Genomic DNA, 72,089 nt, shown 5'->3' with positions numbered 1-72,089 from the left:
GGGAATATGAGGTCCGTCACATACCTCGAGAACAAAATGCTCGAGCTGATGCACTCTCAAAACTAGCCAGCACCAAACTAGGGGGCAACAATAGAAGCCTAGTCCAGAAAATGATGCATAACCCGTCAATGTTGGAAGAAGAAAAGGTCCTAGCCATAACAAGTCTGGATCAAGGATGGATGACTCCCATAATTAACTACATCAAAACAAAAACACTCCCTACAGATAAGAAGGAGGCAAAGAGGTTAAAACGGGAGGCACAATACTACACTATCATAAACAATACTCTATACAAGAGAGGGATTTCAACACCACCGTTAAAATGTGTGCCGACTTCCAACACAAAAGAAGTTTTAGAAGAAGTACACAGTGGCATCTGTGGCAACCATCTCGGAGCACAGGCTCTTACCAAAAAAGTACTCCGAGCGGGATTTTATTGGCTGACCCTACAAAAAGAAGCAACAAAATTCATAAAAATATGTCCACCATGTCAGAAACATGTCAACTTTCACATCGCCCCACTAGAAGAGCTTATCAGCTTAACCTCACCCTGGCCATTCGCAAAATGGGAACTCAACCTTCTCGGTCCTTTCCCTCAAGGATCCAGACAAGACAAATTCCTCATCGTGAGGGTAGACTATTTTACAAAATGGATCGAGGTGGAACCCCTAGCTAATGCTACTGCTCAAAGAAGTCAAAATTTCCTATATTGAAACATTGTCACAAGGTTTGGGGTTCCATACTCCATCACCACAGACAATGGCACTCAATTAATAGATGCAGGCTTCAGAAAATTGGTGGCCGATTGATGAGCAGATAATTTATACGCTTTTTGGCATTGTTTTTAGGTAGTTTTTAGTAGGTTCTAGCTACTTTTTAGTATGTTTTTATTAGTTTTCATTCAAAATTCATATTTCTGGACTTTACTATGAGTTTGTGTATTTTTCTGTGATTTCAGGTATTTTCTGGCTAAAATTGAGGGAGCTGAGCAAAAATCTTATTCAGGCTGAAAAAGGACTGCTGATGTTGTTGGATTCTGACCTCCTTGCACTCGGAATGGATTTTTTGGAGCTACAAGAGTCAAATTGGCGCACTCTCAATTGACTTTGAAAGTAGACATCTAGGGCTTGTCAGCAATATATAATAGTCCATACTTTACTCCATGATAAAGGACGTAAACTGGCGTTTAACGCCAGTTCCATGTTGCATTCTAGCGTTGAACGCCAAAAACAGGTTGCAAGTTGGAGTTAAACGCCAAAAACAGGTTACAACCTGATGTTTAACTCCAGAAACAGCCCAGACACGTGAGAAGCTTAAGTCTCAGCCCCAGCACATACCAAGTGGGCCCCAGAAGTGAATTTCTACACTATCTATCTTAGTTTACTCATTCTCTGTAAACCTAGGTTACTAGTTTAGTATTTAAACAACTTTTAGAGATTTATTCTGTATCTCATGACATTTTAGATCTGAACTTTGTACTTTTTGATAGTATGAGTCTCTAAACTCCATTGTTGGGGGTGAGGAGCTCTGCAGCGTCTCGATGAATTAATGCAATTATTTCTGTTTTCCATTCAAACACACTTGTTCCTATCTAAGATGTTCATTCGCACTTCAATATGAAGAAGGTGATGATCCGTGACACTCATCACCATTCTCAACCTATGAATGCGTGCCTGACAACCACCTCCGTTCTACCTTCGATTGAATGAATATCTCTTGAATTCATTAATTAGAGTCTTCCTGGTATTAGCTATAATCCATTGGCAGCATCCTTGAGAATCCAGAAAGTCTAAACCTTGCTGTGGTATTCCGAGTAGGATTCAGGGATTGGATGACTGTGACGAGCTTCAAACTCGCGAGTGTTGGGCGTAGTTACAGACGCAAAAGGATCAATGGATCCTATTCTGACATGATCAAGAACCGACAGATGATTAGCCATGCTGTGACAGAGCATTTGGACCATTTTCACTGAGAGGATGGGAAGTAGCCATTGACAACGGTGACACCCTACATACAGCTTGCCATGGAAGGAGTCTTGCATATTTGAAAGTAAGAAAGCATTAAGTTGCAGGGATTGAGAAGACAAAGCATCTCCAAAACTCCAACATATTCTCCATTATTGCGTAACAATTACTTATTTTATGCCCTTTGACTTTTTATAATTGAAACTAAAGAACCCTATTGGTATCCTGACTAAGAATAATAAGATAACAATAGCTTGCGAACCAACAATCTCTGTGGGATTCGACTCTTACTCACGTAAGGTATTACTTGGACGACTCAGTGCACTTGCTGGTTAGTTGTGCGGAATTACATAGTGTGAGTGTAATTTTCGTGCACCAAGTTTTTGGTGCCGTTGCCGGGGATTGTTTGAGTTTGAACAACTGACGGTTTATCTTGTTACTTAGATTAGGAAAAATTTGTCTTTTTTTTGTTTAGAGTCACTAGGATTGCATCTTCTATTATTCCTTTTAAAAATTTTTCAAAAATATTATTTTTCTTTATTAGTTTTTAATTTTTCTTGGAGTCTTTTGTGTGAGTTTAGTGTCATGTTTTAAGTTTGGTGTCAATTGCATGCTTATCTTTGTCTTTCAATTTTTGAATTGCATGTTCTTTGTTCTTCCTTGATCTTCAAATTGTTCTTGTCAATTTTTCTTGTTTGATCTTTGGTTTGTCTTATTTTTCTTGTGCATTTTCAAATTTTTAGTTTTCAAAAATTTTTTTTATTTATTAAATACCTTTTTAAAACAGGTTAAATTTATAGCTCAGTTGGCTAGAGCGTTGGCTTATGTTCTTGGCATTTGGGTATCTTCCTTTTAAAACTTTTTTCAAAAATAATTTTTCTTTGATTAAATCTTGTGCCAAACTTTAAGTTTGGTGTTCTCTTGTTAATTTTCTTTAATTTTCGAAAATTTATTTTTGGTTTTCTAAAAATTTTAAGTTTGGTGTTCTTTCTTTTGTTCTTGTTGTTCTTGTGAGTCTTCAAGGTGTTCTTGAGTCTTCTTTGTGTTTTGATCTTAAAATTTTTATGTTTGGTGTGCCTTGGTGTTTCTCCTCCAAAATTTTCGAAAACAAGGAGCATTGGATTTAAAAATTTTAAGTCTTGTGTCTTTGGTGTGTTTTTCTCTTTCATAATAAAATTAAAAAATCAAAAAAATATGTTTTTTCTAACTTTTTGTTTAAAACAATTTTTTCGAAACTACTCATAAAAATTCAGATTTCAATTTCAAAATTTTTCAAATCTTATCCTTTTAAATTTTTTTTAATTCATATCTTTTTCAAAAATATCCTAACCACTTTCTCTCTCCTCACTTTTTCGAAAATCTTCATAAAATATTTCCAAAATCTTTTTTTAATTTTAGTTTTTATTTTATTTTATTTTATTATTTCGAAAATTATTTTTCTTATATAATAAAATAAATAAAATAAATCCACATCATCTCCCTTTCTCCATCATGGACCTAAGTGGAAATGAACAGTCCAGAAGGACTCTGGGGTCATATGCTAACCCCAATATTGCTTCATATGGGAGTAGTATCTGTATACCCTCCATCGGAGTTAGTAGTTTTGATTTGAATCCTCAGCTCATTATCATGGTGCAGCAAAGTTGCCAGTATTCTGGTCTTCTACAGGAAGAACCTACAGAGTTTCTGGCATAATTTTTACAAATTGCTGACACAGTACATGATAAAGAAGTAGATTAGGATGTCTACAAATTATTACTTTTTCCATTTGCTGTAAAAGACTAAGCTAAGAGGTGGTTAAATAACCAACCTAAGGCTAGCATAAGGACATGGAAACAGCTGTCAGAAAAATTCCTGAATCAATATTTCCCTCCAAAATGGATGACACAGCTAAGGCTGAACATCCAAGGCTTTAAACAAGGAGATAATGTATCTCTTTATGATGTCTGGGAGAGATACAGAGAGATGCTAAGAAAATGCCCCTCTGAAATATTTTCAGAGTGGGTGCAGTTAGACATCTTCTATTATGGGCTTACAGAGAAAGCTCAGATTTTTCTAGACCACTCAGCTGGTGGATCTATCCACATGAGAAAACAATTGAAGAAGCTCAAGAGGTCATTGATATAGTTGCTAGAAATCAGCATATGTACCTGCAGTGAACCTTCCATGAAAGAAGAGGCTAAAACAGTAATTGTTGAACTCAGTCCTGCAGAACAAGTTACTGAATTCAATTAGCAATTAGATTTTCTAACAAAATAACTTGCCGAATTCAATGAGATACTACAAGACACAAGAATGGATAATATAAATATGGATGTGCATTTGAAGCAAACAGAACAGCAGTTATCAAAACAAATAACAGAAGAGTGCCAAGCAATTCAATTAAGAAGTGGGAAAGCATTAAATACCTCACTTCAAGGCAACAGGAAGCCAAGAAATAAACAAACTGCTACCCAAAATCCCTCTGAGGACAGTAAGAACCCAGAGAGGAACAATTCTAGCATTCAAACGCCAGAAATGGGTGAAGGGCTGGCGTTAAACGCCCAACCCATGCTCAGTTATGGCGTTCAAACGCCAGAAACAGGCAAGAAGTTGGCGTTGAATGCCCAAAGGAAGCTCAGTTCTGGCGTTCAGATGCCAGAAACAGGTAAGGAGTTGGCGTCTAACGCCACTCCAGCTTCCACCCCTGGCATTCAAACGCCAGTAGGGGATCAGACATATACAAGTGCTGATAGCAACCCCTCTAAAAAGGCTTCTCAACCCACATCTGTAGGCAATAAAACTGTAGCAACTAAGGTTGAGGAATACAAAGCCAAAATGCCTTATCCTCAGAAACTCCGCCAAGCAGAACAGGATAAGCAATTTGCCTGCTTTGTAGACTATCTCAGGACTCTTGAAATGAAGATTCCGTTTGCAGAGGCACTTGAGCAAATACCCTCTTATGCTAAGTTCATGAAAGAGATCTTAAGTCATAAGAAGGATTTGAGAGAAACTGAAAAAGTTTACCTCACTGAAGAATGCAGTGCAGTCATTCTGAAAAGCTTACCCAAAAAGCTTAAAGATCCTGGAAGCTTTATGATACCATGCACATTAGAGGGTGCTTGTACCAAGCAAGCTCTATGTGATCTTGGGGCAAGTATCAACCTAATACCTGCATCTACTATCAAAAAGCTTGATTTGACTGAAGAAGTCAAACCAACCCGGATATGTCTCCAACTTGCTGATGGCTCCATTAAATACCCATTAGGCGTGATTGAAGACATGATTGTCAAGGTTGGGCCATTTGCCTTTCCCACTGACTTTGTGGTGCTGGAAATGGAGGAGCACAAGAGTGCAACTCTCATTCTAGGAAGACTTTTTCTAGCAACTGGATGAACCCTCATTGATGTCCAAAAAAGGGAGGTAACCCTGAGAGTCAATGAGGACGAGTTTAAGTTGAATGTTGTCAAAGCTATGCAGCATCCAAACACCCCAAACGACTGCATGAGCATTGATATTTTTGACTCTCTGGTAAAAAAGGTCAATATGACTGAGAGTTTCAAATCAGAGCTAGAAGATATCTTTAAAGATGCTCAGCCTGATCTGGATGAACCAGAGAGAATAATAGAACCTCTGAAAATCCCTCAAGAAGAGGAGAAACCTCCCAAACCCGAGCTCAAACCATTACCACCATCCCTGAAATATGCATTTCTGGGAGAAGGTGATACCTTTCCTGTAATCATAAGCTCTACCTTAGAGCCACAGGAAGAGGAAGCACTAATTCAAGTGCTAAGGACACACAAGACAGCTCTTGGGTGGTCCATTAATGATCTTAAGGGCATTAGCCCAGCCAGATGCATGCACAAGATCCTATTGGAAGATGACGCCAAGCCAGTGGTTTAACCACAGAGGCGGCTGAATCTAGCCATGAAAGAGGTGGTGCAGAAGGAGGTAACTAAATTACTAGAGGCTGGGATTATTTATCCTATTTCTGATAGCCCCTGGATAAGACCTGTCCAAGTCGTCCCTAAGAAGGGTGGCATGACAGTGGTTCATAATGAAAAAAATGAACTGGTTCCTACAAGAACAGTTATAGGGTGGCGTATGTATATTGATTACAGAAGGCTCAATACAGCTACCAGAAAGGATCATTTTCCTTTACCATTCATAGACCAGATGCTAGAAAGACTAGCAAGTCATGAATACTACTGCTTCCTAGATGGATATTCAGGTTATAATCAAATTGTAGTAGATCCCCAGGATCAAGAGAAAACAACATTCACATGTCCATCCAGAGTATTTGCATACAAAAGGATGCCATTTGGTTAGTGCAATGCACCTGCAACCTTTCAAATGTGCATGCTCTATACTTTCTCTAATATGGTGGAAAAATTTCTGGAAGTCTTCATGGATGACTTTTCAGTATTTGGAGACTCATTCAGCTCCTGTCTTGACCATCTAGCACATTTTCTAAAGAGGTGCCAAGAGACTAACCTGGTTTTAAACTGAGAGAAATGTCACTTTATGGTGACTAAAGGAATTGTCCTTGGGCACAAAATTTTGAATAAGGGAATAGAGGTGGATCAAGCCAAGGTAGAGGTAATTGAAAAATTACCACCACCTGCCAATGTTAAGGCAATCAGAAGCTTTCTAGGGTATGCAGGATTCTATAGGAGGTTTATAAAAGATTTTTCGAAAATCGCCAAACCTCTAAGTAATCTGCTAGCTGCTGACATGCCATTTATCTTTGATAAGGAGTGTCTGCAGGCGTTTGAGACTCTGAAAGCTAAGCCGGTCTCAGCACTAGTCATCTCTATACCAGACTGAACATTACCATTTGAATTAATGTGTGATGCCAGTAACCATGCCATAGTGCTAGGGCAGAAAAAAGAAAATTTGGTGCATGTCATATATTATGCCAGCAAGATCCTTAATGATACTCAACGGAATTATACCACTACCGAAAAGGAGTTGCTGGCAATAGTTTTTGCATTTGACAAATTTAGATAATATCTTATTGGCTCTAAAGTTATTGTTTTCACTGTTCACACAGCACTCAAATATCTATTTGCCAAACAGGAGTCAAAACCAAGACTAATCAGATGGATCTTATTATTGCAGGAATTCAACATCGAGATTAGAGACAAAAAGGGTGTGGAGAACAAAGTGGCAGACCATCTATCCAGAATCCCTTGTGAGAAGGATGATACCCATGATACAAGTGTAAATGAATTCTTCCCAGATGAACAACTAATGATGATTCACAAAGCACCCTGGTTTGTGGACATTGCCAATTTTAAAGTAGCTGGTGACTTACCCCCTGGAATCAGCAAATATCAAAGAAGAAAACTAATCAATGATGCCAAGTATTTCATTTGGGATGAACCCTAACTCTTAAAGAAATGCTCAGATGGAATTCTTAGGAGGTGCATCTCAGATGAAGAAGGACGAGAAGTCTTGTGGAGTTGCCATAGTGCTAGTTATGAAGGTCACTTTGGAGGAGAAAGAACTGCCACAAAGGTGCTGCAATGTGGGTTCTTCTGGCTCACTATCTTCAAAGATGTTAAGGAATTGGTGAGAAGCTACAATGAATGCCAAAGGGCTGGCAACCTGCCCAAGAGAAATGAGATGCCACAGCAATACATTCTAGAGCTTTAACTGTTTGATGTATGGGGAATCGATTTCATGGGACCATTCCCACCCTCATATTCAAACAAGTTTATCTTGGTGGCAATAGACTATGTATCTAACTGGGTGGAGGCAGTGGCGACCCCAACCAATGACAAGAAGGTAGTCATAAACTTTCTTCGAAGGAATATCTTCACCAGGTTTGGAGTCCCACGAGCCCTCATCAGTGACGGAGGGAGCCATTTCTGCAATAGACCATTGGAAGCCCTACTCCTACGATATGGGGTGAAGCATAAGGTTGCCACACCTTATCACCCCCAAACAAGTGGGCAAACAGAGATATCTAACCGAGAGTTGAAAAGGATTCTGGAAAAGACTGTGGGGATATCAAGAAAGGACTGGGCGAAGAAGCTAGATGATGCTCTTTGGGCATACATGACAGCCTTCAAAACACCAATTGGGATGTCCCCATATCAACTGGTGTATGGTAAGGCTTGTCACTTGCCATTAGAGCTGGAATACAAGGCCTCCTGGGCCCTTAAAACACCGAACCTAGACAGCACTGCTGCTGGTGAAAAAAGGGTCCTGCAGCTTCAAGAATTGGAAGAGTTTAGATCTCAAGCCTATGAAAATACCAAGATCTATAAGGAAAAATCAAAAAGGAGACATGATCTCAACTTGGTACCAAGAAGTTTCGAAGAAGGGCAACATGTGCTTCTATACAACTCTAGACTGAAACTCTTTCCTGGAAAACTCAAATCAAGATGGTCGGGACCCTTTCTAATCACAAAAGTCTCACCTTATGGACACATAGAAATAATGGAAGAAGGCTCAAAGAGAAGATTCACTGTGAATGGACAAAGACTCAAACATTACTTGGGCAGCATGGGGGAAACCCCCAAACAGAAGTATAACCTCAACTAAGGAAAGAATCGTCAAGCTAGCGACGCTAAAAAAAGCGCTTTGTTGGGAGGCAACCCAACCTGAGGTAACTCTCTTTTCATAAGTCTTTCAATAAAAATTTCAAGTTGGATTCTTTGTTGTGTGAGGAGCTAAGTTTGGTGTTACACACCAAAAATAATTCAAGGGTGAATATAGAGCTCTAAGTTTGGTGTTCCACCAAAAACTCCAGCCGAAGAGTGCATTGCAACCCTTAGTGATAAAGCATTGCTCTAGCAATCAGAGAACTCACTTGACAGAGGCTTAACCTCTAATACATAAATTGTCTTTTTAGCTCATAGGTGTTTCTTAATAAAAAGCTCACAAAGTTCTTACATGCATCCAATCTGTCGAAGTAAGCAAAGAACTAAGTTTGGTGTTCACACACCAAGTTAAGTTCAGAAGCTCACAAGCACACATGCATGCTAACCCTTTTCCAAGTGCTTGGGGAACAAGCAACTTTCAATAGTGTTGTAGGAATTCAATCATTCTTAGGGAATGTGCATACCACATCATCCGAGGAAACAGACAAGGATGCAAATGCTAGGACGAGAATACCAAGGAAGATATCATGAGGTTGTATCAAACCATCTCGAAATGAAGAACTCTAAGTGAAAAATGATTGAATAGAACCTACATATTTTACTTGTTCCTCTTTATTCACATCCAAGTGTGCTAACTTAATGTCTCGAGTGTTCACTTTCACCTTTCTTACTTGTATGCTTTTCCTTTAAGTTAATCAAAAAGAAAATGTTATGAAAAGAACAAGAGTGAAGTTATTTTGAGAAGTAGGTTCTGAATGTTTGTGGTAGGATGATTAGTAAGCTAAGTTGGTTCACCAAATAAGGAAAGAAAGCAACTGTCTATCCTAAGTCCTATGTTTGAAACACATCCTTTGAGACTAACTAAACAATAAGATCCCAATAAGAAAAGAGAAAGAGCAATAAAAGTGAAAAAGAAAGAAACACAATAAGAAAAAATGCTAGGCACCAAGGGTTTCAAAATTGAGGCATGTGTCTGTGGTGTTTATGTGCAAGGGATATACTTGGATGAATAAGCTCTTAGGGGTGCCTTATCACTTGGTAACTTGGATTAACTATTCCGGGATTATCAGCTGAAAGTCCACTATCAAGAATAACCTTTGCTACAGAGCACTTAGTAACCCAAAGAGGTGCTGGACACCAATGTCTCAAGAAAGAAAAATAACAAACCATGTGCCTGTGGTGTGTATGTATGAGGGAAAGAGACTTGAGGGAGTAAGTCCTTAGGGGTGCCTTAACACCTAGCACCTTGAACCAACTGGTTCGGGAGTGTTGGCTGAAAGCTTATCATAAAGAGTCGCCCTCTTACAGAGCACTTAGCCAAAAGAAGAGTGTAATAAACCTTGGAAAAGAAGGAAGGATCAACAAGAAAGAAGTCTCAAAGGATACAATCAAGAAAGTGACCAAGGAACTGATAAAGGCTTGAAACCTAAAGGGAAAGAACCTAAGTTGCTATGCATGAAACCCCATAAACCAGGAATTTTACTTCTATATTATCTTCTTGTTCTTTCATTTCATTCTTCCTATGTTTCAGTACTTGCAGCAAGCTTTAAGTTTGGTGTTGTGATGCCAAGGCATCTAGGCCAGTTTCACTGACCTTTTCTTTACTGTTTTAGGGTAGTTTCATGCATTTTCTTAGTGAATAAGGCAAGTTTTGGATGAAAATACACTTACACCTTGATTGAAGCAACTATTGTGAATTTCATATGATTTCATGAGGATTTTGCTAGAATTGCATGATAAATTGATGATGCATAATCTCATGACTTTGGCTAGAGCTTTGATGCACTTTATTTTCTTTATTTCAGGGCAAAGGAAGCAAGGAAGAACCACGTTAGTACTCACGTTAATCTAGTTAACGTGAACACTAACGTGGAATGGTAAATAGCTTGGAACCTTAATGAGAAAAGTGATCACCAATAACGCCTGCGAAGCCATCAATAGCTCACGTTACTTGCCACGTTAACTAAGTTAACGTGGTAGTTAACGTGGAGACAAAAGAGAACTCCAACGTTAGTGGGAAACGTGAACACCACTAACGTTCCACTCCAACGTTAGTGGTAAATGTGAACACCACTAACGTTCCAAGACTTGGCAATGAGCTACGTTAAGAGTCACGTTAACTAAGTTAACGTGAACTCTAACGTAGAATAGAAGAACAACGCCAATGTTAGTGACACTCACCTTTGTCACTAACGTTGGATCAACTAGCATTGCCCACGTTAGTGGTCACGTTAAGACCACTAACGTGTGAGTTAATGTGGAGTTGAGGATTGATGAGCCAACGTTAGTGACACTTACCTTTGTCACTAACGTTGGAAGATGGCATTACTACCACGTTAAGAGCCACGTTAACTTAGTTAACGTGAGCTCTAACGTGGAGAACAGAGGCACTTGGAGCGTTAGTGACAAAGGTAAGTGTCACTAACGCTCTCGAAGGTGAAGCATACCCACTTTTAGAGCCACGTTAGTTACACTAACGTGAACTCTAACGTAGGGACAAAAGGCACATAGCAACGTTATTGGGAAAGGTGAGTCCCAATAACGCTTGCGAAAGGGGTATAGGCCAACGTTATTGGGAAAAGTGAGTCCCAATAACGTTAGAAAAGATTTAGAAGGCAACGTTAGTGGTCACGTTAGTGCCACTAACGTTGGAGTTAACGTGAGGTATTTGAGGGAGGAACGTTAGTGGAAAAAGTGATTGCCACTAACGTTCTCGAACCCACAATGTCACTTAACATTAATATCACTAACGCCCATGCCTAATTCATACTTCTCTGCAAGCTGGGCCCACTAAAGATTAGCACTGCTTCAACTCAAGATCCCGAGCCCACATCCAAGACTTGAAGAACTCACTAGAAGTTCAAGAGGAGTAATATATATAGGAGTAGTTTTGAATTATAGAGAGGCTGGGCACTTTGGAGAACTACCTCTGTATATTTACTTTTCTGCACTTTTAGCATGGATTCTTCTTTTCTGCCATTTTTTATTTCTAGAGCTATGAACAACTAAACCCCTTTCATTGAGTTAGGGAGCTCTATTGTAATTTGATGGATCAATTACAATTTTCATTTTTCTTCTTCTTTCTTTTCTCTTGATCTTACTAGAAAGCTTTCGATCTTCATCCAGTTGGTTAGTTGTCTTGGAAAAGAAACTCTCCATAATTGGATCTCCTCTGAGCCTTGGAAAAGGGATGAGGATATCATGCTAGAAATGCTTTCTCATGTTGGACCAAATTGGGGTTTGGGCGGTGATGAGCGGATAATTTGTACGCTTTTTGGCATTGTTTTTAGTATGTTTTTAGTATGATCTAGTTAGTTTTTAGTATATTTCTATTAGTTTTTAGTTAAAATTCACTTTTCTGGACTTTACTATGAGTTTTTGTGTTTTTCTGTGATTTCAGGTATTTTCTGGCTGAAATTGAGGGACCTGAGCAAAAATCTGATTCAGAGACTGAAAAGGACTGCAGATGCTGTTGGATTCTGACCTCCCTGCACTCGAAGTGGATTTTCTGGAGCTACAGAAGCCCAATTGACGCGCTCTCAACGGCGTTGGAAAGTAGACATCCTGGGCTTTCCAGCAATATATGATAGTTTATACTTTGCCCAGGATTTGATGGCCCAAACCGGCGTTCTAAGTCACCTTCAGAATTCCCAGCGTTAAACGCCGGAACTGGCACCAAAATGGGAGTTAAACGCCCAAACTGGCATAAAAGCTGGCGTTTAACTCCAAGAAGAGTCTCTACACGAAAAATGCTTCATTGCTCAGCCCAAGCACACACCAAGTGGACCCGGAAGTGGATTTTTTATGTCTTTTACTCATCTTTGTAATTCTTAAGCTACTAGTTTCCTATAAATAGGACCTTTTACTATTGTATTTTCATCTTGGTTCTTCTGGTTCCCTCTCTGGGGCCGAAACCAATGATCACTCTTGTTCTTATGTATTTTCAACGGTGGAGTTTCTACACACCATAGATTAAGGTGTGGAGCTCTGCTGTACCTCGAGTATTAATGCAATTACTATTGTTCTTCTATTCAATTCCGTGAGATCAGAGTCTTCGTGGTATAGGCGAGAACTGATGGCGGCATTCAAGAGAATCCGGAAGGTCTAACCTTGTCTGTGGTATTCTGAGTAGGATTCAATGATTGAATGACTGTGACGTGCTTCAAACTCCTAGCAGGCGGGGCGTTAGTGACAGACGCAAAAGAATCAATGGATTCTATTCCGGCCTGACCGAGAACCGACAGATGATTAGCCATATGCTGTGACAGAGCATAGGAACGTTTTCACTGAGAGGATGGGAGGTAGCCACTGAAAACGGTGAAACCCTTGCATAAGCTTGCCATGGAAAGGAGTAACAAGGATTGGATGAAGGCAGTAGGAAAGCAGAGAGACGGAAGGGAAAGCATCTTCATACGCTTATCTGAAGTTCTCACCAATGATATACATAAGTATCTCTATCTTTATCTTTATGTTTTATTCATATATCATCTATACCCATTTGAGTCTGCCTGACTAAGATTTACAAGGTGACCATAGCTTGCTTCATACCAACAATCTCCGTGGGATCGACCCTTACTCACGTAAGGTATTACTTGGACGACCCAGTGCACTTGCTGGTTAGTTGTGCAAAGTTGTGTAGTGAATCACAATTTCGCGCACCAAGTTTTTGGTGCCGTTGCCGGGGAATTAAATGTCCTAACTACAGTTTCGCATTTGTTCCCTGCAATAACAGTGCCATGTTTTGATCCGGCAACAACACCAAGTTTTTGGCGCCGTTGCCGGGGATTGTTTTGAGTATGAACAACTGACGGTTCATCTTGTTGCTTAGATTAGGTATTTTTCTTCAGAGTTCTTAAGAATAAATTCTAGTGTTTCATGATGATCTGTTGAAGTCTGGCTGGCTGAGAAGCCATGTCTAATCTTATTGGACCGAGGTTTCAACTGATCATCACAATAGCTTGTTGATTTCTATCAATCTTGCTATTGGAGCAATGATCTGCTAAGGCTTGGCTGGCCATTGGCCATGTCTAGTGTTTTGGACCGAAGCTTTCTTTGAAAGTTTGGCTGGCTGTGAAGCCATGTCTAATTCCTGGACCGGAGTCTTAGACTAGCATTGCAATGATTCCTGGAATCCAAATTGAGAATTCTGAAACCTTTATTTTCTATTTCCATATAATTTTCGAAAAAAGCACAAAAAAATTATAAAAATCATAAAAACCAAAAATATTTTATGTTTCTTGTTTGAGTCTAGTGTCTAATTTTAAGTTTGGTGTCTTGCATGCCTTGTTTATTTGATCTTGGTTCTATTTTCAAGTCAATAGTACAGGGAACTGAAGATTCAGAACATGCAGCAGAGGAATTACACAGAAAAAGCTGGGCGTTCAAAAACGCCCAGTAAATAAGGACAGACTGGCATTTAAACGCCAGCCAGGGTACCTGGTTGGGCGTTTAACGCCCAAAAAGGTAGCATTTTGGGCGTTAAACGCCAGAATGGATACCATTCTGGGCATTTAACGCCAGGATGGCACAAGGGGGAGGATTTTGTTTTCAAAATCAATTTTTTTCAAGTTTTCAAAGTTTTTCCAAATCAAATCCTTTTCAAATCATATCTTTTCAATCAAATGTTTTCAAAATCAATTTCTTTCCTTTTTCAAAGATACTTACTAACAATTAATGATTTGATTGAACATTTTAAGTATGTTGCCTTTTCTGTTGAGAAAGGTTTAATGTTTGAATCATATCTTTTCTTGTTAGGCAAGTCATTAATTTTTAAAATCAAATCTTTTTAAAATTGTTTTCAAATCATATCTTTTCAATCATATCTTTTTAAAAGCATAATTTTTTATCATATCTTTTTAATCACATCTTTTTCAAAACAGTTTTTAATCATATCTTTTTGATTTCTAATTTCAAAAATCTTTTTCAAAAATTACTTGATTTCTTTCCCACTCTTGATTTTCGAAAATCAATTAGAGTTTTTCAAAAATGTTTTCAAAATATTTCACTTGATTTTCGAAAATTTCTTCCTCTCTTCCCACATCCTTCTATTTATGGAGTACCACTCCTTCTCAATGCACAATTCGAACTCTATCTAATTAAGTTCGAATTCTTCTACCTCTTCCTTCTATTTTTCTTTTCCTCTGACACTTCAAGGAATCTCTATACTGTGACATAGAGGATTCCATATTTTCTTGTTCTCTTCTCTTTCATATGAGCAGGAACAAAGACAAAAGCATTCTTGTTGATGCTGACCCTGAACCTGAAAGGACCTTGAAACGAAAGCTAAGAGAAGCTAAGGCACAATTCTCTGTAGAGGACCTAACCGAATTCTTCAAAGAAGAAGAACACATAGCAGCCGAAAACAATAACAATGCAAGAAAGGTGCTGGGTGACTTTACTGCACCTACTCCCGACTTCTATGGGAGAAGCATCTCTATCCCTGCCATTGGAGCAAACAACTTTGAGCTTAAGCCTCAATTAGTTTCTCTAATGCAACAGAATTGCAAGTTCCATGGACTTCCATTGGAAGATCCTCATCAGTTCTTAGCTGAATTCTTGCAAATCTGTGACACTGTCAAGACTAATTGGGTTGACCCTGAAGTCTACAGACTTATGCTATTCCCTTTTGCTGTAAGAGACAGAGCTAGGACATGGTTGGACTCACAACCTAAAGAAAGCCTAGACTCATGGGAAAAGCTAGTCAATGCCTTCTTGGCAAAGTTCTTTCCACCTCAAAAATTGAGTAAGCTTAGAGTGGAAGTCCAAACCTTCAGACAGAAGGATGGAGAATCCCTCTATGAAGCTTGGGAAAGATACAAACAATTGATCAGAAAGTGTCCATCTGACATGCTTTCTGAATGGAGCATCATAGGTATTTTCTATGATGGTCTCTCTGAACTATCCAAGATGTCTTTGGATAGCTCTGCTGGAGGATCTCTTCATCTGAAGAAGACGCCTACAGAAGCTCAAGAGCTAATTGAAATGGTTGCAAATAACCAATTCATGTACACTTCTGAAAGGAATCCTGTGAACAATGGGACTAATCAGAAGAAAGGAGTTATTGAGATTGATACTCTGAATGCCATATTGGCTCAGAATAAGATATTGACTCAACAAGTCAATTTGATTTCTCAAAGTCTGTCTGGAATGCAAAATGCACCTGGCAGTACTAAGGATGCTCCATCTGAAGAAGAAGCTTATGATCCTGAGAACCCTTCAATGAAAGAGGTGAATTACCTGGGAGAACCCTATGGAAACACCTATAATTCTTCATGGAGAAATCACCCAAATTTCTCATGGAAGAATCAAGAGAGACCTCAACAAGGTTTCAACAATAATGGTGGAAGAAACAGGTTTAGCAATGGCAAGCCTTTTCCATCATCTTCTCAGCAACAGACAGAGAGTTCTAAGCAGAACCCCTCTGACTTAGCAACCATGGTCTCTGATCTAATCAAAACCACTCAAAGTTTCATGACTGAAACAAGGTCCTCCATTAGAAATTTGGAGGCACAAGTGGGACAGCTGAGCAAGAAAGTTACTGAACTCCCTCCTAGTACTCTTCCAAGCAATACAGAAGAAAATCCAAAAGGAGAGTGCAAGGCCATCAACATGGCCGAATTTGGAGAGGAGGGAGAGGAAGTGAACGCCACTGAGGAAGACCTCAATGGGCGTGCACTGACCTCCACTGAGTTCCCCAATGAGGAACCATGGGAATCTGAGGCTCAACATGAGACCATAGAGATTCCATTGGATTTACTTCTGCCATTCATGAGCTCTGATGAGTATTCTTCCTCTGAAGAGGATGAATATGTCACTGAAGAGCAAGTTGCTAAATACCTTGGAGCAATCATGAAGCTAAATGACAAGTTATTTGGAAATGAGACTTGGGAGGATGAACTTCCTTTGCTCACCAAAGAACTGGATGACTTGTCTAGGCAGAAATTACCTTAAAAGAGACAAGATCCTGGGAAGTTTTCCATACCTTGTACCATAGGCACCATGACCTTCAAGAAGGCTCTGTGTGACTTAGGGTCAAGTGTAAACCTCATGCCTCTCTCTGTAATGGAGAAGCTAGGGATCTTTGAGGTACAAGCTGCAAAAATCTCACTAGAGATGGCAAACAACTCAAGAAAACAAGCTTATGGACTTGTAGAGGATGTTCTGGTGAAGATTGAAGACCATTACATCCCTGCTGATTTCATAGTCCTAGAGACTGGGAAGTGCATGGATGAATCCATCATCCTTGGCAGACCCTTCCTAGCCACAGCAAAGGCTGTGATTGATGTTGATAGAGGTGAACTGATCATTCAAGTGAATGAAGAATCCTTTGTGTTTAAGGCTCAAGGATATCCCTCTGTCACCATGGAGAGGAAGCATAAAGAGCTTCTCTCAAATCAGAGTCAAACAGAGCCCCCACTGCCAAACTCTAAGTTTGGTGTTGGGAGGCCACAACCAAACTCTAAGTTTGGTGTTGAACCCCCACATTCAAACTCTAAGTGAATCACAATTTCGCGCACCAGGCGGATATAGTGACATGTAATCCTCCCAACACTTTGATTTAGAAATACATGTGGTATAATCAGTGACCACACTTCATCTCTTCCCATGAGCAATTAAATCAAGGAAGAGATGAGAATGAACTTGATCCGGAGAATGCAACATCTCCTTAACCCAATGATTTCCTCAATTCTGATCTTACCCATTCTCTTTACTTTCTGTCATTTATTTTCATGCTCATTGCCCCAAATCCCCATTTAAGATTCTACACTTTATTTTCTGTTATTTACTTTCCTGCCATTTAATTTTTTGCAATTCTCAACTACATCCTGTTTAGCTCAACTAGCATAATCTTCCAATTAAAATTCCTTGACCAATCAATCCTTGTGGGATTCGACCTCACTCTATTGTGAGTTTTCACTTGACGACAATTCGGTATACTTGCCGAAGGAAAATTTGTTGAGAGACAAGTTTTCATGCATCACTTTTTGGATATGGAATGGCTAAAGGGTCCTTCTCACAGGCCATTGATGAGACCCATGATGGATGCTTCTGTCGACAGACTTTATATGTCTAGACATGCTTTGTTGAATCTTTCCATGTAGTTTCAGAGGTTTTTCCAATCTCCTTGCTTAATCCCTAGCAGGCTTGGGGCATGCTTGGCTTTGTCTTTCTGGATGGAGAATCTAGCTAGGAATTTCTTGGCGAGGTCACCGAAGCTCGTAATCGACCTTGGCGGCAAGCTGTCATACCACTTTATTGCTGTCTTGGTCAACGTCAACGAAAAAGCTTTACAACGGATTGTATCCCAGGCATCTTTGAGATACATCCGGCTTCTGAAGTTGCTGAGATGATGACTTGGATCGGACGTCCCATCATAGGGAGTCATGTCAGGAGCTTTGAAGTCTTTTGGGACTTTAGCTTTCAAGATTTCCTTGGTGAATGGGTCTTGGTCCTTGTGGGGGCTATCTTCGTGACTGGATCGAGTGGTTTTAGTTTTGAGGTCAGCTTCGTGCTTTAAGAGCTTGTCCTCTAGCTCTCGGCGTCGTCTTGTTTCTCTTCGAAGGTCTTTCTTGGCTCCCCGGTGATGCTTAGTCTCTTGTTCGAGCTGTTTGAGGTGATTCTACTATTCTCAGAGAGCATCTAATATTTCTGTGTTTGGGGGTTGCTTATCTTCCCCGGTTTGAGGTGTGTATTTGGAGGTGACTTCCGTGTTTTTGTTTGGCGTTCTGTACATCAAACCAGAGTTGTGATCGTTGTCATGGTCGTCCGCCATGATGATGGGATGACTTCCAGGATCTCTGGCAACGGCACCAATGTTCCGAGGGTTACCTGAAACTGAAGGTCGATCTCGGACGAGATCTTCTGTGCTGGTCGATGCTGCTGTGTCCGACGTGCTGGATCTGGTGGTGCTGCTAATCCTTCATCATCGGAGGGGTGGTACCTGCAAGAGACTTCAATGCTTAAGTTAGCACGTGCTTTAGGCAGGTTTTTTGTGTAGAATCATAGTATGAGTTATACCTGGGTGCTCCAGTGTATTTATAGTAGTTTGGGATGACCTCCCTTGAGATAAGTTTGTTATCTTATCTTATCTTTTATAGGTGAGTCCCCTTATCTTAGGTCAGCCGCCTTTAGGTGGGCTGTGATCTTTTACTTTGGGCCTACTTGGGACCTTGTAGCGATTTGGCTTAGCTCTTTGGGTAGAGGTCAGTGTCGACTAACCTTTGTAAGTCGGTCATTTTTTGTCTTCCTCTAGCCCGGCTTGCCTAGCTTGACCCTGGGTATGAACAGTTACCGAAAAGGCCCTGAATCGAACCGCATCAGTGAATCCTTCTAAGTTCATCCTGGCCTCGAAGCCCGTTAGGTGTTCCTGTGAGTCTTTGGTGCCATCATACTTCATGTCGATGGGTTTGTCAAAACCTTTTTGGAGTTTGCCTTTCAGGATTCTCTCGGTGAATGGGGTGGCTCCCATTATCACATAATCACTTCATGTTTGCTTGACATCCTGGTGGTGTCTTCGATCGTTCTCATTACATCGGGGTTCCAAATCCATGGAGATGCTGTAGTTGCATCGTTTCCCATGTCATTCTTTGGTTGACTTGTCATTTCTGGTCTCACGATTTGATCAGGCTCTAGAGGATGCTTAACTTGCATATTCCGAATGATATCGCTCTTTGGACGTGAATCGATCCTCGAGATTTTTCACTCTTAAGGCATAGCTCTTGGATTATCTGGTTTGCATTTTCTCCTAGGCCGTTGGGCGCTCGGGCTTCAGTGGGCTGCCAGTTGTCCTCCTTCTGTTGCCACTGGGCCAGGGTTGGTTGAAGGTGCACGATGCTAGTTATCCTCCTGTGGGTGGGAGGAATGCTATCCATAAGTTTGGGTTTTGGGCTTCGTGCGTTTGAGTTGTGGTGATTCCTTAAGGATTGCTCCTCAAGATTCTCCCTCATGCTACCATGACTTGGCAGTCCCCACAAACAGCGTCAATGTACTAGAAGTCTCTGGTACAGGTAGTGAGATGGATCAGGGACTTGCGACTCGAAGCAGTTATCAGATCGTCTAATTGCAGAAGCGGAGTGTGGTACCTGCAAAGACACTCCGATGCCCAGGTCATAATGGATCTAAGAGGTATATATGAGTGGAATGAGTAACGTACCTGAGGGAGTCTTTGACTCTCTTTTTATATAGCTTGGGATAGTTATCTTATCTTATCTAATAAGATAAGAGGGATATTTGATTTTGAATATTGGTTAGTAATTGTAGGACCGGTTTGGACCGCAAGAGGGTTGGAGCCCAGATAATCGGGTCAAAAGTTGATTCAAGTTGGAAGATCTACAAACCGGATCTATAACAATAGCCCATCAATTTAATGAATCAAAATATAATTTAATGTATAAATTATATTATTTAATTTATTTTTAATATATATTTTATATTTTAAAATGTATACTTATTTTTATAATTAATTTTACGCACACATTACATGGTTGATATATATATTATTCGAGAACAAAAATATAAACATATATTTAATTTTTACATTATAGCAAAAGTATTTCACTTCACTATTTATTAATTTTTGAAATTCTTACCAAACAAAAGCAAGCACCTAATTTTATAAACTTTTTATGTTTGAGTGTATGATAGTACAGTCAAACTCTTTAAATAATCAAAATTAAATCTATATAAATAATTATGAAAGTGACATTATGAGTCTAATGTTAATAATATTTTATCAATAAATAACTCTTCTCCGCTCATAATATTTGTCAATTTTAAAATTTATAGATTAGTCATTAAAATTTTAAAATTATGAGCTGATTATAAAATTATTTATCAACATATAAACTTTTATCTAATAGATACTTTATTATCTAATACTGCGTTACTTATGTTGTGCATAATTTTTTAAAAGATAAAATTAAAAAATAATTTGTTAATATTATTTAATTAGCATCACCTTTAAAATTTGATAAGCTTGATATTCTAACCCATAGCGTAGCCTCTACTTATTCCAAAAAACGCAGTGAAATTTATATGGAAATAAAATTGTTTGCATTTATCAATAAGTATAGTATAACATTTTTTTTTCCAAATAACATACGCTTAATTGTTTAAAAATGTTTGTCTAACAATGTTACATTAAAATAGATATTTATTTCGGTACGATAATAAATTCATACGTATTTATACAATTAAACGTAGACAAATTAAAATATAACACGTGAATTATATTTTTTACATCAGTATTTAATTTTTTTAAATATATATTATATCATTACTTTATTAAAATATTTTTACAATTTAATAAAAAGAAAAATTTTTTATTTAACTTTACAAAAAGATTTAAATATTTTTTTTATGTTGGACAAAAATACTCTTTTAAATTGGTTAAAATTTAAAATTTAATTAACTTTAATTTTATATTTTAAAGTTTAATTAATTTAAAAAACAAAACAAAAATATATCTAAAAAATAAAAAAATAAAAGAAATTGTTCATCATCTCTATAGGTTTAATGTTCTTAGTCTCCTCTTTCCTCTTCCTTTTTTTCTCTCTGTCAAGTAGAATGGACCCGATTCAGGAAGAACTTTTCAGAGTAAATTGGAAAAGATTCAAATAGTCAGAGCAGTAAATCAGTGTCAGCGTCGGAATCAAAGTCGAGAATTCCAACAAAGGCGGGAAGGCTAGAACAGATCTCAGAGACGATGCTGCCTTCAACCTCGACAGATGCGGATGCAACTCGCTGAACATCAACTTGTACTGAATGCGAAGATACTACGACTATTATGCATTTCCTAACCTGAAGAAGACGTGGCAATAAACCTGGAGACGCGGTCAAGCTAGGAGACCCGAAGTAGGAGACGCGAGTAAAGAGGCTACGCAGCAAAATTGGTGACGAAAAGCAAGGAATATGTAGCATTGAAAGTGGTGTAGCAAAATAGTGAGGCTACTTGTGTTTTGCTCCAATAAGGAAGATGGTTTCTTTTTCTTCTTTAACAGAGAGAAGAGAAGAAAAAGAAAATAGGAGATGAAGAACACTGAATTCTATAGAAACAAATTTTTTCATATTTTAGATGTGTTTTTTATTTTTTTAAATTATTTAAAATTTAAAATATAAAATTAAATTTAATTAAATTTTAAATTTTAACATATTTAAAAGAGTAGTTTTGTCCAACATAAAAAAATATTTATTTTTTTGTAAAATTATTTAAAAAATATTTTTTGTTTTTATTATGTTTTAAGGGTATTTTTATAAAAATAATAATATAATATATATTTTAAAAAATAATTAAATATTGATGAAAAAAATATAATTTACATGTGTTTTAATTTGTTCAAATTTTTATCATACCGTACATATGAATTTATCATCATACCAAAGCAAACACCATAGATAAATTGAATCGAATGAATTATAAAATAACAAATATTATATAGATTAAACAATTGTGTAGTATAATTCTAGACATATTTGATATAGGATCATGTTGAATTCAATTCAAATTAGTAATGTTCTTAGTATAGTTGTATATATGATCTCTCGGAAAGTAATTTGGCTATCTCTACCTGTTTGAGAAGTGCGTGGGATTGGTGCAACCTCGAAGGGAAGGGGGGACTTGGATCCCACTACTTTAAAACGTGACTTGCCCTGATTAAGGATACAAACAAACAGAAATTTGGCAACAATTTTCATATTTAATTTGCCGGACAAATAACAAATCCCGAATTGGTATTTCAACATGTCTCCATAATTTTTTGGGAATGATTCTTTGTACTTTTGCCACCATTAACGTTTCCCACGTGCATTTCAACTCATTTAATTTGTCGCTAACGTGCGTGATAAAATGTAAGATTTAGCTAACACGTATTTTAGAATATATGATAAAATTATTAATTATTTTTTAAAAAAACAAAATATAAAGTTTAAGTTTTTATATTTATAAAATAAAATATTTAAAATTTTTTATTATTAACAATCTTAATACTTTGAATATATATATATATATATATATATATATATATATATATATATATATATATTAGCTAAATCCTAAAATATATTCAAAATTTCTAAGGAGTTTTTTTGTGTGTATTTTATAGATAATATCTACGGCCAATATAAATACTTCGTTTCTTTTTCGTTCAAAAATTCTTTAGCTAATCAATTAGCAATAAATTTATTTTCATTAATAAGAATTAAAACTCAAACGATATAATTAAACGACGAGATAATCACATTTTATCATCGTAGATAATCTCACCGTATTATTATCACACTAAGATATAATCTTTTAATGGTGAACAGTCAATTAATTTTTTTTGTTGATCCTGTTTTGGTTTGCCTACGAATTTTTACTGCTTTCTCGGAGTTAGCACGAGCAATCTTTATTTTAACAAAAAGTCAACATGTCCATGGCGACCAGTTCCAAGTATAGATTATCGCAACTATGGCAGCCAATGTTGCCATCGAGGAAGGAGAACGGAGGAGGAATCTAGAAAAAGAGGAGGCTGTCATCACAATATGGGGAGAGGACATCCAGGAAGGAATTGAAAGATGTTCCAAAAGCCTTATGGGTAGCCTGCTTGTAGATCAACTATTTTTAGGAGAAACCATGGAGAGAGCGATGCAAGCAATATCGAGACAGCCAAAAAGGTTTAGAGTGACAAACCATGGAGAGGTAACCTTTTCTTAATTTTTGAGTATATACCCATTTTTAGAGTAGACACTTTAGTCCTCAACTAAAATTAATTATTCGATTAGTCCCTAATAATTAACTCCGTCAGTCACTTAGGTCCTTTACTCCATCAACTCTAACGGAGGACAAAATAGTCCCTAACAACTCTAACAGGGGACAAAATGGTCTCTGATCTCCTTTGTTTGGAAACGACACTATTCTCTCCCAATTTCCATCATATCTCACATAACACTAACAGTCTAACATTGTAACTTCAAGCTACACAATGCATACTCTATAACTTTAATGTTCATAAAGAAAAAATTCTCAATTTATTATCAACCAATTCATACTCAGGAAATTAATGACTATATCTCTCAACTACTTATCGTCTTCGATGGATCCTATGAATCTAGACAGCAAGTCTGATTTGTTAAGACTCATCGTCGTTGTTGTCATCTCCCTCCTCCTCTGCCTTATCATCTCCATGACACCACATTGTCCACCACTCCGATCGCTACCTTCAGCTTCTTCTCCGAACCAATGTTCAGTAATCGCTTTAGTTTTCATATGAGCAGCAACGGTGACATTGCTCGTTCTACTGATAGCTTAGATGTGAGGTTGAAGCTGTCTGCCAACTTGAACTCCGGGAAAGAAGGAATGAAGCACTCGGTGTCTATTTCAAATTAGAATTTGCATATGATGTCGATGGAGAAAGTATAGACTATTATATATTTCTGGAAAGCCCTGGATGTCTACTTTCCAACGCAATTGACAAAGTGCCATTTGGACTTTGGTAGCTCCAAAAAATCTATTTCGAGTGCAGGGAGGTCAGAATCCAATAGCATCAGCAGTCCTTTTTCAGCCTCTGAATCAGATTTTTACTCAGGTCCCTCAATTTCAGCTAGAAATTACCTGAAATCACAGAAAAACACACAAACTCATGGTAAAGTCTAGAAATGTGAATTTTGCTTAAAAACTAATAAAAATATACTAAAAAGTAGCTAGATCCTACTAAAACTATATGAAAATAATGGAAAAAAGCGTATAAATTATCCGCTCATCACAACACCAAACTTAAATTGTTGCTTGTCCCCAAGCAACTAAAAATAAAATAGGATAAAAAGAAGAGAATATACAATGAATCTCACAATATCAATGAAACTTAGTCCCAATTAGATGAGCGGGGCTAGTAGCTTTTTGCTTCTGAATAGTTTTAGCATCTCACTTTATCCTTTGAAATTCAGAATGATTGGTATCTATAGGAACTCAGAATTTTAGATAGTGTTATTGATTCTCCTAGTTCAGTATGTTGATTCTTGAACACAGTTACTTTATGAGTCTTGGCCGTGGCCCTAAGCACTTTGTTTTCGAGTATTACCACCGGATACATAAATGCCACAGACACATAACTGGGTGAACCTTTTCAGATTGTGACTTAGCTTTGCTAAAGTCCCCAACTAGAAGTGTCCAGAGTTTTTAAGCACTCTCTTTTACTTTGGATCACGACTTTAACCACTCAGTCTCAAGCTTTTCACTTGGACCTTCATGACAGAAGCACATGGTTTGGGACAGCTTGATTTAGCCGCTTAGGCCAGGATTTTATTCCTTTGGACCCTCCTATCCATTGATGCTCAAAGCCTTGGATCCTTTTTACCCTTGCCTTTTGGTTTAAAGGGCTATTGACTTTTTCTGCTTGCTTTTTTTTTCTTTCTTTTTTTTTTTTGCTTTCTTTTTCACTGCTTTTTCTTGCCTCAAGAATCAATTTCATGATTTTTCAAATTATCAATAACATTTCTCTTTGTTCATCATTCATTCAAGAGCTAACAATTTTAACATTCATAAACTTCACTATCAAAAATATGCACTGTTCAAGCATTCATTCAGAAAACAAAATGTATTGCCACCACATCAAAATAATTAAACTAATTTCAAGATAAAATTTGAAATCCAAGTACTTCTTGTTCTTTTGTAATTAGGCACATTTTTCATTTAAGAGAGGTGAAGGATTCATGGAATTATTCATAGTTTTAAGGCACAGACACTAGACACTAATGATCATGTAATAAAGACACAAACATGGATAACACATAAAGCATCAAATTCAAAAAATAGAAAAATAAGAATAAGGAAATTAAAGAACGGGTCCACCTTAGTGATGGCGGCTAGTTCTTCCTCTTGAAGATCCAATGGAATGCCTAAGCTCCTCTATGTCCCTTCCTTGTCTTTGTTGCTTCTCCCTCATAGCTCTTTGATCTTCTCTAATCTCATGGAGAATGATGGAGTGCTCTTGGTGCTCCACCTTTAGTTGGTCCATGTTGTAACTCAAGCCTTCCAAAGAGGTGTTGAGTTGCTCCTAATAGTTGTGTGGAGGAAACTGCATCCCTTGAGGCATCTCAGGGATTTCATGAGGAATTTCCTCATGCTCTTGTTGAGGTCCATAAGTGGGCTCTTTTGTTTGCTCCATCATTTTCTTAGTGATGGGCTTGTCCTCTTCAATGAGGATGTCTTCCTCTATGACAATTCCAGCTGGAGGGTGGTATGTGGTTCGGCCAAGGTGTAGAAGTAGTGTTCGTAATGTGTGAAAATGAAGGAGTGTGGAGGGGTTTATATAGGATTGGAGGGGAGAGGTGGGTTCGTGTATATAGGGTTGGGTTTGGGAGGGAAAGGATTTTGAAAAGTAAGGTAGGTGGGGTTTTTGGGGAAGAGGGATGGAGGTGATTGGTGAAGAGAATATAGGGAAAAGGATAGGATATGATAGGTGAGTGGTGTTTTGGGTAGAGTGTTATAGAGATGTGTGAGGGGGAGAGAGAGAGGGGTGTGATAGGTTAGGATCCTGTGGAATCCACAGATCATGAGGGGTCAAGGATTTCTCATCCCTGCTCCTTTAAGGCGTGCAAAACGCCTTTATTGTGCAATCCTGGCGTTTAACGCCAGACTGCTGCTTATTTCTGGCGTTAAACGCCAACTTTTATTCCTTTCCTGGCGTTAAATGCCAAGCTGCAACCTGATTCTGGCGTTTAATGCCAGTTTGTTGCTTTTTTCTGGCGTTTAACGCCAGTCTGGTGCTTCTTTCTGGCGTTTAACGCCTAGAATGGTGCCAGACTGGGCGTTAAACGCCCATTCTGCTATCCTTAAATGCCAGTAAGTTTCTCCTCCAAGGTGTGCCATTTTTAATGCTATTTTTTATTTTTCTTTAATTTTTGCAGTTATTTTTGCGACTCTACATGATCATCAACCTAAAAAAAATAACATAGATAAATAAAATTGGGTTGCCTCCCAATAAGCGCTTCTTTAATGTCAATAGCCTGACAGTGGGCTGTCATGGAGCCTCGCAGATAATCAGAGCATGGTTGTGACCTCTCAATACCAAACTTAGAATTTGGTTGTGGCCTATCAACACCAAACTTAGAGTTTGGTTGTGGCCTTCCAACACCAAACTTAGAGTTTGACTGTGGGGGCTTTGTTTGACTCTATATTGAGAGAAGCTTTTCATGCTTCTTCTTCATGTGTACAGAAGGAGAACCTTGAGTCTTGAATACAAGGTAGTCCTCATTCAATTGAAGGACCAACTCTCCTCTATCAACATCAATCACAGCTTTTGCTATGGCTAGGAAAGGTCTGCCAAGGATGATAGATTCATCCTCATCTTTCCCAGTGTCTAGGATTATGAAATTAGCAGGGATGTAAAGGCCTTTGACCTTTACTAGCACGTCCTCTACCTGTCTATAAGCCTTTATCATGGATTTATCTGCCATCTCTAATGAGAATTTGACAGCCTGTACCTCAAAAATTCTCAATTTCTCCAGTATATAGAGTGGCATTAAGTTTATGCCTGACCCCAGGTCACACAGAGCCTTCTCAGAGGTCATGGTGCCTATGGTACAAGGTATTAAGAACCTTCCGGGATCCTTTTTCTTTTGAGGTAGTGTTTGCCTAATCAAGTTATTCAGTTCATTGGTGAGCAAGGGGGGTTCATCCACCCAAGTCTCATTACCAAATAACTTGGCATTCAGCTTCATGATTGCTCCAAGGTACTTAGTGATGACAAGTCATCTTAGCCTAGTTTCACTAGCCTTTTTCTTATGTTTTCATTTGAATTATGCACTTTCTTAAGCCATAAGCAAGCCAATTGGGTAGATTTTCATGCTTCCTTTGATTGAATCAACCATAGATGAATTAATGCAATTTCATGAGGTTTTATGCTATAATTGTCACATATTATGAAAGAATGAATATCTCATGATTTTGAGCATAGCTTTGATGTGTTTGGTTGATTAATGATAGGTGAAGAAAGCTTGGAGAAAGGTTAAAGCAAGAAGGAACGGCTAGGAGGAAGAGAGGACAAAAAGTTTGAGCAAAAGTTTGCCTCAAACTTTAGCTCAAACTTTTGGAATAAGTGAAAACGAACCAGGGAGCAAAAAGCTTGACCAAAAGTTTGCCTCAAACTTTTGCGCAAACTTTTGGGAGAAAAGCTTGAGCCAACGTTTGCCTCAAACTTTTTGGCAAACGTTGGCATCACAAATCAACACCCTGGAGAGCAAAAGTTTGCGCCAACGTTTGCCTCAAACTTTTTGGCAAACGTTGGCGCCATGAACAACACACCCTAGAGAGCAAAAGTTTGCGCCAATGTTTGCCTCAAACTTGTTGGCAAACGTTGGCGCCATGAGTGTGCATGAGGGGGCCAACGTTTGAGCAAAAGTTTGACCCCAAACTTTGGCTCAAACGTTGGTAGCAGCAAGAATGGGGTGGCTGATGTGAAAAGTTTGAGTAACCTCAAACTCTTACTCAAACTTTTACTCAAGCTTTCATGATTCCAAATCCGGTTCACTTTGGTTCTCTCCCCAACTCCAAGAGCAATCAACCAAGGCCTCTATCAACCCAATTCCATCAAGAGCAAAGGCCCAATTGAAGGCTTGAAGACCATTTGAAGAAAGTGTATAAATAGCATAGGATTTAAGTTTTTAAGGGGGCTTTCTTTTTAGTTTTCATAGAGAGTTTTCCCTTGGAGAATTCATAGTACACTTAGTAGAGTGCTCACTTTACATTTTAGCATTGTTGTTTTTAATTCAAGGGAATTTGGGAGGAGAATTAATCTCTCTTCTTCCTTGTTCTTGCTTGAATACTCTTTACTTTTCTTGCTTCGGATCTTGGGTGGAGAATTGAAGAACTTCTGTTTCAATCTCACCTTGGGATCTTGTTTAATTTTACTGCACAATTGAATTTCCGTTTCGGTTAATTGCTTCTTCATCTACTTTCTCTGCAATCTTCATTTCCTTTGAAATTGTTCTTGGTGGATCTAGGAAGGCATTGAGATCTAGACTTGGTTATCTAGTCTCTTGGGTCCTGAGATCTGAATTCCAATTTTACATTCTCTGTTTAATGCTTTTCAATCTCATTTACATTTCTGTTTTTAGATCCGATTCAATCCAAGTTATCTTCTACTTCTCTATTTGTGGCAATTTACTTTTCCTTGTTTAATTTCTGCAAATCCAATTCCCAATTCCCTCTATAATTCAAGCCATTTACATTTCTTGCAATTTAAGATTCTGCAATTTACATTTCTTGCGTTCTAAGTTTCTGCCATTTAATTTCTTGTTCTTTAAGATTCAGCACTTTAAATTTCAGTTCTCTTTAATTTCATGCAATTTACCCATTCCCTTTACTTTCCATGCAATTTAAATTCTGTTAATCACAAATCTCTCAACCAAATCTTGATTCGCTTGACTAAACCAACCACTAAACTAAAATTGCTCAATCCTTCAATCCCTGTGGGATCGACCTCACTCCCGTGAGTTATTATTACTTGATGCGACCCGGTGCACTTGCCGGTGAGTTTTGTGTCGGAACGTTTTCCGCACATCACTTAGTAACTTGCTCTTTAGTAATATCTTCATCCTCTTCAGAGGAGGAATAGTCATCAGAGCTCATGAATGGCAGAAGTAGGTTTAATGGAATCTCTATGGTCTCTAGATGAGCCTTAGATTCCTTAGGTTCCTCAAATGTGAACTCTTTTTTGTCCAAAGGACGTCCCATGAGGTCTTCCTCACTGGGATTCACGTCCTCTTCCTCCTCTCTAGGTTTGGCCACACCAAGTAAGGTTATGGCCTTGTACTCTCTTTTTGGATTTTCTTTTATATTGTTTGGGAGAGTACTAGGAGGAGTTTCAGTGCCTCTTTTACTCTGCTGGCCCACTTGTTCCTCCAAATTTCTAATGGAGGACCTTGTTTCATTCATAAAACTGAGAATGGTCTTAGATAGATCAGAGAATATGTTTGCTAAGTTAGAGGGGCTCTGCTTAGAATCCTCTGTCTTTTGCTAAGAGGATGATGGAAAAGGCTTGCTATTGCTAAACCTGTTTCTTCCACCATTATTAAAGCCTTGTTGAGGCTTTTTTTTATCCTTCCATGAAAAATTTGGATGATTTCTCCATGAGGGATTATAGGTGTTTCTATAGGCTTCACCCATGTAATTCACCTCTGCCATTGCAGGGTTCTCAGGATCATAAGCTTCTTCTTCAGAAGATGCTTCCTTAGTACTGTTGGATGCATTTTGCAAACCATTCAGACTCTGAGAAATCATATTAACTTGCTGAGTCAACATTTTGTTTTGAGCCAATATGGCATTCAGAGCATCAATTTCAAGAACTCCCTTCCTCTGAGGCGTCATATTACTCACAGTATTCCTTTCAGAGGTGTACATGAACTGATTATTTGCAACCATTTCAATGAGTTCCTGAGCTTCTGTAGGCGTTTTCTTCAGGTGAATAGATCCACCTGCAGAATGGTCCAATGACATCTTAGACAATTCAGACAGACCATCATAGAATATATCCAGGATGGTCCATTCTAAGAGCATGTTAGACGGACACTTTTTAGTCAGTTGCTTGTATCTTTCCCAAGCTTCATAGAGGGATTCACCTTCTTTTTGCCTGAAGGTTTGAACATCCACTCTAAGCTTGCTCAGCTTTTGAGGAGGAAAGAACTTGGCTAAGAAAGCGGTGACTAGCTTATCCCAAGAGTTCAGGCTATCTCTAGGTTGAGAGTCCAACCATGTTCTAGCTCTGTCTCTTACAGCAAAAGGGAAAAGCATAAGCTTGTAGACCTTGGGATCAACTCCATTGGTCTTAACAGTATCACAGATCTGCAAGAAATTAGTTAAGAACTGAAAAGGATCTTATGATGGAAGTCCATGAAACATGTAATTCTGTTGCATCAGAGAAACTAATTAAGGCTTTAGCTCAAAATTATTTGCTCCAATGGCAAGGATTGAGATGCTTCTTCCATGGAAGTTAGAATTTGGTGCAGTGAAGTCACCAAGCATCTTCCTTGCATTATTGTTGCGTTCGGCCATGTCTCATTCTTTTTTGAGATTTTCTGTAAGGTTTTCTCTGGATTTTTGTGCTTTAGCTTCTCTTAGCTTCTTCTTCAGAGTCTTTTCAGGTTCAGGATTTACTTTAACAAGAATGTCCTTGTCCTTGCTCCTCCTCATATGAAAAAGAAAAGAACAGAAAAGAAAGAGGAATTCTCTATGTCACAGTATAGAGATTCCTTTATATGAGTAAAAGAGAAGAAGAATAGAAGAGGAAAAATTCGAATATAGAGAGAGAAGAGAAGAGGGTTCGAATTATGAGTAGAAAAGAAGTGTTAGTAGATAAATAAATAAATAGAAGAAGATGAGAGAGAGGAGTTTTCGAAAATAATTAAGAAGAAAAGGAAAATATTTTTGTTTTTATTTTGAAATATAGTTAGAATTCAAAAATTAGGAGAAGAAATGAAATTAAAATTAAAATTTAAAATAATTAGTTAATTAAAAAGAATTTTGAAAAGGAGAAAGGTGATTTTCAAAAATAAGAGTGAAAAGTAGTTAGGTGGTTTTGAAAAAGATAAGAAATAGTAAAACAAACAAAAAGTTGATTAGTTAGTTGAAAAAGATTTGAAAATCAATTTTGAAAAGATAAGAAGTTATAAAAGATTTTGAAATTGATTTTGAAAAAGATATGATTTGAAAAAGATATGTTTGAAAAGATATGATTGAAAATATATGATTGAAATTTATTTTGAAAAAAGATTTGAAAAAGAAATTTAGAAAGATTTGATTTTGAAAATTAAAGTTAATGACTTGACTAACAAGAAATCAAAAGATATGATTCTAAAATTTAAAGTTTGAATATTTCTTAAAAAGAAAGTAACAAACTTGAAATTTTTGAATAAAAACATTCATTGTTAGTGTTAATTTCGAAAACTATGAAATAAAGATAAGAAAAAGATTTTGAAAATCAATTAAAAGAAATTTTCGAAAATATAGAAGAAAAATGAAAAAGATTTGATTTTTGAAAAAGTTTTGAAAACATAAGATTTTTAAAATTGAAATTTTGACTTGACTAATGATGAGCGGATAATTTGTACGCTTTTTGGCATTGTTTTTAGTATGTTTTTAGTAGATTTAGTTAGTTTTTAGTGTATTTTTATTAGTTTTTAGTTAAAATTCACTTTTCTGGACTTCACTACGAGTTTGTGTGTTTTTCTGTGATTTTAGGATTTTCTGGCTGAAATTGAGGGACTTGAGCAAAAATCTAATTCAGAGACTGAAAAGGACTGCAGATGCTGTTGGATTCTGACCTCCCTGCACTCGAAGTGGATTTTCTGGAGCTACACAAGCCCAATTGGCACGCTCTCAACGGCGTTGGAAAGTAGACATCCTGGGCTTTCCAGCAATATATGATAGTCTATACTTTTCCCAAGATTTGATGGCCCAAACCGGCGTTCAAAGTCACCTTCAGAATTCCCAGCGTTAAACGCCGGAACTGGCACCAAAGTGGGAGTTAAACGCCCAAACTGGCACAAAAGCTGGCGTTTAACTCCAAGAAGAGTCTCTACACGAAAATGCTTCAATGCTCAGCCCAAGCACACACCAAGTGGGCCCGAAAGTGGATTTTTATGTCATTTACTCACCTTTGTAATTCTTAAGCTACTAGTTCCCTATAAATAGGACCTTTTACTATTGTATTTTATATCTTTTGATCACTTTAGATCTCTAGATCATCTTTTGATCAAGTTTTTATGATTGAACCCTCTTTGGGAGGCTGGCCTCACGGCCATGCCTAGACCTTGTTCTTATGTATTTTCAACGGTGGAGTTTCTACACACCATAGATTAAGGTGTGGAGCTCTGCTGTACCTCGAGTATTAATGCAATTACTATTGTTCTTCTATTCAATTCAGCTTGTTCTTATTCCAAGATATCACTTGTTCTTCAACTTGATGAATGTGATGATCCGTGACACTCATCATCATTCTCACCTATGAACGTGTGACTGACAACCACCTCCGTTCTACCTTAGATTGGGTGGATATCTCCTGGATTCCTGATACACGACGCATGGTTGCTGCTCGCCTGACAACCGAGCGCTCGCCTGACAAACGAGCCAGCCATTCTGTGAGATCAGAATCTTCGTGGTATAAGCTAGAATTGATGGCGGCATTCAAGAGAATCCGGAAGGTCTAAACCTTGTCTGTGGTATTCTGAGTAGGATTCAATGATTGAATGACTGTGACGTGCTTCAAACTCGCGATTGTGGGGCGTTAGTGACAGACGCAAAAGAATCACTGGATTCTATTCCGACATGATCGAGAACCGACAGCTGGATAGCCGGGCCGTGACAGGGTGCGTTGAACATTTCCACTGAGAGGATGTGAGGTAGCCACTGACAACGGTGAAACCCTACATACAGCTTGCCATGGAAAGGAGTAAGAAGGATTGGATGAAGACAGTAGGAAAGCAGATAGACGGAAGGGACAAAGCATCTCCATTCGCTTATCTGAAGTTCTTACCAATGAATTGCATAAGTATCTCTATTCTTATCTTTATGTTTTATTCGTATCTCATCCATAACCATTTGAGTCTGCCTGACTGAGATTTACAAGGTGACCATAGCTTGCTTCATACCAACAATCTCCGTGGGATCGACCCTTACTCGCGTAAGGTTTATTACTTGGACGACCCAGTGCACTTGCTGGTTAGTTGTGCGAAGTTGTGTTTATGCCATGGTATTGAGCACCAAGTCTTTGGGGCCATTACTAGGGATTATTTGAGTTGTGAAAAGTAGTGATCACAATTTCTTGCACCAAGTTTTTGGCGCCGTTGCCGGGGATTGTTGAGTTTGGACAACTGACGGTTCATCTTGTTGCTTAGATTAGGTATTTTTTTCAGAATTTCTTTAAGAATGAATTCTAGAGTTTCATGATGATCTGTTGAAATCTGGCTGGCTGTGAAGCCATGTCTAATCTTATTGGACCGAGGTTTCAACTTATCATCACAAGAGCTTGTTGATTTCTATCAATCTTGCTGTTGAAGCAATGATCTGCTGAGGCTTGGCTGGCCATTGGCCATGTCTAGTGTTTTGGACTGGAGCTTTCTTTGAAAGCTTGGCTGGCTGTGAAGCCATGTCTAATTCCTGGACCGGAGTCTTAGACTAGCATTGCAATGATTCCTGGAATTCTAATTAAGAATTCTGAAACCTTTATTTTCTTTTTTCATATAATTTTCGAAAAAGCACAAAAAAATTACAACATCATAAAAACAAAAAAAATATTTTATGTTTCTTGTTTAAGTCTAGTGTCTTATTTTAAGTTTGGTGTCTTGCATGCATTGTTTATTTGATCTTGGTTCTATTTTCAAGTCAATAATACAGAGAACTGAAGACTCAGTACATACAGCAGAGGAATTACACAGAAAAAGCTGGGCGTTCAAAACGCCCAGTGAAGAAGGAAAACTGGTGTTTAAACGCCAGCCAGGATACCTGGTTGGGCGTTTAACGCCCAAAAGGGTAGCATTTTGGGCGTTAAACGCCAGAATGGATACCATTCTGGGCGTTTAACGCCAGGATGGCACAAGAGGGAAGATTCTGTTTTCAAATCAAATTTTTTTTCAGGTTTTCAAAATTCTTCAAAATCAAATCTTTTTCAAATCATATCTTTTCAATCATATGTTTTCAAAATCAATTTCTTTCTATTTTCAAAGATACTTGCTATCAATTAATGATTTGATTCAACATTTCAAGTATGTTGCCTTTTCTGTTGAGAAAGGTTTAATGTTTGAATCATATCTTTTCTTGTTAGGCAAGTCATTAATTTTTAAAATCAAATCTTTTTAAATTGTTTTTCAAATCATATCTTCTCAATCACATCTTTTTAAAACCATAACTTTTCAATCATATCTTTTTAATCACATCTTTTCCAAAAAAGTTTTCAATCATATCTTCTTCAGAATCTTTTTCAAAATGATTTTTTAAAATCTTTTTAATTAATTGTTGAAAAAAAATATCTCTTCCCCTCTTCTCACATCCTTCTATTTATGGAGTACCATTCCTCCTCAATGCACAATTCGAACTCTATCTCACTAAGTTCGAATTCTTCTACCTCTTCCTTCTATTTTTCTGTTCCTCTGACACCTCAAGGAATCTCTATACTGTGACATAGAGGATTCCATATTTTCTTGTTCTCTTCTCCTTCATATGAGCAGGAGCAAAGACAAAAGCATTCTTGTTGAGGCTGACCCCGAACCTGAAAGGACCTTGAAGCGAAAGCTAAGAGAAGCTAAGGCACAACTCTCTGTAGAGGACCTAACAGAAATCTTCAAAGAAGAAGAACCCATGGCAGCCGAAAACAACAACAATGCCAACAATGCAAGGAAGGTGTTGGGTGACTTTACTGCACCTACTCCCGACTTCTATGGGAGAAGCATCTCTATCCCTGCCATTGGAGCAAACAACTTTGAGCTTAAGCCTCAATTAGTTTCTCTAATGCAACAGAATTGCAAGTTCCATGGACTTCCATTGGAAGATCCTCATCAGTTTTTAGCTGAATTCTTGCAAATCTGTGACACTGTCAAGACCAATGGGGTTGACCCTGAGGTCTACAGACTTATGCTATTCCCTTTTGCTGTAAGAGACAGAGCTAGGATATGGTTGGACTCACAACCTAAAGAAAGCCTGAACTCTTGGGAAAAGCTAGTCAATGCCTTCTTGGCAAAGTTCTTTCCACCTCAAAAATTGAATAAGCTTAGAGTGGAAGTCCAAACCTTCAGACAGAAGGAAGGTGAATCCCTCTATGAAGCTTGGGAAAGATACAAACAATTGATCAGAAAATGTCCTTCTGACATGCTTTCTGAATGGAGAATCATAGGTATTTTCTATGATGGTCTCTCTAAACTATCCAAGATGTCTTTGGATAGCTCTGCTGGAGGATCTTTTCATCTAAAGAAGACGCCTGCAGAAGCTTAGGAACTAATTGAAATGGTTGCAAATAACCAATTCATGTACACTTCTGAAAGGAATCCTGTAAACAGTGGGACAAAGCAGAAGAAAAGAGTTCTTGAGATTGATACTCTAAATGCCATACTGGCTCAGAATAAAATATTGACTCAGCAAGTTAATTTGATTTCTCAAAGTCTGTCTGGAATGCAAAATGCACCAGGCAGTGCTAAGGAAGCTTCATCTGAAGAAGAAGCTTATGATCCTGAGAACCCTTCAATGGAAGAGGTGAACTACATGGGAGAACCCTATGGAAACACCTATAATCCTTCATGGAGAAATCATCCAAATCTCTCATGGAAGGATCAACAGAGACCTCAACAAGGTTTCAACAACAATAATGGTGGAAGAAACAGGTTTAGCAATGGCAAGCCTTTTCCATCATCTTCTCAACAACAGACAGAGAATTCTAAGCAGAACCACTCTGACTTAGCAACCATGGTCTCTGAGCTAATCAAAACCACTCAAACTTTCATGACTGAAACAAGGTCCTCCATTAGAAATTTAGAGGCACAAGTGGGACAGCTGAGCAAGAAAATTACTGAACTCCCTCCTAGTACTCTTCCAAGCAATACAGAAGAAAATCCAAAAGGAGAGTGCAAGGCCATCAACATGGCCGAACTTGGAGAGGACGAAGAGGCAGTGAACGCCACTGAGGAAGACCTCAATGGACGTCCACTGGCCTCCAATGAGTTCCCTAATGAGGAACCATGGGAATCTGAGGCTCACACTGAGACCATAGAGATTCCATTTGATTTACTTCTGCCATTCATGAGCTCTGATGAGTATTCTTCCTCTGAAGAGGATGAATATGTCACTGAAGAGCAAGTTGCTAAATACCTTGGAGCAATCATGAAGCTAAATGACAAGTTATTTGGTACTGAGACTTGGGAGAACGAACCTCCTTTGCTCACCAAAGAACTGGATGACTTGTCTAGGCAGAGATTACCTCAAAAGAGACAAGATCTTGGGAAGTTTTCAATACCTTGTACCATAGGCACCATGAACTTCAAGAAGGCTCTGTGTGACTTAGGGTCAAGTGTAAACCTCATGCCTCTCTCTGTAATGGAGAAGCTAGGGATTTTTGAGGTACAAGCTGCAAGAATCTCTCTAGAGATGGCAGACAATTCAAAGAAGCAAGCTTATGGACTTGTAGAGGGTGTTCTGGTAAAGGTTGAAGACCATTACATCCCTACTGATTTCATAGTCCTAGAGACTAGGAAGTGCATGGATGAATCCATCATCCTTGGCAGACCCTTCCTAGCCATAGCAAAGGCTGTGATTGATGTGGACAGAGGAGAATTGATCATTCAAGTGAATGAAGAATCCTTTGTGTTTAAGGCTCAAGAATACCCCTCTGTCACCATGGAGAGGAAGCATGAAGAGCTTCTCTCAAAACAGAGCCAAACAGAGCCCCCACAGTCAAACTCTAAGTTTGGTGTTGGGAGGCCACAACCAAACTCTAAGTTTGGTGTTGAACCCCCACATTCAAACTCTAAGTTTGGTGTTGGGAGGTTCCAACATTGCTCTGAGTATCTGTGAGGCTCCATGAGAGCCCACTGTCAAGCTATTGACATTAAAGAAGCGCTTGTTGGGAGGCAACCCAATGTTATATTTTATCTATTTTCCTTTGTAATTTTATGTTTTCTGTAGGTTAATGATCATGAGAAGTCACAAAATCAATTGAAAAAGCAAAAACAGAATGAAAAACAGAAAGAAAAATAGCACACCCTGGAGGAGAACTTGCTGGCGTTTAAACGCCAGTGAAGCTAGCAAATGGGCGTTTAACGCCAGAAAGGGGCACCAGACTGGCGTTAAACGCCAGGAAAGGGCAAGAAGTTGGTGTTAAACGCTAGAAATGGGCACCAGCCTGGCGTTTAACGCCAGAATTGGCATGAAGAGCAATTTTGCTCACCACTTGGTGCAGGGATGACTTTTCCTTGACACCTCAGGATCTGTGGACCCCACAGGATCCCCACCTACCCCACCACCATCTCTCTTCTTCTTCACCTCAACCACTCTTCCCCAAAAACCCCTCACCTATCAAATCCCACTATTCTCTTCACCACTCACATCCATCCTTCATAAAACCCCACCTACCTCACCATTCAAATTCAAACCACTTTCCCTCCCAAACCCACCCTTACATGACCGAACCCTACCCCTCTCTCCACCCCTATATAAACCCCTCTTCACTCCCTCATTTTCACACACCCTAAACACCACTTCTTCCCCTTTGGCCGAACCACAAAGCCATCTCCATCTCCTCTATTTCTTCTTCTTCTACTCTCTTCTTTCTTCTTTTGCTCGAGGACGAGCAAACCTTTTAAGTTTGGTGTGGTAAAAGCATTGCTTTTTGTTTTTCCATAACCATTTATGGCATCCAAGGCCGGAAAAACCTCTAGAAAGAGGAAAGGGAAGGCAAAAGCTTTCACCTCCGAGTCATGGGAGATGGAGAGATTCATCTCAAGGGTGCATCAAGACCACTTCTATGAAGTTGTGGCCTTGAAGAAGGTGATCCTCGAGGTCCCTTTCAAACTCAAAAAGAGTGAATATCCGGAGATCCGACATGAGATCCGAAGAAGAGGTTGGGAAGTTCTCACCAACCCCATTCAACAAGTCGGAATCTTAATGGTTCAAGAGTTCTATGCCAATGCATGGATCACCAAGAACCATGATCAAAGTGTGAACCCGGACCCAAAGAATTGGCTTAGAATGGTTCGGGGGAAATACTTAGATTTTAGTCCGGAAAATGTAAGGTTGGCATTCAACTTGCCCATGATGCAAGGAGATGAACACCCTTACACTAGAAGGGTCAACTTTGATCAAAGGTTGGACCAAGTCCTCACAGACATTTGTGAAGAGGGCACCCAATGGAAGAGAGATTCAAGAGGGAAGCCGGTTCAACTGAGAAGGCACGACCTCAAGCCCGTGGCTAGAGGATGGTTGGAGTTTATCCAACGCTCAATCATTCCCACTAGCAACCGGTCCGAAGTTACTATAGACCGGGCCATCATGATTCATATCATCATGATTAGAGAGGAAGTGGAAGTTCATGAGGTTATAGCCCAAGAACTCTATAAGGTGGCGGACAAGTCCTCTACCTTGGCAAGGTTAGCCTTTCCTCATCTCATTTGTCACCTCTGTTATTCAGTTGGAGTTGACATAGAAGGAGACATCCTCATTGATGAGGACAAGCCCATCACTAAGAAAAGGATGGAGCAAACAAGAGATCCCACTCATCATGAAATCCCTGAGATACCTCAAGGGATGCACTTTCCTCTACAAAACTATTGGGAGCAAATCAACACCTCCCTAGGAGAATTGAGTTCCAACATGGGACAACTAAGGGTGGAGCACCAAGAACATTCCATCCTCCTCCATGAAATTAGAGAAGATCAAAGAATCATGAGAGAGGAACAACAAAGACAAGGAAGAGACATTGAGGAGCTCAAGCACTCCATAAGACCTCCAAGAGGAAGAACAAGCCGCCATCACTAAGGTGGACCCGTTCTTTAATTTCCTTGTTCTTTATTTTTCTGTTTTTTCGAAAATCTATGCTTATGTTTATCCATGTTTGTGTCTTATGATCATTAGTGTCTTAGTGTCTATGCCTTAAAGTTATGAATGTCCTATGAATCCATCACCTTTCTTAAGAAAAATGTTCTTAACTGAAAAAGAGAAGAATTGCATGAATTTTGAATTTTATAACAGATTAATTATTTTGATGTGGTGGCAACACTTTTGTTTTCTGAATGTATGCTTGAACAGTGCATATGTCTTTTGAATTTGTGGTTCATGAATGTTGGCTCTTGAAAGAATGATGAAAAAGGAGACATGTTACTGAGGATCTGAAAAATTATAAAAATGATTCTTGAAGCAAGAAAAAGCAGTGAATACAAAAAAAAAAGAGAAAAAAAAAGAAGGAGAAAAACGAAAAAAAAAGGAGGAGAAAGAGAAAAAGAAGAAAAAGAAAGAAATAAAGCTGTGATCCAAGGCAAAAAGAGTGTGCTTAAGAACCATGGACACCTCTAATTGGGGACTCTAGCAAAGCTGAGTCACAATCTGAATAGGTTCACCCAATTATGTGTCTGTGGCATGTATGTAACCGGTGGTAATACTGGAAGACAGAGTGCTTTGGGCCACGGCCAAGACTCATAAAGTAGCTGTGTTCAAGAATCATCATACTTAACTAGGAGAATCAATAACACTATCTGGATTCTGAGTTCCTAAAGAAGCCAATCATTCTGAATTTCAAAGGATAGAGTGAGATGCCAAAACTATTCAGAGGCAAAAAGCTAAAAGCCCCGCTCATCTAATTAATACTGATCTTCATAGATGTTTTTGGAATTCATTGCATATTCTCTTCTTTTTTATCTCATTTGATTTTCAGTTGCTTGGGGACAAGCAACAATTTAAGTTTGGTGTTGTGATGAGCGGATAATTTGTACGCTTTTTGGCATTGTTTTTAGTATGTTTTTAGTAGATTTAGTTAGTTTTTAGTGTATTTTTATTTGTTTTTAGTTAACATTCACTTTTCTGGACTTCACTATGAGTTTGTGTGTTTTTCTGTGATTTTAGATATTTTCTGGCTGAAATTGAGGGACTTGAGCAAAAATCTGATTCAGAGACTGAAAAGGACTGCAGATGCTGTTGGATTCTGACCTCCCTGCACTCGAAGTGGATTTTCTGGAGCTACAGATACCTAATTGGCGCGCTCTCAACGACGTTGGAAAGTAGACATCCTGGGCTTTCCATCAATATATGATAGTCCATACTTTGCCCAAGATTTGATGGCCCAAACCAGCGTTCAAAGTCACCTTCAGAATTCCCAGCGTTAAACGCCGGAACTGGCACCAAAGTGGGAGTTAAACGCCCAAACTGGCACAAAAGCTGGCGTTTAACTCCAAGAAGAGTCTCTACACGAAAATGCTTCAATGCTCAGCTCAAGCACACACCAAGTGGGCCCGGAAGTAGATTTTTATATCATTTACTCACCTTTGTAATTCTTAAGCTACTAGTTCCCTATAAATAGGACCTTTTACTATTGTATTTTATATCTTTTGATCACTTTAGATCTCTAGATCATCTTTTGATCATGTTTTTATGATTGAACCCTCTTTGGGAGGCTGGCCTCACGGCCATGCCTAGACCTTGTTCTTATGTATTTTCAACGGTGGAGTTTCTACACACCATAGATTAAGGTGTGGAGCTCTGTTGTACCTCGAGTATTAATGCAATTACTATTGTTCTTCTATTCAATTCAGCTTGTTCTTATTCCAAGATATCACTTGTTCTTCAACATGATGAATGTGATGATCCGTGACACTCATCATCATTCTCACCTATGAACGTGTGACTGACAACCACCTCCGTTCTACCTTAGATTGGGTGGATATCTCTTGGATTCCTGGTACACGACGCATGGTTGCTGCTCGCCTGACAACCGAGCGCTCGCCTGACAAACGAGACAGCCATTCTGTGAGATCAGAGTCTTCGTGGTATAAGCTAGAATTGATGGCGGCATTCAAGAGAATCCGGAAGGTCTAAACCTTGTCTGTGGTATTCTGAGTAGGATTCAATGATTGAATGACTGTGACGTGCTTCAAACTCGCGATTGTGGGGCGTTAGTGACAGACGCAAAAGAATCACTGGATTCTATTCCGACATGATCGAGAACCGACAGCTGGATAGCCGTGCCGTGACAGGGTGCGTTGAACATTTCCACTGAGAGGATGGGAGGTAGCCACTGACAACGGTGAAACCCTACATACAGCTTGCCATGGAAAGGAGTAAGAAGGATTGGATGAAGACAGTAGGAAAGCAGAGAGACGGAAGGGACAAAGCATCTCCATTCGCTTATCTGAAGTTCTTACCAATGAATTGCATAAGTATCTCTATTCTTATCTTTATGTTTTATTCGTATATCATCCATAACTATTTGAGTCTGCCTGACTGAGATGTACAAGGTGACCATAGCTTGCTTCATACCAACAATCTCCGTGGGATCGACCCCTACTCGCGTAAGGTTTATTACTTGGAGGACCCAGTGTACTTGCTGGTTAGTTGTGCGAAGTTGTGTTTATGCCATGGTATTGAGCACCAAGTCTTTGGGGCCATTACTAGGGATTATTTGAGTTGTGAAAAGTAGTGATCACAATTTCGTGCACCAACTAACAAGAAACAACTTATTTTAAAAAATTTTGACTAAGTTAACCAAAAGATTTCGAAATTTATGAGTAAAATAAGGAAAAGATATTTTTTTATTTTTTTGAATTTAATGAGGAAAGAGAAAAACCACTAAATGACTCAAGACAAAATTTTTTGGATTAAAACAAATGATACATGCAAGAACACTATGAATGTCAAGATGAACACCAAGAACACTTTGAAGATTAAGATGAACATCAAGACTTATTTTTGAAAAATTTTCAAGAAAAGAAAAACATGCAAGACAACAAACTTAGAGATTTTTCATGTGTAGACACTATGAATTAAAAAATGCATATGAAAAACAACAAAAGACACAAAACAAGAAAATATGAAGATCAAACAGGAGGACTTATCAAGAACAACTTGAAGATCATGAAGAATGCAATGCATGAATTTTCAAAAATTTTTTATTAAGTTAAAAAGATGCAATTGACACCAAACTTAAAAATTGACACTAACTCAAACAAGAAACACAAAATACTTTTGATTTTTTTTATTTTATGAATTTTTTTGTATTTTTCGAAAATTATTTTTGGAAAAACGAAAAAAAGAAAAATTTTGAAAGATTTTTGAAAACTTTTTGAAAATAAAATAAAGGTTGAAACAAGAAGAAAATTACCTAATCTGAACAACAAGATGAACCGTCAGTTGTCCAAACTCGAACAATCCCCGACAACGGCGCCAAAAACATGGTGCACAAAATTGTGATCTCAATGGTGCCAACAACTTGGAACGCACAATTGTAATCTCAACTCTTTCTCACAACTTCACACAACTAACCAGCAAGTACACTGGGTCGTCCAAGTAATAAACCTTATGTGAGTAAGGGTCGATCCGACGGAGATTGTCGGCTTGAAGCAAGCTATAGTCACCTTGTAAATCTCAGTCAAGTGGATTCAAATGGTTATGGAGTTTTGATAATTAAAAGATAAATAAACATAAAATAAAGATAGAGATACTTATGTAATTCATTGGTGGGAATTTCAGATAAGCGTATGGAGATGCGTTGTGCCTTTTGAATATCTGCTTTCCTATTTCCTTCATCCAATCCTTCATACTCCTTTCTATGGTAAGCTGTATGTTGGGTGTCACCGTTGTCAATGGCTACTTCCCGTCCTCTCAGTGTAAATGGTCCTCTACGGTTTCTGTATGGCTAATTAACTGTCGAATTTCTCGTCTCAGATGAAAAATACCATGCACAGATATCGTATGGCTAATCAGCTGTTGGTTCTCGATCGTGTAAGAATAGGATTTACCATCCTTTTGTGTCTGTCACTATGCCCTACAGTCGCGAGTTTGAAGCTCGTCACAGTCATCCCATCCCAGATCCTACTCGGAATACCATAGACAAGGCTTAGACTTTCCAGATCTCAGAAATGTTACCAATGGATTCTAGCCCATACCACGAAGATTCTAATCTCGGATTCAGATGCCCCATTGTCAGAGGAGAGTCTATGTGAATCGTTAATTAGAAACCCAATAGATATACATTCAAGCTTGTTTTCTTGTAGAACGGAAGTGGATGTCAATCACGCGTTCATAAGTGAGAATGGTGATGAATGTCACATAATCATCACATTCATCATGTTCTTGTGTGTGAATGAATATCTTAGAATAAAAATAAGCATGAATTGAATAGAAAAACAATAGTACTTTGCATTAATACTCGAGGAACAGCAGAGCTCCACACCTTAATCTATGGTGTGTAGAAACTCCACCGTTGAAAATACATAAGAACAAGGTCTAGGCATGGCCAAATGGCCAGCCTCCCCAAATGATATATGAATTCGAAAATAGGAAAAAAGACCCCTAGTACAATAGTAAAATGTTCTATTTATACTAAACTAGTTACTAGGGTTACAGAAATAAGTAAATGATGCAGAAATCCACTTCCGGACCCACTTAGTGTGTGCTTGGGCTGAGCATTGAAGCTTTCATGTGTAGAGGCCTTCTTTGGAGTTAAACGCCAGTTTGTAACTTGCTTATGGCGTTTGACTCTAGCTTGCAACTTGTTTCTGGCATTTAACGCTGGAATAGGGCAGAAAGCTGGCGTTGAATGCCAGTTTGCGTTGTTTAAACTCGAGAAAAATATGAACTATTATATATTGATGGAAAGCCCTGGATGTCTAATTTCCAACGAAATTGAGAAGGCGTCATTTGGACTTCTATAGCTCCAAAAAATCCATTTTGAGTGCAGGGAGGTCAGAATCCAACAGCATCAACAATCCTTTTTCAGCCTCTGAATCAGATTTTTGCTCAGGTCCCTCAATTTCAGCCAGAAAATATCTAAAATCACAGAAAAACACACAAACTTATAGTAAAGTCCAAAAATATGAATTTTTCTTAAAAACTAACAAAAAATATACTAAAAAGTAGTTAGATCAAACTAAAAACTATATAAAAATAATGCCAAAATGCGTATAAATTATCCGCTCATCAGTGACTGATAGAATTAATTGTTAGGGACCAATCGAATAATTAATTTTAGTTAGGGACTAAAGTGTCTAGTTTAAAATTCTTTGAGGACCAAAATGGGTATATACTCTTATTTTTTCTTTGATGATGAGATAGATGTGGCTAAAGTTGAAAAAGGCAATCTATGGTTATTTGAAATATTCATTCTAAACTTGAAAGAGATAAAGGCAAGAAGATCAAATAACAAAACCTAGCTTTTGTTATGCACCAATCTAGGTTCAATTTTGGAGGCTACCAGAACATTACAAAATTAATGAGGTGGCGAGGAAGATAAGGAGTGCGATGGGAGGAGGGGAGGTCTTAGATGCTGATTTATTTCAGGTTAGGAGAAAGGAGAATAAAATTATCAAAGCTCAGATCAACCTCAACATATCAAAACCTCTAAGGAGGTTCACTCTAATAGTATGTCTGATGCATCTGCATCTTTAGTATTTTTCTCTTCTATTTCAATTGATTTACTAAAAATTCTTGTTAAATAAGCAGTGATTTTAAGGCTAAAATGAATATTATTTTGATTAGTTGAATTTCACTGATTACAGGAAATGTTAGAGGGAAAGTAGTAAGAAACAGAGAAGAAAAGAAGATAGAAAGCAACCAGCAGGAAGCTCTCTGTGACAAGTAAAATGCTCTGTATAATGAATAGAAAACTCTATAGAAACATAGAGCAAGTGACGTGCAACGTGGGTTTCACTATGTACCACGTTGGGAATAAAGGGGACCCGTGCATACGCATGTAGCATGCGTACGCACAACAAATGGACATCTGACATGGGTTTCACCACGTACAACGTGAAGTGGCAACAATTGAGCAAGTTTATGATCACGTACAATGCAGCATCCTTCACGTGGTATGTGGGCTTCACAGAGAGCAAATCAATACAAGGTTAGACATCACGTGGCACGTAGCACGCTTCCCGTGGGACATGGCATCAAGTTCACCTTCCAAGGCTTCAAATAAAGCCATCCCATCTCCAATTCTTCAACCTTTGGATGATTAATCAAAAGCCCATCAATGATGGCATTAATTTAGGATTGCAAGCAACTAAGGAAGAGATCTTACGGTGCAGAAAACAATTATGAAAGAGATATGATATTACTTTAGTTTTGATTCTGTTTTAAGTTTGAAATTTGAATTTGTTTCTAGGGTTAGTATATAAAGGAAGAGGGCACTGGCCTCTCATCTTCTTCAGCAGTTTTTACTTTCAATAATTAAGGATTTTCTCTAAAGAACATGAGGAATTAATTCTCCTTGCTTCAGGTTAGGAGCTTTGCTAATTCCATAGATAATTCATCATCTTTTCGACCTTTGATTTAGGCATTAATTTCTTCTTAAGAAAATATTTTCGTTCTTCATCTTAAATGGTATGAATGTGTTGGAAAAAAATTATTCTCTGACTCGAATTCTTTTAACCTCTTAAAAAAGTTGATTAATTGAATTAAGCTTGAAAACCAATTCTGACAACTCTTAAGTTTTGAAGCTAGACTTGATAAGTGACATCGAATCAACTAGGAGAAATCCTTATGAATTGTGTGGTTCTTAAATAATTGACTAATGTATTAGCGATTAAATAGGTTAAAGAGAAATTGAATCACCAAGGGATTGGGGTTTGATTACTAATTATTTGCCATAAAAGAATCTTTGCATGATCAAGGTGGAAAGTGAAAAGTTTTTGTCCTGAAGTTTTAACATCTCTAAAACCTTAACTCTTTTAATCACATTACCTTTCTACACTCATTGTTTGCTTTTGTTTACTTGCTATTTATGCTCCAAGTTTTCTGAAACTCTAAATTGATTGTCTGACTAGATTAATCGGTTGACTATTGTTTGCTTAATCCGTTAATCCTCATGGGATCGACACTCACTCACCATGAGTTATTACATAGTACGACCCGGTACACTTGTCAGTGTTTTGTGGTTTGTAAAATTCACATCAAATTTTTAGTGTCGTTGCTGGGGATTACCCGTGGTTAACAAACTATCAATTAATTGATTGCCTAGATTAGAATTTTTTAGTTTTTTTATTTACTATTTTTGTTTTATTACCCTGGGAAATCCCTTTGCCATTGTGAAGGGAGTTTCAATTTGATTTTTCTTGTTGTTTTTGTATATACAGAACAATAGGGATAAAGAACCTCTTTAATACGATCATGAAATTGAAAGAACTCTTTGGAGACAAAGGACACAAGATGGAAATCAAAGAGTTAAAAGAGAGATTAAAGAGGCAGCAGAAGAATAGCTTGAATCTAACATGGCAGAGAAAGCAACTCACAATGCTAATGCTCCTCAACTTAGGAGGACCCTTGGATCTTTCACTACTCCTAATCCGAGGAGTTGTGAAAGCAGCATTGTATAGTCAAAATTCTTGGAGATATTCAAGACACTACATATCAATATTCCCTTCATAGAAGCTCTTGAACAAATACTCTTGTATGCAAAATTCATGAAATCCTTGAAGGGAGGCCAAATAGTGGTGATGACCAAGTAGTGTAGTGCAATTATTCAAAGAAATTGTTATTTTTTTTCATATTCAGAATAACCACTTATTTGAGTTGATGTGAGAAACCTATGCATAAATACATGATAAGAGCTAAGCTTGGTGAGGAAGTTCTCACGTGGTATGCAAAATCACCACGTCCAACGTGGTTGAATTATTACATTTCACGTACAAAATGAAAATTGTCACGTCCAGCTTTGCTCCTAGGGACACTTCTCCTTTCACGTACAATGTGAATTAATTCACGTCCCCTGCCAAACCTTCATTCATTGGGGTTTATATTACACTTCCAGGGATAAATTTCACATAACGTACCATTTGACTTGAACCACGTCCCAGGCCAAGCTTGGATTTCACTCCTAAGGGCATTTTATCATTCACGAACCATGTGAAATTCATTATGTTGCATGCCATGGCACTCACCCTTCCTTTCACGTTCCACGTGAAAGCCCTAATGTACCACGCCACCAATTGGCATGGTACGCTAGCTTCATTTGGCTTCATTGCATGCTTAAAAATATGTTTTAGCAACAAATTTTTAGTGGCAATAATATAATAGCCACTAATTCTTTAATTTAAGTTATGTTTTTGCAACAATTATATATTTGTCATTGTTACTATATATTATAATGGCAATTGTCATAATTGCCACTAATAAATATAAAAAAAAGCATTTTTTAATGAAAAATTTTAGTGGCCATAGTATTATAGCCAGTATTATTTTAATTAAAATTACTAAAATTATACTATATTAACAATTATCATTATTATCATTAATAAATATAAAAAACAAATTTGTATTGTAATAGATTCAGAGAAAGAGATTTAGAGAGATCTTAAGCTCACCGCAGAAGCCTGCCGTAGTCGGCGCTGCCACCCTCGCCACCGCAGTTCAAATCGAGCCAAGGCGCCTCCTCTACCATCGCATCTAGATCTGGTAGCAATGCATTCCCAGATCTGGTAGCAACGCCTTCTTCAAAATGAGGATTGTCGCTACATTCATCTCTTATCTTTTTTGCTCTGCCATTGCCGATCTCTCACCTGCAAAACACCATACCTCCGTCGGTCGCACTGCCACCGGTTGCACCGCTGGTAGATATTCTCTTTTTATTTTTTAGATTTTTGTTTTTCATTTTATATATTTTTGTTAATTCTAAAATTCTGCAGAATTTTAGTGTTGTTGTCGCCGTCGTTCAGCTTGTTCTCCATGGCCGCCATGTGAAGTAGGCTCTGACGAGACAACACCAGCAGCATCACGCACGTCTTCCTCCTCCAGTAGCAGCGGCGATGACATTGGTTTCAAGACTCAGCTTTCTTTGATTAATGTTTGTTTCACCAGCCCTGCTTGATTAATTACGTTTTCGGTTACTTGTAAGTCTAATTTTTGTTTGATTATGTCAATTCTTTCTTGATCTCAGTTCAAAATTTTTTTGAAGATTTTCTGGGAATTTAAAAAATATGCTCAGCTATTATAAAGATCTATTTATTTAGTTTTTAGTTATACTATGAGTTTTGACTGATTTCTGTTTCAATGTAATGTAATGTTGGTATGCAAATTAGTGTTGTTGGTTCTGCACTGGTTCCTGTTTGATTTGGATAGGTAACAAGCATTTGGAATGATACTTTAATGTGCTTGAAATTTTGATAGTCTGATAAACTGTGACCATGGCTTGATCTCTTTGACTGTAAACAGAAAATTCAATAGCATCCCTCATCTTTGGAATATTATATCTTAATCTTGATGACATCAAATGACCTAAAATTTGAAGTGAATTTGAGCTCTTTTTTCAAAGTTATCATTTCCATGCATCACATCTGTTATGAGTTTCTATTTTCTTCACCTTTTCAATTTTTTATTGTGCAGGAGAAATAGTTTTGTGGATTTCATATCATGCAATTTGGATTTACAGCATGACTATTACAGAATTGGGTTTATCTGATACTGTTCTAGACTCATTGGCTCAATGCTTTTCTAGAAATACTAGTGAAATTAAGGTTTATTTTTGTCATTTATTGATATTGTCCCTATTGTATTTACACTTCATCTCCTACTAGATTATTCTTATGAAAACTGGTCGTAGTATAAGCATTTGTCCAGCCGTTTCCCATTTCCTTTGTGTTGGCTTTACAGAGATATGAACACCATTAAACGTCTTATACATGCCAGATATGAAACTTTTAGTAACAAAGACAATGCTTTTAGGGATTCCAAGAATGGAGATACCAAAGATATTTCTCAAAGTGAAAAGTCTTTTCTGGAAAAAGATCCTGAAGCAGCTCTTGACTCCTTTGACAATCTTTTTTGCCGACGCAGTCTTGTAAGCCTTTTATCCCATCGGGGGTACCGGATAGCCTTCATTTTCTTTTGCTCTTTATATCTCGCCAATAGCCCTAATGTCAATTTTCACCTTTTCATGTTTTTGATTGCCAATTACATGAATGTTCCCAGGATCTCAAGTAGCAACTGGTGGTTGGATGGTGGCGGTGCATGGAGTGTTGATGATGGTGGGGCGAAAGATGATGGAGCCTCCAAAGATAGGTCGTCATTCAGGCTATTGGGTGGTATTTGTGGCATGATCCACTTTCCTTGGGGAACCAGTTTATATGCTAAAGGGATTTTACTCTTTACATCATCCGCTTCGTGTGGAATGCCAGCTACAGATGCTAGTTTTGTGACCAAGGCTGGGAAGGGAATGTTACCAACCGTGTGAACGCGGCCCATGGCCCGGCGGAGGAGTCTAGGGATGTTTAGCGGCCTCTTAGTCAAAATGCACTATACAAGCACAGCCATGTCCCCAGTGATAGAGGACTCATGAGTGCTCGGTGAGACATAGTGGGACATGATCTGTTGCCATACAAGAGCCTCATCTGAAAGCCCCTTTAGGTTAACCTTGCTTTGCCCATCAACCCAAGTGCTTCTGGACTTAGTAATTGCCTTAAGGACGGGGTCCCAATCAAAAGTATAACTTTTGCGGGTAATTCCCGCTTTGTGGAAGGCATCCAACCCTTCCAGATTTGGTGGGATGCCAAGCACTCGATGAAGGGCAGCTTCTGAAATAGGGACTTGCTTCCAACACATATAGATTGAGTCAAGGGTCGGGGAGTGGTAATTAGCATAAAATTCATCGACCTAAGACAAGTTAAATTCAATTGAATCTCGGTTCAAGAAACCCCAACGTCTCCTCTTCATTTGATCCTCCACATATTGTCTTAAATACTCCGGTACAAAGAGGAGGAGTTTACGGTGGAGCTTCCGCTCTATAATATTGGAATGCATCCTTTCACAATAACAATTGGCGAATCGCAATGTATCCTTGGCGGGAATCTTCTTGTCTAACTCATTAATGCGGAGAGCCACTTTTGATTTCTTAGAAGGCTGCCGATTGGGTGACTTTGGTACTTGCCTTTTAGAAACCATTTTCTTAAAAGATTTCTCCTTTCCTTTCGCGGTCGTCATGCTGAAAATGAGGGAAGAAGAGAATTGTAAAGAAACGAGTAAGGATAGTGAAAATTGCATTAATAAGATAAGTGTAGTGAAAAAATAGCAAATATTGCAAGAATAAAAGGAAAATTAAAGTAAAGGTTCATTGAAAGTTTTTCACAAACACGTGGTGTGCATTGTATTATTCAACAAGCAAGTTGACACAACAAACATATAACACCATGAAAAGAAAAAAATCCAACAGAGCAAGTAGCACCAATCAATCCAATGAATTTATAAAAGGAATGGAAAATAGTGATCCAACACCAATTGCAAACATACAATAAATTGAAAAGAAAAGAACTAAGACTAAGCGAGAAATAAGAACATAAAGTGCAACAAAAAGGAAACAAAGTGATGAGATGTAACTAAATTTTAAAGGAAAATAGAGAAGATAATGAGGGAGGAGTGAAACCTTGAAAGCAAGAAGGAGTACTGGTAAGTGGAGGTAAGAGAGAAAGAATAGGGGGAAGAAAGAAGAGTAGTAAGAGAGAGAGAAGAGGAAAGGAATGCTAGAGAACGGTGGCTGCCGGTGGAGAACCGTCGGAAAAGGAGAGAAGAATGGAGAGAAGAGAAGAAGAAAGAACAAAGAAGGAGGGAGGGGAGAAAAGAAAAGAAAAAAAGGGGGGACAGCACAGAATTAGGTCTGTGCGTGTGGAGTTTAAAAACGTATAGTGACGCGTAAGCATCGTCCACGCGTACGCGTGGAGTATAAAAAATGAAGGTGACACGCACGCGTCATCCACGCGTATGCGTGATTGTGAGTCGCGCATTTAGCACGGTACTCGCATGGTCTCGGCACAACATTCTTTTTGAGCCATGTGGGCACATAGTGTTAGCATCACGAAAGTACAAATTTTGGGGTCGGCGTGACGCGTACATGTGGGCAGCGCTGCGCGCCTAACACTTGTCCAGCACGAGCCTGGCACAACATTCTGTCCAGGCCGTGCTGTGGTATGGTCCCAGCACGAATTCAGCATAAAAGGAAAAATGGGTGTCGACGCGTACATGTGACTAGTGCCCGTCCCCTTTGTCCCATTCTCACATGGCCCCAGCACAACATTCTGTTTGGCCGTACGGGCGCGTCGTTCTAGCACCGTTTTTGCATGGTTCAGATCCGGGGGCTCACGCGTGCGTACGCGTGACTGGCTTTTTTTTTTTAAATAGGAAGAGAAGGTACTTAAGCATACTTCAGGTATCTAAATAGGTTGAAAAGTATAAAAACACTTGAAAAGTAAAGTAACAAGAGATGTAAATAGGAAGATCGTACCATGGTGGGTTGTCTCCCACCTAACACTTTTCTTTAATGTCCTTAAGTTGGACGGTCTATAAACTCAGTCCTCTTCCTTGGCTGGGTCCTTCGAGAGGAAGATCTCTAGCTCCTTATTGTTTTTCACTTTTGCACCATGTTAAAGCTTTAAACAGTGGCCATTGACTTTGAAGAAGCTAGGGCTTGAGGGGTGACTTAGGTGGACGACTCCATACGGTTCAACCTTCTCCTCCACGTAGGGTCCATCCCATCTTGACTTCAGTTTGCCCATCATTAATCTCAACCTTGAGTTGTAGAGAAGAATTTAATCCCCATCTCTAAACTCTCTTCTCTTGATGTTCTGATCATGTACCGCCTTCATCTTTTCATTGTAGAGTCTTGAGTTATCATAAGCCTCTAGCCGAATGCACTCCAATTCTTTCAGCTGAAGTTTTCTTTCAAATCCAGCTCCTCCCAATCCTGAGTTGCCTTCCTTCACAGCCCAGTAAACCTTGTGTTCCACCTCTACGATGAGGTGATAAGCCTTTCCATAGACTAGGCGGAACAAACTCATGACAATTAGTGTCTTGTAAGCTGTCTGGTAAGCCCGTAGCGCATCTCTAAGTTTAGTACTACAATCCCTCCGATGAGGTTTCACAATCTTCTCTAGTATGCGCTTGATCTCTTTGTTAGACACTTCAACCTGTCCATTTGTTTGGGGATGGTAAGACGTCGCCACCTTGTGAATGATGCCATATTACTTCATCAAACCTATCATTCTTTTGTTGCAAAAATGAGAGCCTTGATCACTCACGATTGCTCATGGTGATCCAAAGCGGTAAATAATATTATTCCTAACTAAAGAAACAACCATGTTAGCATCATCAGTACGGGTAGAAATTGCTTTCACCTACTTAGAAACATAATCAACAGCTAATAGAATATATAAGAAACCATTCTTGTTTGGAAATGGACCCATGAAGTCAATACCCAAACATAAAAAATTTCACAAAACAACATGAGTTGTTGGGGCATCTCATCCCTCTTGGATATGTTTCCAAACCTTTGGCATCGGTGGCAAGAGTCACAGAAAAGATTAGCATCCTTAAAAGTGTGGGCCAAAAAAATCCACAGTCTAAAATTTTTCTTGCAGTTTTTTGAGGACCAAAGTGTCCACCACTCTCAGAAAACCGGCATTCCTCTAAAGTAGACTGAATTTCAGATTGTGGAACACACCTTCTAATTATTTGGTCAGCACCACCTCTCTACAAATATGGGTCATCCTATATGTAGTACTTGGACTCGCTTTTGAGATTGTCCTTTTAATGGTTAGAAAAAATTGGAGGAAAGGTGCGACTAACCGAATAATTAGCTTTGGGTGCATACCAAGGAACCACCTCAGATATTGCTTGCAAGCTATTAAGTGGAAATGCATCATTTATAGGAGTGGAGTCACTTTTAATATGTTCTAGGCAACTCAAGTGGTCTACCACTAAATTTTGGGAACCACACCTAGCTAGCAATAGCAGTATCCAACAGATTAACCTCGGTTTTGACTCTTTCTTAGCTAGCAAGTGTTTCAAAGCCGCATTAGTCTGAATATACTACCAAATTTGTTCCATGTAAATAAGCCCAAAATTTATACAAGGAAAAAACAATTGCTAAATGTTCTTTTTCAGTGGTAGTATAGTAAGACTGGGAATCATCTAAAGTTTTAGAAGTATAAGCTATAATATAGGGATCCTTACCTTCGCGCTGAGCCAGCACCGCTCCTACCGCATAGTTAGATGCGTCACACATAATCTTAAATGGCCTACTCTGGTCAGGCCCTCTCACAATAGGAGCTTAGGTCAAGGCAATCTTCAGCTTGTCAAATGCTTCCATGCGGTTTTCACTCAAGTCAAACTCTACGTCTTTTTGCATTAGACAGGAAAAGGGGTAATGCAACCTTACTAAAGTCCTTGATAAAACACCGGTAGAAACTTGCATGACCAAGAAAAGAGCAAACTTCCCTCACAGAGGAGGGGTAAGGTAAATTAGAAATAACATCAACCTTTTCAGGATCAATAGATATACCAGTATTAGAAACAACATGACCTAGAATAATACCTTGTTTTACCATAAAGTGACATTTTTCAAAGTTAAGTACAAGGTTTGAACTTGCACATCTTTCTAATACTCTAGCAAGATTATCCAAGCAAAGATTAAAAGAATCACCATAGACACTAAAATCTTCCATAAGTTCTTCCATACAATGCTTAAGAAGATCCGAGAAGATACTCATCATGCACCTTTGAAACGTAGCTGCTGCATTACATAAACCAAAAGGAATTCTTTTATATGCATACATTCCAAAGGGGCATGCAAAAGTTGTTTTCTCCTAATCTTCTGGAGCAATATGGATCTAAAAATAACCAGTATAACGATCTTAAAAGCAATAATGTGATTTACCTGACAGACGAGTGATGGTGGGAAACGCGTCCGCTCAAACTACCGGCAAGTATACCGGGTCGCATCAAGTAGTAAAACTCACGAGAATGAGGTCGATCCCACAGGAATTGATAGATCAAGCAATTTTAGTTGGGTGATGACTCTAGTCAAGCTAATATTTAGAAGAGTTTGGTGAAATTAAATGAGCAGAAAGCAAATTTACAAAGTAGACAACAAAAATATAAAGTGCTGGAAGATATAAATGTTGGAAAGTAAAGGGCGAGAGAATTAAATGTTGGAAAGTAAATGAGATAAAGCTTAAAGTTCAAGAAACTTAAATGGGCTGAATCTTAAATTGCAAGAAATATAAATGACTTGAATCTTAAATTGCAAGAAAGTAAAGAGCATAATATAAATGGCGATGAAACTTAAATTGCATGAATTGTAAAGGGAATTGGGTGCTGGGAAAACTAAAGCAGTAAACAATTGTAATTAAAGTGAATTCAGTGTCATCTAAATGGAACAAAACCAAAGAGAACAATTCATTAGGGATTAGGGATATCATAATACACTATGAATCAAATGGGTCTAACATCCTTCTCGATCTTGTAAGTAGATCCATGGTGGATTGTAATTGATTGGATCCCAATTCCTTGGTAATCCAATCGCTCTAATCACAATCAATCTTGCCAATTCCTTGATCTAATTTTCATGAGAAGAGGTGAAGCATGTTCTCTCATCCATAAGCCACACAAACTCTCAAGACCTCAATAACCCCCGAATAGTGTTGGTCAAGAGAATTTTGAAGGATAGAGCTCCAATTATAATGCCTATGTTTCCCCTTCCGAGGCTCACACAAGCATTCAATTGAATCAATCCCCCTTCTATAGTGAATAATTCATAATCAAAACAGAAGATATCCTATAGCTACATAAGCAGATTGAGAAGAAGAAGATGTTCATTCATTCATTAAGATTACAATAGAGATCCTCCCCCTAATGATATAGGGGTTTAGTTAATCATTGCTCAATCAAAACAAAGAGAAAATAAAGTACATAAAAGAAAGAAAGTACATAAACTAAAGAAAAGTAAAAGAAAATCACCCCAGCATTTCCCAATCAAGGTCCTCTGCTTCCCAGCCTTCTTTCTACTACAAAATCTTCTCTATTTATACACCTTCCCAATCAATCAAGTCTTGGATGTGCGCTTTGGCCTTTGTTAAGGCAAGTTAAGAGTAGCTTTGAGTGAAATTGACGTGGGCCTAAGCTGACCAACATTTACAAGCTTGCATGTGTGCCATTGGAAATAAACTCAGTATGGACGTTAGTCACTAACGTTGGTGGCTACTAACGTTGGCCAACATTCTCTTTAAACCAATGAAGAAAGTTTGAGGCAATGTTTGTGCACCAATGTTACTACCAACGTTGGCCTTGTCACGCATATGCGTCGCTCATGCGTGCGCATCGATGACCAATTTTCCATGCAACTTTCTCAAAAACTATCAAAAATGTTGGTGGCAACGTTTGCACACCAACGATTTCATGGTCACGCGTACGCGTCGCCCACGGGTATGCATCAAAGCTGGATTTTTGCCATTTTACGCGTGTGCGTCGCCCATGCGTACGCGAGACTTGCTATTTTTCCACTAGCACGCATACTCGTCATCGATGAGTATGCTTCATGTAACAAACCCGATTTTCGAGTACGCGGATCTTTTCTACAGGCACGAATTTCTCCGGAAGATCAGTAAAGGGAACACCTCTGCTGTATCATTAAGCATCTCAATCCTCATTGTCATTATGACATCTTTAAGCCAAAACTTCTTTTGAGGCAAGCTCGACAACGTGGCCACGGAGAACCTAGTTTTTGAACCGTATCAGTTAGGAGTTTTGATTCTAGTTTTCGTAAATAGGCTCAGTTTGACGAACCGGACTCGATTCATGAGAGAAGAAATATAATAGTATAATATTATCATTATATTAGTATTAGGAGTTGCTTGAAAGATATTATAAGGTTACCTGGTCTATTTTAGTTAAAAACAGGAAATCGGTTTAACCAGGTTTACGGTTTACTGGTGCAGCTTAGCACCAGCACTCTCTGGTGACTTTAGGAATGCTAAGGCCTCATTATACATGTTCTATTCTCATAATAAATATGTTACTAGTGTCATTTATGCTAGTAGCTCAGAAAATAATTTTTAGAGATGTTTTTACGAGTGTTCCGATACACCTAGTTTTAGTAGTTGTACACCAGAGATATTTTAATATTATTTTAATCCACCTCAAAGCCAACCAATCACAACTCACCCTACACCCCCAAAACCCCCAAGGCTGCCTCATTTGCTCATTGTGGCCGAAAATCACCAAGAGAAAAAGGAGAGAAAGTTCTTGGTTCATAAATCTTCAAAGCTTGATTTCTTCTGAACTAAAACTCAAATCAAAACTCCGATTTCACCAAAATGATCCTCTCTTCTTTCTCTACATATCCATATAACATATCAAGGCTGGAAATAAGGTGAGATGGCTGTCTCCCTCCCTCTTCAATTCGGTTTTCAAGGAAAACCATGTAAACATGTGTTTTCTTGATGTTTTTCCTTAGGAATCATGCTTAACATGACTTGAGGGCCAAGAAACGTGAATTTCCAGCAAGTCTAAGGTGAGATATCTCTTCCTAACATACTGAGTGAGATTTGGTCAGTTGAGAGTTTTTGGATTTAAAGTTGTTCTTGATGTGATTTAGGAGGAAAAAGTGCTTAAGGACCACCTGAAAGTTTGATTGAATTAGGAGCAGCAAAACCAGGTAGGGTGTCACGAAATTAATCTTGATTATTTGAGTTTGAGATGTGTGAATGTTGTATTATTTGGTTGTGCTAAAAATTGGTTTCATATATGATTGATTCTTGGTGAAAATTTGGTGAAATTCTGATGAAATTTGATGAAATTTAAGCTTTAAAGTTCATGTTCTTGGGCAGCTGGGAAAAACGAAACCCTAAGCATAAATTGAGGTTCAATTTGTGTTGAAAGCATGTAGAAAAGATGGAGTTTTAGTGGCTGCTAATTTATTATGAATTATAGTAAAAATCGGTTGCCGAAAAGACAGAAAAACGGGTCAAAACAGAGAAAGAATTTGAAGAATTTATGAAGAACATGAAGAACACTTTGAGTGTGATGAAGAACAATGAAGAACAGGCCTTAGATCTTAAAAAGGGCAAGGAAGTAAAATTTTTGGTGTTTTAGGGGTTGTCTGGTAATTTCTGAAAGTTAGGGTGGTAAAAAGAGAAATATTAAAGTTATGGGTGGTAAAAAGTGAATTTTAAAGGTTAAAGGTTAAAGTAAAGTTAATTTTCGAAAATATATTAATAAAATAATAAATAATAATAAAATATTAAATAATAATATTTAATTAAAAATAATATTTTAATAAAAAATAATAAAATAATGCGGAAAAGGCAGTTTTCTGTAAAAGCTTTAGAAAGACAACTTTAAGCGCATAATCTCATAATTACCTTCATAAAACACTTAGGGAGTGGTAATAACATGTAAGTGAGGCAAAGATAAAGAAAAGATAAAAAGTTAAAGAAAAGATAAAAATCGAAGAAAAAGTGTGTAATGTTTTAATGACAGAAAAATAGATAGAATTAGTGAACGAACTAGGGCAACATAGTTAGTCCTTGAGTTGCGACTAGGGTTAAGTATTATATAAAAAGTTAAACTGTTTCAGTATAGACTTAATGAACCTATACTTGGGACAGGCTAACTATTCATACCGAAATTTACATAAGCTTTAAATACATATGTTAAGCAGAAAAACCAGAGCAGAGTAAAGAAACACAGAGAACAGAGTAACCAGAGCAGAATAGAGGGATACAGAGAAAAGAGTAATCTGAGCAAAGTAAAAAGACACAGAGAAGAGAGTAATGTGACAAAAAGAAATGGTTTGAGTTAAGATGTTGTAAAAGTAAAAGCTGTAGAGTTTGTATAGCATGATTGAACAGAGAAAGAAAGAGGTACATCATAAGAAAGTGAAAGTGATGATGAATAATGAGAATGTTAATGAATGATGATAATGAGAATGATTATGTAAGAATCTGCTGCAGAGAGGCAGTCAGATAGATAGTGGTACGACCACTGAGAACGCTTTCCTGGGATACCTTGCTATAATACTTTGCTGTAAGACAGAGGTTGCTTACAGAGGTATCAAGATGAATGTGCTCCTGTAAGACAGAGGTTGCTTACAGTGAGTGTGTTGTTGCTCCTGTAAGACAGAGGTTGCTTACAGTGAGTATGTTGTTGCTCCTGTAAGACAGAGGTTGCTTACAGTGAGTCTGTTGGGCGTATATCGGCTAATAAGTTTCGCCCTGTAAGACGAAGGTTGCTTGCAGTGGATACCCTGCAAGACAAAGGTTGCTTGCAGTGGATATTGCCAACAGGAAAGCCTTATCCAGACAGAAGTTGCTGGGTAACGTCGGGAGCGGGTATGTAACCGACAGATGAGCTCATTACCTGCACTAGGGCTAGACATGCATCATACTTGGTTGTGCATTTTCTCTATTATGATTGTTGCATGAATGTATGCTTTCTTTGTTTGTATTCTATTCTCTGTGTTTGTGTCTGTGTTTTACTTTCTTGTATTCTTCTGTTTGTGATCTTTTTCTGTTTTCTCTATTTTTTCTATTTATCTGTCTTCTGTTTACTACTTCTCTATATTCTGCTATTAGTCTGCTAAACAACACAAAATTAATGAACGTAACTAATAACCCCGACCCTACTAAGAACTCCCCAGTTCTTACCCCTTCTCTCTCCCTTCCCCCTCCAGATGGAAGCATGAGTACCCTTCCGTAGTTCGCTGATGACCGTTCGTAAAGAGAACTCCGCTCTAGGTAGTCTTCTAAGTCTAGGGTGAATCTCTTTATCTATGTATATGTATATACTGTGAGACCAGCCAACGTCTGCACCCCGTTCGTATGCGCACTTTAACCTGAATCCTGTGTACGAGACTCCCGTTGTGTGGCTACTTGATGAGGTACCAGAGGGACGTCCTATGGCAATGTCTGATCGTGCAGAGGAATAGCAGATGATGTCCTACCTTTGGTGACGTTCACTTGACTTGAGTTTTGAAGACTTAGAACGTACTTTCCCTCGCTTTAGTAGTTCAGAGGGACTAGGCGAGTATAGAGTCTAGGCTAGCCTGGGTGCCAGCTTAGAGACTTCTTGAACAGGTCAGGACCTGGGATGTTGTATATATATATATATATATGTATATATATATTATTTAGCTATATCTAGGGGTGTTCTAACTAAAAGTCTATACTCTAATAAAGGCTGGATCACTGAATCTTGTTAGCTGCTTGTGATGTATTTATTTGTGGTTGTTTATAACTGTTTTATCTGTTATTATTTGTGAATTGATTATAAATGATTATGTTTATTAATCCAAAGGTTTTCAAAAAAATACACCTCGCAAATTAACTACGCTTTTAACAACGAATCAGGCTCATATAATAATAAGTAATAATAAAATATTAAATAATAATATTTAATTAAAAATAATATTTTAATAAAAAATAATAAAATAATGCGGAAAAGGCAGTTTTCTGTAAAAGCTTTAGAAAACTTTAAGCGCATAATCTCATAATTACCTTCATAAAACACTTAGGGAGTGGTAATAACATGTAAGTGAGGCAAAGATAAAGAAAAGATAAAAAGTTAAAGAAAAGATAAAAATCGAAGAAAAAGTCTGTAATGTTTTAATGACAGAAAAATAGATAGAATTAGTGAACGAACTAGGGCAACATAGTTAGTCCTTGAGTTGTGACTAGGGTTAAGTATTATATGAAAAGTTAAACTGTTTTTGTATAGACTTAATGAACCTATACTTGGGACAGGCTAACTATTCATACCGAAATTTACATAAGCTTTAAATACATATGTTAAGCAGAGAAACCAGAGCAGAGTAAAGAAACACAGAGAACAGAGTAACCAGAGCAGAATAGAGGGATACAGAGAAAAGAGTAATCTGAGCAAAGTAAAAAGACATAGAGAAGAGAGTAATGTGACAAAAAGAAATGGTTTGAGTTAAGATGTTGTAAAAGTAAAAGCTGGAGAGTTTGTATAGCATGATTGAACAGAGAAAGAAAGAGGTACAGCATAAGAAAGTGAAAGTGATGATGAATAATGAGAATGATTATGTAAGAATCTGCTGCAGAGAGGCAGTCAGATAGATGGTGGTACGACCACTGAGAACGCTTTCCTGGGATACCTTGCTATAATGCTTTGCTGTAAGACAGAGGTTGCTTACAGAGGTATCAAGATGAATGTGCTCCTGTAAGACAGAGGTTGCTTACAGAGAGTATGTTGTTGCTCCTGTAAGACAGAGGTTGCTTACAGTGAGCCTGTTGGGCGTATATCGGCTAATAAGTTTCGCCCTGTAAGACGAAGGTTGCTTGCAATGGATACCCTGCAAGACAAAGGTTGCTTGCAGTGGATATTGCCAACAGGAAAGCCTTATCCAGACAGAAGTTGCTGGGTAACGTCGAGAGCGGGTATGTAACCGACAGATGAGCTCATTACCTGCACTAGGGCTAGACATGCATCATACTTGGTTGTGTATTTTCTCTATTATGATTGTTGCATGAATGTATGCTTTCTTTGTTTGTATTCTATTCTCTGTGTTTGTGTCTGTGTTTTACTTTCTTGTATTCTTCTGTTTGTGATCTTTTTCTGTTTTCTCTATTTTCTCTATTTATCTGTCTTCTATTTACTACTTCTCTATATTCTGCTATTAGTCTGCTAAACAACACAAAATTAATGAACGTAACTAATAACCCCGGCCCTACTAAGAACTCCCCAGTTCTTACCCCTTCTCTCTCCCTTCCCCCTCCAGATGGAAGCATGAGTACCCTTCCGTAGTTCGCTGATGACCGTTCGTAAAGAGAACTCCGCTCTAGGTAGTCTTCTAAGTCTAGGGTGAATCTCTTTATCTATGTATATGTATATACTGTGAGACCAGCCAACGTCTGCACCCCGTTCGTATGCGCACTTTAACCTGAATCCTGTGTACGAGACTCCCGTTGTGTGGCTACTTGATGAGGTACCAGAGGGACGTCCTATGGCAATTTCTGATCGTGCAGAGGAATAGCAAATGATGTCCTACCTTTGGTGACGTTCACTTGACTTGAGTTTTGAAGACTTAGAACGTACTTTCCCTCGCTTTAGTAGTTCAGAGGGACTAGGCGAGTATAGAGTCTAGGCTAGCCTGGGTGCCAGCTTAGAGACTTCTTGAACAGGTCAGGACCTGGGATGTTGTATATATATATTATTTAGCTATATCTAGGGGTCTTCTAACTAAAAGTCTATACTCTAATAAAGGCTGGATCACTGAATCTTGTTAGCTGCTTGTGATGTATTTATTTGTGGTTGTTTATAACTGTTTTATCTGTTATTATTTGTGAATTGATTATAAATGATTATGTTTATTAATCCAAACGTTTTCAAAAAAATACACCTCGCAAATTAACTACGCTTTTAACAACGAATCAGGCTCATATGATAAATAATAGATAATAACTAGGAAGACAAATTGGTAGCGCTCAGTTTCCAGTGTGTCCTAGGTGTACTAAAAATTGGGTCGTTACACTTCATATCAAAATTTTCCAATCTCCAAAATGAGCTTTTATCGAAGATGTTGGTGGTAACGTTGGTTCACCAAGGTTCCCACCAACGTTGGGAGCCCAGTTTGTATGCACGTTGCCAACAATGTTGGTGAGCCAACTTTGGCCACAAACATTGCACTTCAAGCCATTGGAACATTGGTGGCAACGTTGGTGAGCCAACTTTGGCCACCAATGTTGCTTGCTTGCCCCTTGATCAACGTTTGTGGCAATGTTGGTGAGCCAACTTTGGCCACCAACATTGCCTTCTCTGCTTCTTTTTCACCCTTCCTCTGCTTCTCTTCACCTATCATCAACCAAACAAATGCATCAAAACCTTGTCATAATCACAAGATTTTGCATCATTCATAGCATCAAGTAAATTCTTGCATAAATCTCATGAAAATACACATAATTAATCATGTTTGATTCAATCAAGATATGCATGAAATTCTCATCCAACTACTTACTTATTGCTCAAGAAAGTGCATGAAACCTAATGAAAACTAATGAAAAAGGCTTGTGAAACTAGCCTAAGATGCCTAAACATCACAACACCAAACTTAAATCTTGCTTGTCCCCAAGCAAGCAGTAAAATATAAGAAGAATGAATGAAAACAGAGAGGAATATAGGTCCTTATTGGAAATCAATCAATCTTGGTTCATGGGGTTTCATGCAAGATATATTTGAAGTTTAACTCTTATTGGTTTCCAGGTTTGAGATGTCCCTTTAAGTTCTAACTAAGGTGCTGCTATGAAACCTTGTTATTCCTTGATCCTTGGTGTTTGATTTTTTTCTTTTCTTTTTCTTAGAAACTTATTCTTTATTTGTAGCTTAGTGTTCTGTGTTGAGGCAGCTTTTTAGGTAAGTTTTTAATCAACACTCCCGACCTAGATGGCTTAAGGTGTTGGGTGATGAAGCACCCCTCAGACCTACTAAGTCAAGCCTTTCCTCAACACATACATACCATAGGCACTTGGCTCAGAATTCAATCCTAGAGACATTGATGCCCAGCACCAGTTTGGGTCACTAAATGTTTTGTAGTTAGGTTGCTCTTGATAGTGGACTTTTGGTTGAATATCCCAGGTTAGTTAACCCAAGTTATGAAGTGTTAAAACACTCCTTAGAACCTAATCATCCAAGCAGATCCTAATATAAAAACACCACAGGCATGTATCTTAAGTGTCAAGCTACTGGTGCCTAGCTTATTTACTTGTTTCTTTTTTTTTTGGTTGCCAATGTTGGTGCTGGCCGTTGGTGGCCCAACTTTGCCATCAACATTGGCTCTTCTTCTCTTCTTTCTTTCTTCCTAGGATATTTATTCACCAAGGTTTCTCACACAGGAACTAATTTCATATTTAAGGGACATTCTACCCTTCATCTTTATTAGTGAACTTCCAAAATAATCAAACATGTACCACTACTTAACCTTATTCTATTTCCTACCAAATTGGACTATTACTCTTTCTATTTCACCACATTTTTTTTATTCAATCTCAAAGGGAAATAAAGCACACATTCAAGCAAGATGGCGATGAAATAAGCACTTAGACTAGCACACTTAGATGACAATTAAAGAAAACAAACAAAAAGAATGTAAATAAAGGTAAAGTAATCAACAAAGGTACATTTAGACTTCCAAATAAAGCATTTCGAACTAGAGACAATTAAGTACAATACAACCTCTTGGTGTCTTATTTCTTAGTTTTTTTTTTCATCATCCTTTTTAGCCTCTCTGTATTCTTCTTGGTGATGATGCATAGTCCTTCCAAGAAATTGAGTGACCTTCTGCAATGATAGTGGAAGCTGCTTGTCCCCTAAGCACTTGAAAGATGGTTAGTCATGCATGAATGTTTGTAGGCTTTTGAACTTACTTTGGAGCGTGAACACCAAACTTAATTCCCTGCCATTGTCTATTATGCAGCAAATTGATTACATACCTGAAAGCTTGTGCTTTTATTAAGTAAGCTAACTATAAACTAGAAGTTGAGCAACTGTCAAGTAATTTTCCTGATTGTTTTGGAGTTTATGATTTATAATGCTCTTCGGAGGGTTATAGTATGTTTCCATGAAAGCTAGGTGAAACAACAAACTTAAATTCACACCTTCACCCTTTTTATACTCATTTTCGTGTGCAACACCAAACTTAACTCTTTGCAATATATGGAAATCTTAACTTCTTATTGAAATAGTTAGGAAAAGAAAGTTACCTCTGGTTGGGTTGCCTCCCAACAAGTGCTTCTTTATCGTCATTAGCTTGACGTTGGTTCTCTATTAGGGTGGCTAATGGTCATAGTGTCTCATCTTGTCCCCTCTCACTGTACGTCTCCTTCCTGTGTTCTGATGGAAAATTTCTATATGCTCCAATGAGAGTATTCTTCTGACTGTGTAATATTCATCAGAATGTGGAGGTGTTTCCAACTGTTGCTAGATCAACTTCACTTTGTCTCCCTCTGAGAATCCTTCAGTTTGGATTCTTTTGTTCCTCCACCTTTTCATAACCTTTTTCATACTCTTCCTCCCCTTCTTTGATGATTCCCCTTTCTTGGCAGCAAGCTCTATGTCAGGGGCCTTCTACTTAGTGATTACTTCTGGAAACTCTGTTCGTAATTCTTTCTCAGCTCTCTTATTCTCATGATCCTTCTGTCTTTCTTCAATGTCTTTCTTCTTCACCAAGGGTGAGTTGATGAGTGATTCCTTGGGTTTTGATTCCAGTTTAAGTCTTCCTCCTCAATCCTCATGAAGCCTTTCTTTTCAGCAGGATGTTACATCTCATTAAAGACATTGAGAATTATTTGCTCATTATGTGCCCTCAAGATCATTTCTCCTTTTTCTACATCAATGATGGCTCTTACTGTGGCTAGGAAAGATCTTCCCAATATGATAAAATCACTTCGTTCTTCATCTAGATCCAGAATCACAAAATCAGCTGGAAATATGAACTTTTCCACCTTGACTAGGAGGTTCTCTACCACTCCATTGGGTATGATAAGTGACCTATCAGCAAGTTGCAATGACATTCTTGTAGGCTTCACTTCCTCTATAGATAGCCTTCTCATCATAGAGAGTGGCATCAAGTTGATGCTTGAGCCTAAATCACACAAGGCCTTATCAATTATCTTGCTACCAATGGTACATGGTATGAAGAAACTCCCAAGATCCTGGAGTTTTGGTGGTAGGCCTTTTTGAATCACAACACTACACTTTTGAGTTAGGATCACAGTTTCTTTTTCTTTCTAACTTCTCTTCTTGTTGATGAGCTCCTTGAGGAATTTCGCATATAGTGGCATTTGCTCTAATGCCTCAGCAAGTGGGAGGGTGATTTATAGCTTCCTGAAAATTTCTAGGAACTTAGGAAATTATTGGTCTTTGAGCTCTTTTTGTTTCCTTTGAGGGTATGGTAGAGGAGTGATATACGGCTTCACCTCCTTTCTTTGCTCTTGTGGTTATTGCTCTAGGACTTGCTTTCCCTTCTTTGAGGCTTATGACTCCTATTCCTTCTTAGAATTCTCTTTGTCATGCTTGTTCTCCTCTGTTTGTTCTTTGCTATTAGCTTTGGTATCATCTTCAAGTGTTCTTCCATTCCTTAGTTGTATTTCCTTGGGAATGTGTTGCTTGATCTTTCAGCTGGTTGCTTAGACAATTGCCCAATTTGCCTTTCTAGTTGTTTAGGTTAGGATTTCTCTGCCATGAATTCTCGTTTTCTCCCCACTTTAAGTTTAGGTGGTTCCTCCACGAGGGGTTGTAAGTGTCCCCTTGGAAATCATTTGGTCCAATACCTTGGTTGTGCATGTATAGTACTTATTCATGCTGTTGTTCACCATTGTTAGCTTCATAGCTCTCCTCATTTTGTCACCACATAACTGGTTGTTGGTTGGTTGTGCTCACTGCAACTAGTTGCAATCCATCCATCCTCTTTGATATCATCTCCATTTATTATTGAAGTTGTTGGTGCATGAGCTTGTTTTGAGCCAAGATTGTATCAACACCTTCAAGTTCAAAAATGCCTCTCTTGGGAGCTGCTTGTCTCTCAGAGGAATAGAAATATTCATTGCTAGCAACCATGTCTATCAGGTTATTTGCTTCTTGTGCCGTCTTCATTATTTGTAATGACCGTCCTGAAGAGTAGTCTAAGGCTTTTCTTGACTTCATGGATAGACCTTCATAGAAGTTTTGGAGCTTAACCCACTCACTGAACATGTTTTCTGGGCATCTTCAAATTAAGGCTTCGTACCTTTCCCAAGCCTCATAGAGCGACTCTCCATCTAGTTGTCTAAAAGTTTGCACATCAGTCTTGAGCTTAATGACTCTTTGAAGGAGGTAGAATTTGGCTAGGAACTTGCTAACCAAATCATCCCAGTTGTTAATGCTTTCTTTTGGTAAGGTTTCTAGCCAATGAGAGGCTTTGTTCCTTAGAGAAAATCGAAAGAGGAGTAGCTTGTAAATGTCAGGATGCACTCCATTGGTTTTGATAGTACCACATATTCTTAAGAAAACAAAGAGATGTTGGTTTGGATCTTCAGTAGCACTTCTTCCATATTGGCAATTGTTCTGAACTAAAGTGATGAGTTGGGGTTTGAGTTTAAAATTATTATCATAGACATTGGGAGTTAGGATGCTGCTCCCACAATTTTTTGGGTTAGGGATGGTGTAGGAAGCTAGCATTCTCCTAGGATACTGGCCATTGTTGTTGGCCACATCCTCTGGTTGATTGTGGAGGTTATCCTCCATCTCTTAGTCTCCCTCTTCTGAATCTTCTTCTCTAATTACCCCATTTCCTCTTGCTTTTCTTTTTAGCCTCAAGAAGGTTCTCTCTAGTTCAAATCAAAGGAGGTGGAAGCACCTCTTCTTCCTCCTGGCATACAACAAAAAAAAAAAAAGAATAGAGCACTCTATTACTAGAGTAGTGTTAGAGTTAGCAAACACAATGTGTCAAATAGTTAGTAGGCTTTAAAGAAAACAAAGAAAAATGCTTAATCTAGACTATCACCCACTTAATAATTGTCAATCTATTTCATTCTCCGGCAACGGCGCAAAAAACTTGATGGTGGGAAACGTGTCCGCTCAAACTACCGGCATGTATACCAGGTCGCATCAAGTAGTAAAACTCACGAGAGTGAGGTCAATCCCCCAGGGATTGATGGATCAAGCAATTTTAGATGGATGATGAATCTGGTCAAGCTAATATTTAGAAGAGTTTGGTGAAATTAAATGAGCAGAAAGCAAATTCACAAAGTAGAGCAACAAAAATGTAAGGTGCTGGAAGATATAAATGCTGGAAAGTAAAGGGCGAGAGAATTAAATGCTGGAAAGTAAATGAGCTAAATCTTAAAATGCAAGAAACTTAAATGGGCTGAATCTTAAAGTGTAAGAAATGTAAATGACTTGAATCTTGAATTACAAGAAAGTAAAGAGCATATTATAAATGGCAATGAAACTTAAAATGCATGAATTGCAAAGGGAATTGGGTGCTGGAAAAACTAAAGTAGTAAACAATTACAATTAAAGTAAATTCAGTGTGATCCAAATTGAAGAAAATCAAAGAGAACAATTCATTAGGGATTGGAGATATCATAATCCACTATGAATCAAATGGGTCTCAACTTCCTTCTCAATCATATGACTAGATCTATGGTGGATTGTAATTGATTGGATCCCAATTCCTTGGCAACCCAATTTCTCTAATCACAATCAATCTTGCCAATTCCTTGATCTAATTATCGTGAGAAGAGGTGAAGCATGTTCTCTCATCCATAAGCCACACAAACTTTTAAGACCTCAATTCCTCCCGAATAGTATTGATCAAGAGAATTGTAAAGGATAGACCTCCACTTCTAAGGCCTATGATTCCCCTTCCGAGACTCACACAAGCATTCAATTGAATCAATCCCCCTTCCGGAGTGAATAATTCACAATTAAAACAGAAGATATCCTATAGCTACACAAGCGGATTGAGAAGAAGAAGATGTTCATTCATTTATTAGGATTCCAATAGAGCTCCTCCTTCTAATGAAATGAGGGTTTAGTTCATCATTGCTCAATCAAATCAAAGAGAAAAGAAAGTACGTAAAAGAAAGAAAGTACGTAAACTAAAGAAAAGTAAAAGAAAATCTTCCTAGGGTTTCTCAATTAGGGTCTTGTTCCGAGGGTTACCTGAAATTGAAGGTTGATCTCGGACGAGATCTTCTGTGCTGGTCGGTGCTGCTGCCTTTGACCTGGGATAATTAGAGATGCTGCTGATCCTTGATCACCGATGGGTGGTGGTACCTTTAAGAGACTCCAATGCTTAAGTTAGCACGTGCTTTAGGAAGGTTTTTTTTGTGTAGAATCAGAGTATGAGTTATACCTGGGTGATCCAGTGTATTTATAGTAGTACGGAGTGACCTCCCTTGAGATAAGTTCGCTATCTTATCTTATCTTTCGTGTATCTTTAGCCAGCCTCCTTTAAGTGGGCTGTGATCTTCTGCTTTGGGCCTACTTGAGCCCTTATAGTAACTTGGCCGAGCTCTTTAGGAAGAGATCGATGTCGACCAGCCATCAAAAGAGGTCGGTGATTTTTGTCTTCATTCAACCCGGCTCGTCTAATTCGACCCACGGTATGAATAGTGCCCATGCTAGAGCTTCGATCCTCCCTTGAGATCGTTCTTGTCAGCTTGGATCCCTTAGGAAAGTCGTGTTCGAGCATTGATTTGATATCGGGTTGCTCCTCCTTGTGTGATTCTTGGCACTTGCTTTTGCTTTAATGCAAAGCATTTTTCACCTCCTTGGAAATACACATGTGCTTTTAATGCCCATTGATTATACTTTTATTTTCTTTTTGCCGTTCCATTCCCTCGCTTTATTTTGAAATTGAAAAACCTTGAACCTTGGTTTTCAGTTTTCTTGCTTTCATCCATTTCGTTTGCTTAGTGAAGAAAGGCTTCCTTTTGTTCGTCCTTTGTTTTGTTCCTTCAATTTTCACCATTTTGCCAAGGTTTTTTGCCCCAAGCTTTTCTTTTTTGAAGTTTCGAAGCTTTTACCAGACCGTTCGCACTTTTTTGTTACGCCTCTGTTGTTGACTTTCGTTTTCTTTCGCAGGTTGGTGTTTATACCCTTTCTCGTTCTACTTGCTTTGTTTGGCATTATTCTTATTGCCTTTACTCTTGCATGCTTTCCCTTTGCACAAAGTTTTGGTCTTTGTTGAACTTTAGTAAAAAAGGTTGAAACTTTCTTAGCGATTCTTGTGTGGTCTTGTTTTTTGATTAATTATAGCTACTATATCTTGGCTGTTTATTTGAAGAAACACTGGTACTTATGTTGAACTCTTTTTTCTTTTGTTTGAGAGGGTTAAGGCTGGTTAGGGCTCTGATTTTTGTGTCATTTCCCTTTTCTGGGTTCCTGTTCTGTTGTTGCCTTCAAAGGGTGCCCCAGGGCTTTGGTGTTGATCCTCCATTCTTTGTGGGTCCTGGAGTTTCCCTTTTGCTGCTATATCTAACATTTGTTGAATGTTTCTTTGCCATTCTCTTACTATCTGAGTTGTTTGGTAGTGACCTCCTCTTATCTTTTCTTACTGTAGGTGTAGTTGCTATATGTCTACCCGTAGAAATATTGTCAAGATGTCCACAAAAGTCCCTGCTGGCATGGCCGACAGGCTAGACTCTATAGTTCTGATGTGTGTTACTGTGGCCGATCCGGAGTACTGTGAGAGGCTTAGGAGATTCCATAGGATCTGTAGCAATAGGGATGATGAAAAGAATTATGAGCTGTTGTCGCCCGACCCTGAGGAGAGGGTTAGTTTTCCCCCTTGACTCAGGGAGAATGGCCCTTTTTTTTATGCTTTTGACTATTTCTTTAGTCAGCTGAATATCACCCTCCCTTTTACTGCTTTTGAGACTGACCTCTTATGAACTTGCAATATGGCCCCTTCCCAGCTTCATCTGAACACTTGGGCCTTTATTAAGATTTTTGAGCTATTGGGCCAGGAATTAGGTGTCCGATGTACCATATCTCTTTTTCTTTATTTGTTTGTGTTGACCAAGCTTGGAGTAGCCAAGAAAAAGACTTCTTGGGTCTCATTCTGAGCTACCCAGGGGAAAAAGGTATTTTCTATGTATGATGAGTCTTTTCTGAATTTTAAGAACTACTACTAAATCTGAGCTCTCGAGGATGTCTGCCCTTTCTTTCTAAATGAGAATGACGAGCCAACTTTTCCATTGTGTAGGCAAAACGATATAGCAGCTACTAAGTATTCTTGGGAGAGTTTAGATGAGGTTGAACAGGCCTTTCTGGGTGTTTTAGAGGAGCAATGGGGGGAGCCTCCTCATCTGGACACAAAGAGGTTTCTGGGAGATCCTTCCTTCCTCCGTGCTGAACTCAGTAGCTTCCGACTTCTTTCTGATTATTTTCTTTTATCGTCTGTCGATTTGTCCTTTTCCAATCTGTTTAATATTTTTTATGGTTTCTTTTCAGATATGGTTAAATCTTCTAATTCTATGAAGGCCTTCCGTAGAGCTAAGAAAGTGACGGCTGCACAAAACTTGACGGCGAAGACCTCGGGAGAAGGGTCTTCTCAGGTGCCCACAAAGAAGCCGACTTCTGACACTACAGGGCCAAGGAAGGTCATTCTAACACTGCAAGTTCGAACGATTCCATCTGACCCTGTTCGACCAATCTCTGGTGCTACATCTTCTCCTACTGCTGCTAGTCCTCCTCCAAAGCGGCAAAAAACTATTAGTACTTATTATCCGAATAGCAAGGATTTTGATGGTGTGGGTTTTGCTACCGAGGTGATACCTCCTCATGGTAAAATTTCGTTGGATGACATGTCCATCCTTCATCATTCGGATTTTATTACCAGTAATAGTATTCGGATGGCCAACATGGGTGCGGCCTTATCTCGGGTGGTTCGGGATTCTCCAGTTCATGCGACTAAGGCCTTTTTGGAAGATGCTAAGTCTGAATTTGATAGGATTAAGGGTTTGAAGGATGAACTTGATGCTTGGCAGGGTAAGTTGGAGTTTGATGTGGAGAGGGAGAGGGCCCGAGCTACTGCTGCTGAGGCAGCTTTAAACCTGGCTGAGGAGACAGCAAAAAAGAACAAGGAAAGCTACACCCGTACCTATGGCGAGCTGCTGGAAACTAGGGATAGACTTCATTCTGCCCATGATGACTATGCCGAGCTCCAAGGTCATATGGTGGACAGTGTGAATGATGCGTATGAAAACCTGAAAGCCCAGGTCGGGGTTTTTGCCCCTGAGCTCGACCTTACTTTATTTAGTCTGGATAATGTGGTGGAGGACGGAAAGATCGTGCCTGCCCCATATGACAAGGATGAGGGTCCTCTTCTTGTGCCACCAGCCAAAAATTCTACAGTTTCAGCCTCTTTAACTCCTTCTGCCGAGGTGGTTCCTCCTAGATCCGATCCTGATGTGAAAATTTTAAATAGTCCGGATGGAGTTGTCAATGCCACCCCTCTTGCGACCAGGCCTCCCTCTCCTAAAGATGTAGCTGTCAAAGCGACTTCGGATCCTTGATGACTCTTTTGTAAGTTTTTGTGGATGATTTCCTTGACACTTAGTTGCTTCTTAGCAACTTTTATTTTGAAAAACACTTTTAAACTCTTGGGCTGTCCCTTGGATAGCCTTTGAGTCTTTTAATGTTTTAATTTGAAGGATGTGTTTTGCTATTATGCCAGTCAAATGTTCTACCCTTGCGATCCCTGCGGAATTTTTAGAGGTTTGGTACTTTTCAGTCAGACCTCTTTTGAGTGGTGATGTAGGTTTTCTACCTTCGCCTTTATGGATTATGCCTTGCTTTGAGTTGGTTTTGTCAACTCTTTGCTTTATTATCTTTGCAGCTAGGTGTCTGAGCTTTTAGTAATTTTATTCGACAACTTTTCAGCGTTCTTTACATAGAACCTTTTTAGTCTCAAACGCCTTTTATGGCTCTCTTTTGAGGTCGTGCTTATAGCTTTAAGTAGAATCCTTTTTAGGACTTTGTACCATTTTTAGCTAAGCATTTTGACCTTTAGGGTTTTTTTATCTTTCAGGCCCTTATTTATTCCCTTTGCGAAGACTGCGGTTGTCCCTTTGGGTTGCGTCTCATTGGTGCCGACCTGTTTGTCTTCACTTTTTCGGACTTTTTAGTCATATTCCAACAACTTTTTAGGTAGTGTTCCGATAAGGATCCTTTTCTTCGTAGTTTGTTTGGATGACCTTATAACTCCGTTTTGCTTTGTGCGTTTGCTTTTTAAGTAGTGTCTTCTTTCAAGGCTTCGTACCTTTCAGCAAAGCATTCTTGGCTTTTCTTTGGCCTTTGCGAGATGTCTTCGTATCTTTTTAGTGATCCTTTCATTGGTCTGACTTCTCTATCGGGCCTTCTTAAGTTATTTTTAGTAATCCAATTTTAGTCAGACCTCGTCAGGTCACTTTTTATGGACTACTTTTTATAACTTCTTGCATTAACTTACTTCTATCGCTTCACCTTGCCGACCTCTTTGTAATCGGACGATGAATTTTGCGTTTTATGAGCTTAGATTAATATGTCATGGTAGGAAACTTTTTAGGGAAATGATAACTT

At 38.4% G+C, this 72,089-nt stretch overlaps 2 protein-coding genes and 2 non-coding genes across 4 annotated transcripts; 1 reads left to right on the top strand and 3 right to left on the bottom strand.

Annotated features, from left to right (window-relative positions):
• The first annotated feature begins 8,006 nt into the window (after positions 1-8,006).
• LOC130957094 (uncharacterized) lies at positions 8,007-8,495 on the top strand. The gene has a single exon (XM_057883989.1). The coding sequence runs from the start codon at positions 8,007-8,009 to the stop codon at positions 8,493-8,495; it is 489 nt and encodes a 162-aa protein (XP_057739972.1).
• A 6,803-nt stretch (positions 8,496-15,298) lies between these two features.
• Positions 15,299-15,402, bottom strand: LOC130959196 (small nucleolar RNA R71). Its single transcript, XR_009078292.1, has one exon. It is a non-coding gene; the product is annotated as a small nucleolar RNA R71 (small nucleolar RNA).
• Positions 15,403-35,285: 19,883 nt separating this feature from the next.
• LOC130959711 (small nucleolar RNA R71) lies at positions 35,286-35,393 on the bottom strand. Its single transcript, XR_009078779.1, has one exon. It is a non-coding gene; the product is annotated as a small nucleolar RNA R71 (small nucleolar RNA).
• A 16,385-nt stretch (positions 35,394-51,778) lies between these two features.
• LOC130957092 (uncharacterized) lies at positions 51,779-52,525 on the bottom strand. The gene is made up of 3 exons (XM_057883988.1): positions 52,517-52,525; positions 52,313-52,363; positions 51,779-52,192 (listed from the first exon to the last, which is right to left on the bottom strand). Exons 1-3 carry the CDS (start codon positions 52,523-52,525, stop codon positions 51,779-51,781), a joined length of 474 nt encoding a protein of 157 aa, XP_057739971.1.
• Between the last annotated feature and the right edge of the window lie 19,564 nt (positions 52,526-72,089).

This window comes from Arachis stenosperma, chromosome 10 (genome assembly GCF_014773155.1).
Source record: "Arachis stenosperma cultivar V10309 chromosome 10, arast.V10309.gnm1.PFL2, whole genome shotgun sequence".
NCBI classification, from domain to species: Eukaryota; Viridiplantae; Streptophyta; class Magnoliopsida; order Fabales; family Fabaceae; genus Arachis; species Arachis stenosperma.
Note: the sequence above shows the minus strand (reverse complement) of the source record. Positions and strands in the feature narration are given on the sequence as shown.

Coding starts and splice junctions, on each gene's coding strand:
- LOC130957094 (XM_057883989.1), top strand. CDS start 8,007: ATGACAGCCTTCAAAACACCAATTGGGATGTCCCCATATCAACTGGTG.
- LOC130957092 (XM_057883988.1), bottom strand. Junction 52,193..52,312: donor CTAACATGGTTGTTTCTTTA/GTTAGGAATAAT, acceptor ATCATTCACAAG/GTGGCGACGTCTTACCATCC.